Source organism: Lissotriton vulgaris, chromosome 1_1 (assembly GCF_964263255.1).
Source record: "Lissotriton vulgaris chromosome 1_1, aLisVul1.2, whole genome shotgun sequence".
Lineage (NCBI taxonomy): Eukaryota > Metazoa > Chordata > Amphibia > Caudata > Salamandridae > Lissotriton > Lissotriton vulgaris.
In genome coordinates this window covers 166,206,400-166,278,488 of record NC_141685.1, presented here as the reverse complement: position 1 = coordinate 166,278,488, position 72,089 = coordinate 166,206,400, and the positions used below count along the sequence as shown (strand labels likewise).

The 72,089-nt window shown below is 46.4% G+C and overlaps 1 pseudogene; it reads left to right on the top strand.

Annotated features, from left to right (window-relative positions):
• Positions 1-49,071: 49,071 nt before the first annotated feature.
• On the top strand, positions 49,072-52,085 carry LOC147738001 (uncharacterized; annotated as a pseudogene).
• Positions 52,086-72,089: the final 20,004 nt, after the last annotated feature.

Here is a 72,089-nt window from a genome sequence, read left to right as displayed (position 1 = left end):
GAAAGGATTGGGTGAGATGTCATAATGTTACCACAGTCTGGTCAAAATTCTTGGTGATGCATTTTGTACCAACTACACTCCAGTTAAGTCAATTTAGTACAACCTCAAGAACAGTGAGTGGTAGGTGTCACACAAGGACACAACAAATACTCTTGAGGACTATTGTGATATTTTTGAAGTGAGGGGTGAATGTGAGTTAGCCATAAAAGATTTCACTCTGAGATTGTGTGGGTATTTGGTCGTGTGGGAGGGGTGAGAAATAGGTGTTAAAGTCAGTTGAACAGGCATGACTGAGACACTTTGAAGACCACTACCCCTTCCATGGCCCCCGTCATGTTTAATTTGCAGGCTCACAATTTCAGAACTGAAACATATTTTCGATATTATTTATAACAAAATAATGGTTACTCTCCATTGACAAAGCCAAAAGTCCTGTCTGGTTTAAAATGTATGTCAGTTGCTGGGTTATATATCTGGATGCAGACACTTAAATAACTGCTTCTTGCTTTCTCAAATATGCTTGAAAATGCCCCATTTGCCCGCTATGTTTTCAAACTTTTCTCAGGGGGAAGAACCCACCCCCAAAATCCCTTTATGATGGTGTGCTCACAATGCTCGCTTGCCACCAGGCGCTCACTCAATCTTTTACGCCTCACCACTTTCAAATGTCACCAGCCACCACTGTGTAGCCGTGTGTGAGTGGCTGTGTGTGGATAGCTTTTTTTGTAGATGGCTCTATGTGTGGGTGGCTCTGTCTGTGTGAGGGTGGCTCTGTGTGTGTGGGTGGCTCTATGTGAATGACTCTGTGTGGGTGGCTCTGTGTGGGTGGCTCTGTATGTGTGTGTGGGTGGCTTTGTGTGTGTGGCTCTGTGTGGGTGTAAATGCAATAGGTCATGCATTTGCGAGCGATTAAGCTATTGGCATTGTAAATGACAATGCCATTTATTTAATGATTCCGCTATTGGCAATGTAAATGACAATTCCATTTATTTATGATTTTTTTTTTAAAACACCCCCAAAAAAATGTCATGAGCAATGCCAATAGCTCTACCTTTAATAATGCAGAGACCATTGCATTGTAAATGCTTGTTATTTATATTTTTTTAAATCAAAACATGAATAAAAGGCATTGCCATTTACAATGGCTATAGCTCAAAATCGTGTACTTGCAAGGCCTATTGCATTGCGAAATACTGCAGGTTCATTTAATCTGCCAATTTCCAGACTCTGCACAAGCGAAGGTTTTTATTCTCTGTCTGAATGGGTTCTTGTAGGTCTTGTGACTCTGTGCACAACTACACATAGTTTGAGGTAGCATGCGTGGATTGTCTGTGCAAGTACTGAAGTTGCATGTACTTTGAAAAATCCAAACCTGCTGGCTTGGTCAACGCCTCTTTTCATGGGTTCTCTTCCCAGTTATGCAGACCTCACACCGTGTTTTAGTAAGAAAGTGTGGAAAAGTGTAGCTCAATGGTTAGAGCGGCAGACCCTGATGCAGAGGGTTCAATTCCCCGCCTCGGCGGGCCTTGGGCTCAAAATTCCCCGGACCTGATAATTCTCGCCTCGGTGCCTATTCCAATCATGGAGTCCCACTCTGCAACTCTGGGCAATAGCTTGCTTAATCTCCACAACGGCCCCCACAACGCTAAGGATGCCTGGCCTCCACCATGGGGGTGCCCAGGAGTGGACGCCTCACAGGGAAAGCCAGGATGGGTTCCACAGCGGTATTTGTACAAGCGCCTTGAGACCCTTGCAGGTGAGTAGTGCGCTATACAAGTATCAATTTACAATTTATTTACAATTTACAACCTCTACGGCGGGAAACAGGGGTGGAATTGTGTGGTATGCAGTGGATTTGTGTATTGGAATTCTGTGGTGTGGATTGGATGTATGTGGTGTGTTGTGTAATTGTGTTGAGTAGAATTATGTAGTCTGATGTCGAATTATGTGGTGGGGCTTGGAAATGTGTGAAACTAACAAATGCGCTGTTTTAGGCGAGACTGAACAATGTAGATCAATTAAATGGACAAGAACTTACAATAAACTCAGTGCTGAACAGCACAAAACAGCATGCAGTACATTAGTTTACTACACTGACCAAATACTTAATGCTTTAACTGCAAACAAATGAAGAGATAAACGCATTCACGCACTCATGAGGAGCGAGCCATGGCTTAAAGATTGACAATGAACTTTCACTGGAGTTTTGAAATTTCTTTTACAAACACATAACTGGGAGTAACCTACATGTAGTTTGACATACAATAACGTGATCAATATATCGACTAAGATGCTTCAGGTACATCACAAGTACATGTAGTGGGCGAATTTGCAGCGCACTGCAGAGGGAAGGTAAAGTGGAGCATCTTTTACTGCATTCTCTCAAACACAAGGCATTGCATCATCACTTCATTCCTTTAAAATCAAACACAAGGCATTGCATCATCACTTCATTCCTTTAGAATCAACCCAGGACCGTAAGTCATAGTGATTATTTTCAGAAACCTTATCACAGTGCACACATGAATGACCCCTGTCAACTACTGCAATGCATTTCGGACCAGAAAGGTCCTTCGTCATAACTTATGAAAATGCACATCAACAACAAAACTACAAACACAATCTTTGTGCATGAAAGACTGTGACACTTAGCCAAGAAAAACAGTCTTAAAAAAACCCTGTAAGCAAGTACATGTTAAAAGCAGATTCCAAACCCTGCAAGAGAGAATCGTAAGCCTGAAACCACTAGTAAACAAGCATTTACAATGCAATGGTTTCGCCTTTGGAAAAGTTAGAGCTATTGGCATTGTAAATGACAAAATTTGTATTTATGTGTTGGTTTTGAAAACAGATAAATAAATGGCATTGTCATTTACATTACCATTAGCTTAATCTCTCGCAAATGTGAGACCTATTGCATTTGCACCCACACATACACACAGAGCCACACACACACACACACACACACAGGCACACACACACAGAGCCAGCCGCACACACACACACACACACACACACACACACACTCACAGAGCCAGCCACACACATACACACACAGAGCCAGCCACGCACACTCACACAGCCAGCCGCGCACACACACACAGCCAGCCGCACACACACACACAGCCAGCCGCACACACACACACACACACAGCCAGCCGCACACACACACACACACAGCCAGCCGCACACACACAGCCAGCCGCACACACACACACAGCCAGCCGCACACACAAACACACAGCCAGCCGCGCACACACACACACACAGCCAGCCGGTCAGGTCACAATGACAAAACGGCCCTGGGTTGTTTGTGTTTGGATTGTACAATTCAAGCTTGGCCTTGATAGTAGTACAGGTTTGCTTTAGTTGTATTTGTAAACTGGCCTGGAAAGGAAGTTAAATGTGATATTTCTGAAAGAACCGCATTTCCTTACAGCAAGTGAACACACACCCTGTACACTTTACTCGAAGCAGATAAGCTTGTGTGATTAAAGTGAAATGTGTAAAGGATAAAAAATGTATTTATTACTTATCCAATAGTAAAAGTTTTTCCTATATACAAAAGACACAATTCATTCTCATGGTTGTGCCTTAAAGCATCTGTATTACGTTCTTAAGACCATCAGCAGAAGTAGAGACCTTAGACTAACGAGTGTAGAAGTGAGGCTAACCACATGACACAGAGGATTCATGCTGTCCGGGGTAAACCACGAAGGATCATTTGCCTTCAAAAGACAGCTGAGCTAAGGAGTATCATTACTCATTCTAATGACTGTCAACAAGAGAACATAAACACACTCTAAATACAGACTATTTATGACATTTCTCTTAGTGGTGCAAACAATGAAGTAGAAAAATCCAACCTGTCTAATTATTTAATGAAGAAAAATATTAACAATGGTTACTTTCAATACATATCCCTGTGTAAAACCTGACATGTAAAGTAACGAATAGCTTCTTTAACAGAGTAACCATCAGAAATCAACGCGAAGCTGCTGTACCGTTTACAACCAAAGGGCTTGAAAAGGTTTATTGTACGGCATGAGCTTTTCAGAGCAACTTTGTTGGGGACCTTTAAAACTAGAACCTCAAAGATAAGTCCCTGTGCCAGACTCTGTAAATAACTGAAGAGTGCAGAGCACGAATGGAATGTGATGGCAATCAAAGGACATGGTTGCTCTACACTGTTAGCAACAATCCACAGTGAGGGCAGAAGTGAGTACCAACAGTTCAGATGGCAGACACGTGAAAAAATACGGAGCAGCCCCATGCCTAGTTCGCACGATTTGTGGCAGGGGTGTAGTGTGTGCAGGGGCGGCTGGAGTTTGTACCCAGTGTGCAGGAGGTGAGTGTGCAGGCGGTGCAGCACCTTACCGAGCTCGCAGGACTTGGGCAATTTGCAGGGGGGCGGCGTATGCCGCTAAGGTAAGTGCCCAGTATGCAAGAGGAGATTGTGATGTACCCGCCGCGCGCAGCCCCTCGCCTAGCTCGCAGGATTAGTGGCATGGTGCAGAGTGTACAGGGGGCGGCTGAGGTGGTGCACGATGCTGGTGTTAGTGTGCAGGAGGAGAGTGGTGCATGCGCAGGACTTGTGGCAATGTGCAGGGGCGGCTGAGGTGGTAGTGTGCAGGCGGCGCAGTCCCTTCCTCACCTAGCTCGCAGGACTTGGCATAGCTACCACCAAATGCCCGGTCCGTTCCACCCCACACATGAGCTGTGGTTACTTTGAACACTGTCCCAACTCTTCGTAAAGAACGGACTCCAGCAGATGGCTGATACAAACAAGAGATTCAAGACGGATTTCGGAGCAACCTTATCTGCCATATACCTACCCGTGCCGGGCTATCAAGAAAGGAAGTGGCAAGCACACCAGTGCCCAAACTTCTTCCGGAGCAATAGACATAGAGGAAGTACAGATGTCAAAAGCGCAATACAGGTGGCCATATTGAACTAGTATTACAAAAAAAAAGGAGATGAAGCATTCTAAAGCGTCGCGCGTAAGTTTTGCTACTCTATTAAAAATAAGTAATTCTTTTCTTGGTATTTTGGAGCGTAACACTGTGCAACACAACATTGTCCACTCGGAAAAGCACATAGTCTAAGATGGCAGCTGCTTCAGCTAGTTTACTTACTCTGGGGACGGAGCTCTTCCGATTTCTCCGAAAGCCCACACGAACTTGCTAATTGTTAACTTCGTACGTGGCCAGCCGCACACACACCCAGGCCGGAGACACGGACAGTGGGAGTGGGTGGAGGGGGCGGAACGGGCACACGGACAGCGGGAGGGGGGGCGGGATAGGTTTAAGAAAAGCGCTTAGCAGCTCTCGCCAACCACTCCGGCTAAAGGCACTTTCAAATTGACGAAAACATCACCGGACAAAAAAAAAAAAAAAAAAACACGCACACAGCCGCATGACGTGAGAAAAGGGGCAGGATGAGAAAAACATCGCCGCAACGCCCACGAATCGCCTCGAACCATGACAGGCAGATCTCACTTCCAATGGCTAGCCTCCATTTATGGAGCTAGCCAATGAAAGTGAGAGGCGTGACAAAGGCACCATACTCTTCACAAAAGTTTTCGCCTGCGCGAACGCTGCTGCGCAGCGGACGCCAGGTGATACCTAAAAACAGTCTCATGAGTCTTGTATAAGGCCGCACTCTAGTATTTGTGGCAGCTCATTGAAAAACGCCTACAGACGACATGTGTCGAGCCACAGAGTTCATTACATCATTTGTGTTCAAAACAAGCAGCAAACTGAAAGTGCCGTCATTCCAAGATGCAAACTCAAGAAGAAACCAAGGGGATTCTTACCCAAGTCAAGATGGCGAACAGGACTGCGTGGAGGATGGGGAGCGCTCGAGGCAGCCCCTGCTTGTGCCCGGAGGGACCAAGGCAAGGCTCCGGAGTGTGGTTTGAAGAGCGACCGCTGGGAGTACAGACACTGCCTTCTGCCCCGGAGTGTGTGCTGAAGAGAGTCTGCTAGGTCAACAGCTGCGCATGCGTAGAGTACAGACACTGCCTTCTGCCCCAGAGTATGGGCTGAAGAGAGCCCGCTGGATCAACAGCTGCGCATGCGCTGAGGACAGACACTGCCTCGACGGGTTAAAGAGGGCCTCGTATTAACTGTGCATGCGCTGGGGACAGACACTGCCTCGACGGGTTAAAGAGGGCCTCGTATTAACTGTGCATGCGCTGGGGACAGACACTGCCTCGGCGGGTTACAGTGGGCCTTGTATTAACAACTGCGCATGTGCTAAGGACAGATCAAGCTTCCCGCCGGTGTACCGTAGTTATGATCTTCCCATCTGGATGATCTTCCCCCGTACAATCTGCGCATGCGTATTTCACCACGCACGCGCATATGCTTGAAGACTACTTTCGCCTGTCCGTATGAGCTCCCCCGCATTGAAACTCTGTGAGTTCGGTCAGTATATTTTCTTTTATTTGATAGCTTATATTTGTTTATTTTATGCACGTTGCATTGAAACTCGGTCAGTATATTTTCTTTTATTTGCCCAGCTCATCCTATTTCTTTTAGGGAAGGTTGTGAGGAGGGAAGGGGAACGCTAGGCCGAATATCCTAAATTAATTGTGTGCCTGCTCGGGTTTTCGAAAACATTTTCCCCCACTTGCTCATCCTGTTTCTTTTGGGGAAGGTTGTGAGGAGGGAAGGGGAACGCTAGGCCGTATATCTTCGAAAACGCTCCTGAATGATCCCCCACTTGAAATAAAAAAAGAAAACGCTCCTGAATGTTGCAGTTGATCAAGGATCCGTTTTCCTGAATTCTGCAGCAATTGTGTCTGTGTGTTATTACGAGCACTGACAGAGCCACTAACTCTGGCATATATTGAAGACTTTCACAGATAGGTAACATATTCACATCCGTATGCAGAAGCATCTATACACACAAAGCACAAAACATTTACAGATGATTTACCCATAGACCAAAGTACACGCTTCAAACCACAAACCAACAGACATGCAAGCACCCATGCACGCAGACCGAAAGAAATACCTGCACCCTAACGCATTAACCAATAGATTTACAGGCAACGTTGCACACAGACCATATAACATAAAGTCATAATAAGTTACCCCAACACACAGACCAACAGACATACACCTAAGCATACAGATTAACAGACCTGTGGAACAAAATCCATACAGATTAACAGATACACAAATAATGCAACACACAAACTGAAAGAAAAACCAACATCAAATACATAAGGACCAGCAGACGCAAATGTACTCCAAAACACAGATCAAAAAACATACAGACTCCAGAACACACAGTACAGTACAGCAGGCATACCGGCACATAAGCATACAAAAAAACATACATGCTGGTGCCCCAACACATAGACCAACAGACTTGCAGAGACTAAAGCACACAGGCAAATAGCCCATTCCTACAAACCTGCACACCTATGGCAGACTATGCACACAGATCAAGAGACCTACTAGCAACCCAACACAAAGATTAATAGACACACAGGCATTCATACCTTAATATAGAAGCATTTATTACATTCTTAATGTGTTCCAAAGATCTGCTTTGGCATTCATCTCTGGGAAATGAGACTCTTCAGTTCCTATTCACAGTGTGCAGTCCAAAACATCACGGTAACCTGCCAAACTGTCCCTGTCTCGTCTCTTCCGCCCAACCAAGCCAGGCATCCACGTGCTGCTGTTTGAGAACATTTCATCACAATCTCACCCATAGTTGTAAGTTGTTCTGACTGCATTTATGTAGCACCTACTACCCCTGATGAGGCATCAAAGTGCTTTTTCGGTGAGTAGTACGCTACTCCGGAAACCATAAAGGATTAGTGGTGAATCGGTAAAGTGAAAATATGAACGCAATTTGAGTGGTGGATATATTAGTCAGTTATTTGGATTGAGAAGGATAGTGGAGGGATAGAAGAGGGAAAAAGGTTTGCATTTATATAGCGTTTGCTACCCTTGTTGTGGTCTTCAAGCGCTTGTTCCCATGATACACACACTGCACTAACCACAGTCACATTATTTAAATATGTACTTGGGCTGGGCACGTCACGCTTTGGGTAGTCAGGGGCACATGTATCATACATAATCTACCTGCCCGCAGCCGCTCTACCTGCCCCAATTTATGAAGCCCCAATTCACAACAGGCTCATTTTCAGCCAGAGCTGAAGCCTGGTAGCCACGACCTGACCTGTGCACATGGCCTGCTCTGCCTATTTTGTCTATTGGAGCTTCGGTATTGGATGAGACTTCTAACCCTAGGTCCGCACTAGTGTATGGTTCAGCTGCAGGTGGTGTTGGGCCCTAGACAGCAGTCTGAGTCTGATTTATACTCAACATCACAGACTACATACCTAGTACTGCCACAGGCCTCATCCGTTGCCAATACTGTTGCAGCCTACAGTTGGTTCCAGGCCTGGCACACACGTTGACACAATGACCTGGGTTTAGAACCTGAAGTATGACAATTAGAATATGCCTGGCTGAGCCACGACCCCATTTTGGCACAATTTTCCATGTAAGTGCTACTTTTGTCGCTTTTCAAATTTAAAGTGTACACTTAGGGATCAGTAGAAGTTTGTGAGCTACATCGCTTTTCTCCACTGTGTAGATAGAACAGACTTTCTGGGGTATGAACGATGGTAATTGTTTTTATGCCACAAGTTAAAAGTAGCCTAGATGTAGCAGTCTCTCAGTCCATCAATGCAATAAATGCTAGACATGACACAGGAAACCATGAGCTTGTTTTTTTGTAGACTACATTTACTTATACATGTAGCTATTCTTTTTGCACTGGCGTGAGCAATGTGTGTCTGTGTATTGTTTTATCTGCCTGTGTGTGTATATGTGCCTGACTGTGTGTGTATAAATCCGCTGAGTCATGTTGTGTGTGTCGACCTGTGCCTCTCTGGCTATGTCTGTTCCTAAGAGTGCCTACTTCGGTCAGGCCGATTTTTAGGGCTAAAGACATCTTGGAGACTTTAAGAAAGTTGACCTAGGAATCCATTCCACCTTTTGATTACTATTGGCTTTGTGGTGGTAACTCACATGTTCTGGCTTTCTCTGTGCTGACTTCATTTGCTGTAGGTTATCCAGGTTCAATTTGTTTCTCTCATTGCCAAAACCCTGTTTTTGGTATTCTTCCACTAACTTGCTTTTTGTAAACAGGCCTTTAAATCTTTTTATTATCTTGTCACATTTTCTGTGCATTCAAAGACAGAGGTCAAATGTCAACCTGTGTCTTACAGGCAGTGTTTATTTTCTTTCTCTGACTTCAAAGTGAGAGGATTTATGTGACAATCATGGTGGCTCTGTACAAGTTCCTGAGGAAGGCTTTACAATATATTTTTTTCTAGCACACATCAAAATTTAAATGCCTGGAAATAACTGTTCTGACAATCAAATCAATACATTGTGTGTTGAACTTTCCACACATCTTCGTTTGTGCTCTGTATACTTTCATCAGTAATACTGTGAGTGGAAATGTAATGGTCAGTTCAATTGAAGATGTGATTTCTGTAATGGCAGTATGCACCTATACCATCCAGGCTGCATGTTACCCCACTCCACGCAACTGCACTCTACTCTTCACCACTACACACTACACCACTCCCCTCCATACTGCATCAAAGCACTCTTCTCTGCACCACCCCACTCTACACTTCTCTACTCTACACCACTCCACTCTACTCTATGACAAGGCACTCTACCCTACACTACTCTACTTTGTACCGCAGAACTCTTTGCCACTGCACTCTACACCACTCTGCATCACTCCACTCTATGGCACCCTACTCTGCAACAATGCACTCTATAACACTGCACTCTGTGCCAATATTCTCTACTCTGTACCACTCCACTGTACACCAGTGCACTCTATGCCAATTCCCTCTATGCCATTGTAATCTCTGTAAAAGGGGTCGTAGACAACCAGTGACCAAAGACCCTTTTTGTGTTGCCCGGCGGTGTCGCCTCTATGACCCACCAATATTTAATCAATGAAGAAGCAGGCGCTGGAGACTGAAAGGCAGGAAACGAGGGTTTATTCTCTCCGGAGGAGAACACATCAATTCAGACAGCAAGTATCGTCACGAGGTGCTCTAACCGCATCTCGGAGGCCTGGCCTCTTATACTCAGCACGTACGTACTTATGCACGTAACACATTCTTGCAACACTTTGATATGTGAAAGAACATCCTCGGAATCTCCCCTTCAGGCCCGTTCCCACATACATTTACAGTTGAATTCCCCACCCCGGTCACAACAGGTGATGATTATCGCGCAGCAGGACATTCCGCCGATTCACGGAATGTGTGAAGTTTGATCGGATCTCGTAGGGTGGGGGCTTTGATCGGCTCGAGGGTCTTTTGATGGGGAGGGGAGGCTTCCTACTGTACGGGGTAATAAACAGTATCCGCAGGGCCAGGTGATGGCTTGGGAACAAGGAAGACAGACGGGCACACAGGAAAAAAGGGGAGTTTGCATCAAAGGGCCTGAGACTATGAAAGGAATGAAGGGAGGTGTCGCGCTGGGAACAGGATGGGATTCTGAGGCAGATCTGCGCTGAAGAGGGGTTTATGACCCAAGGAGAGCGAGGGGGTTGCCAGCGTGCGGGGGATGCCTGCGAGGCTAAGAAAGAGAGTGAGAGACGCGCTGGCTATCAGCGAGGGGCAGAGGGGCCATGGTGCTTGAAATGGCTGTCGCCTACGCGCACGAATGAGCTTGAAAGGGGCAAGATGGCGCCGATAATGTTGACGTTTGCAATCTAATCTTCAACAGTCCTCCCTTTTCAACATATCTTAGCCAATCTTGCTTACTCAATGTCAATCTTCATCAAATTCCTAACCTCGGCATCATATAGTGCTCTCATACGTTCGTTCCCAGAGTCCACAGTCTTAGGGCAAATACAATTTACGCATAATGTACACAGAGGTGGCAGACATTGAATTCCTAAGCATAAACCGCATATCACAACTACAGGAATCAGGATAATGGTGAATAGTCTCCAGCCCCAGTCCTTGACGGTGTTCCAGAGCCAACCACCAAGCGACCATTCTTCTTGTTCTTGGTGGACTTCTGAAGAGAGTCTATGAAGATGTTCGATGGCTTTGTACACTGAGGGTGAGTTGTCCGGTATGTACGTACAGCAGCTGGACCCGATAATGCGGCATGCTCCACCACGGTCCGCAAGAACCACGTCTAGGACAAGGCGGTTCTGGAGGGCCACCAAGCGGACCGCTTGAAGCTCGGCGGTGTTATTAGCAAGGATCCCAGCTGTGATGTTCATTGTTGTCTCGACTGCTTGGGTCAGATGTCGGATGGCACGACTGTTTGCCATCGGGCCCCAGAGGGGGACAAGTCCCTTCATAGCATCGAGGAACTGTGCTCCTGTTGAGTCGGCCTGTTCAATGTCCTTGGCTCGTTTTTGTCTGTGATGATTTGCTGGTGCCACATATGTCGGAGGAAGGATGAAGGAGATAAAACAAGTGCCCCCCCAGCCTTTGGGGAGCCAGGTGTAAGCCTTGGTGCCGCAGACGAAATACATGTTTGGGGATGCCACAAAGGAAGGTGGGTCGGTGGAGTCCAGAGTCCTGGAAAACCGGCAAGCACTGTGGCCTACCAGCTGAGTCCCAAGCCCTTCTATGCACATGTGGCCGGTGACGTTGATAACTGACAGGGCCACAGTCAGAGTGGCAGCCGTTCGTTTTCGCAGGTAGGAGAAGGTGGTTCTGGTTGGATTATTGAACACCTGCATTTCAATTTGCTCTTTAGCAGGAATGTCCAAGTGGATTGTGTTGTTGGTGGTCTGCGGGCAGAAATGTGTCTTTGTTCTGTTCCGCCAGGTCCCGTGGTAGAAATGCGTTACGGTTTTGCTGGAGGTGGCATTGTCCTTATAGCTTTCTTGCAGAAGGATCAACCAAGCAAGACAAGAGCCGTGAACTGAGAAAGGTGAAGGGATGAATGGTATCGAGTGTCCAGTGGCGTGGGGTAGCAACCCACAGATCCAACAGTTGGTGGCATTGGTGGCAAGGTTGTGCTGGTGAAGTAGTTGTATGAAAGAGTTATTCCAAAATTCCTTTCGCCTCTCTCTGAGTTGGGGAGAGAGCGAAATCAAATAATGCTCCTTCATGGTGGTAGGCTGAGCAGTAGTCAGGAATGTTTCGTGAGCAGGTGTATTTTCTTCCACAATCCAGAGTGTGGTCATGAGGAGAAAACAGAAAAGGATTGTGATGAAGAGTGCAATTGTCTTTGAGCTGAGGAGTCTGCCTGCTCTTGGGTTTCTGTAGTGGGTATTTCCTGTTGCTTCCATCATCTTCCTATTTGGCGCTTCCATCATCTTCTTATCTGGCGCTTCCATCATCTTCAAGGTGCTCGGTGGTGGGCAGAACCTCAGACTTCGTTTAGCTTCTCTCCCGGTAACCCTTGGTTGTGTTTAGGTCACCGTTCTGAGATTCAACTTAGTCCGTGGTCTGCTTAACCGGAGCTCCCTCCCTTCGGCGCAGGAAATACCCTTCTCTGGATGGTACAGTAGGATCAGAGAATTTTGAGAGTTCAAGTGCTTCGGTATCAGGATAGCAGGTCAGTGACGGTCGGTCCTTGTTCAGGAGCTCTTCTTGGTTATCGATGTTTTCTGTCGTGGCCAGGGTCGAGGAGACCTTCTTACAGTGGTGCGCATGCACCCAGTTGCGTTTTCTCATGTCCTCCTAGCATCCTACATCAACTGATCGACACTGTCAATCCCATCATCAATGAAATAGTTAATACTTCCCTCAGGACTGGTATCGTCCCTAGTGCATGGAAACATGGCACTGTTAAACCTCTGACGAAGAAACCTAACAAACCCCCTTCTGATCTGACCAACCTACGCCCTATCTCTCTCCTCCCAGTTTTGGGTAAAATCACAGAACAAATAGTTTACAGGGAACTCAAAGCCCACCTGGAAGCAAACAATATCCTCCACCCCCAACAATCAGGATTCCGTCCTCAGCACTCAACAGAAACAGCCCTGATCGAGTTGACTGACTCCATAAAAACCCTCCAAGACCAAAGAAAAAATGCTGTACTGATTTTGTTGGACCTCACGGCAGCGTTCGACACTATCTCCCACCAAATACTCCTAGACCGACTTAAGGACATTGGCATCGCCGACCGGGCATTGGATTGGATAATATCCTTCCTTTCTGAAAGATCACAATCCGTGAAACTAGGACCTTTCAACTCCACAGAGAAAAAGATTCGATCAGGAGTCCCACAGGGCTCCATTTTAAGCCCCCTGCTTTTTAACGTCTATCTCATACCCCTCATCTCCCTGATCGAGTCATACGGTATCACTGTTACATCCTACGCCGACGATACCCAACTTATAGTCCCGCTAGAGGAGAACTCCACAAGTGCCGAACAAAATTTAACAAACTGCCTGAAAGATGTCTTCCTGTGGATGGAAACCAACCACCTCAAATGTAATACAGGGAAGACAGAAATCCTCCCCATAGGGAAAAACGTCAACTTCTGTCCCCATCTCTGGTGGCCAAAGGACTCCACAGCCCCCCCACAGACCGTCACCACTGCAAGAAACCTTGGCGTCACCTTCGACACTAACCTGTCCTTTGACCAGCATGTCAGGACTGTCGCAGGAAGCTGTTTCGGAATCATCAAATCCCTCAAAAAATTTTTTGATTTCCTTCCAATTGAAGCCAGAAAGACGGTTACCGTGGCACTAATCCTATCTCGCATAGATTACTGCAACGGCCTCCTGGCAGGTGTGAAGAAATCCACACTCAAAAAACTCCAGAGTGTCCAACACTCGGCGGCGAGGCTCGTGCTCAAACTCCCCAGAAGATCTTCAGCCTCGTCCGCCCTGAGAACCCTCCACTGGTTACCCCTGCACAAAAGGATCCTGTTCAAGATCCTAACCGTGGCTTTCCGGTCATTCAACCATATTGGTCCCAAGTACCTAGTCAAACGCTATCCCCACTATAATCCTCACAGGTCCCTGAGATCCTCCAACAACAACCTTCTAACACTAGTCAGGTTCAACCTAAAAACCAAAGGGGGTAAAACTCTTACCCACTTATCCTCCAAAGCATGGAACGCAATGCCCCAGCATCTGAGATCCCTGACAAAGGAAAGCCAATTCAGGAAACAACTGAAAACATGGATCTTCAGCTTATCAGACGAGTATGCGCGGGACGCCATCTAATCCTGCCTTAAATTCTCCCCCCTCCGCACTCCTTCCAGTTAGCGCCAGGATGCTTCTTTCGAAGCGACAGTCGCGCTTTATAAATACCGATTCCAATTCCAATTCCAATTCCCTCCACTCGAAGTGCTGTTCGGGTGGTGATGAGGACTTGCCAGGGGCCCGTCCACCTGGGTTCCAGACTCTTGGCACGCTGGAAATTCCGGATCAGGACGAACTCCCCAGGTTGGATGGTGTGTCCGGGACCCCTGGAAGTGTCAGGGATGGCATGCAGCACCTGTTGATGGATAACAGACAGTGTTTTAGTCAGTTGGCATAAGTAATCAGACATTAGGACGTCCGGGACGTCATGAATGGAAGTTGGTTTCGGTGCAGACCAGACATTCATAGGTCGGCCGAATACAACTTCGTATGGTGTCAAGTGGTGTTTGGTAGGGGTGGAACGCATTGAGAGCAATGCCAGTGGGAGTGCGTCCGGCCATTTCAGTCCTGTGGTAGCCACTATTTTGGCCAATTTTAGTTTCAGTGGGGCATTATGTCGTTCAACTAGACCAGCAGATTGGGGGTGGAAGACTGCGTGGAACTTTTGTTTTACACCCAACCCTTTCAAAATAAGTTGGATAACTTCGGCTACGAAGTGGGGGCCATTGTCGCTCCACAAAATTCGACAAAGGCCGTAACGGGGGAAAAACTCCTTCAACAGAACTTTTGCTGTGGCCATAGCAGTGTTGTCACGGGTTGGGTATGCTTCCACCCATTTGCTAAATGCGCATACCACAACAAGTACATATTTCAGGCCTTGACATCTGTCTAGTTGGATGTAGTCCATCTGCAGGACTTCAAACGGGTGATTTGGGACCCCAAACCCTCCCCGGGGTACTACAGTTCCTTTCCCGGGGTTGTGTTGCAGGCATATCAAGCATTGTTGAACCAGACGTTTGGCGGAGTCCGTGATTTTATCGTTGTGCCAAACCCTGGAGACAAGTTCAATCATGGGGGCTGATCCTATGTGGGCAGGGGAGTGTGCCATAGTCAGTATGGGAATCAGGTACGAGTCAGGTAGCAACCATTTGTTTGTGTCTTTTGTCCGCCAGCAGCCTTCGTCATCTTTTAATCCCACCCGTGTCCATTCTGTTAGTTCGTGCTGTGTGCTAGCCATTTGAATGTCCCTAATAGTGTCCCTAGCATCAGTCCATTTTTCTGCTTGTGACCTGGTCACGTACATATGTGTTGTCGTCCTACTTTCGGCTGTCGTTCGGGCAGTGATGTCAGCTAGTGCATTTCCTTGTCCTATAATGTCCGTCACCTTCTTGTGTGCCTGGCATTTGATGACTGCAAGCTTTTTGGGGAGAAGGACGGCTTCGATCAAGGCGGAGACTAGGTCCCCGTGCAGAATGGGGGTGCCGTGTGAGGTCAAGAATCCCCTCTCCCTCCAGAGGAGCCCAAAATGGTGAACCACCCCGAAGGCATACTGGCTGTCGGTGTAAATGTTCGTTGTGGTTCCTGCTGCTAGAATGCAGGCTCGTGTTAGGGCAATCAGTTCCGCTGCCTGGGCAGATCGTTGCGTGATGCGGGCTGTCTCGACTACAGTTCGAGCCGTGGTGACTGCATAGGCAGCTGAAGTGGTGCCGTCGGGGAGTTTGATGCAAGAACCGTCCACCCACAGCTCTCCGTCAGGGTCAGGAAAAGCCGTGTCTCTGAGGTCAACCCTGCTTCTAGTCTGTTCGTCCGTAAGGGTCACGCAGTCATGCACAGGGTGCACATTGGGATCGTTTTCTGGTAAGGGTAGCAGAGTTGCCGGGTTCAGTGTGGTGCATCTCTTCAGAGTGATGTGGGGTGCGAGCAGAGTCAGTTCGTATCCAGTCAGTCGGGCACTCGTCAGGTGTTGCGTCTTGGTTTGGTTTAGGAGGGTGTCAACTGCATGGGGTACCAGTACTGTGAGGGAATTCGAGAGCACGATCCCCTCACTCTGTCGGATAGAGATCGCAGCAGCAGCTACAGCTCGAAGGCAGGCAGGCAAGGCTCTGGCTACAGGGTCAAGAGTGGCAGAGAAGTAAGCGCACGGTCGTTGCTTTGGGCCAATGGATTGGGTCAGGACAGATAAAGCGCACCCTTCCCTTTCGTGAGTGTAAAGGGAGAAGGGCTTCGTGTAATCGGGAGTACCTAACACAGGGGCCGAACAAAGGGCATCTCGTAGTCGCGTGAAGGAGGTCTGACACTCAGAGGTCCAAGGGAGTGGGAAAGGGACGTCTTTAGCTAGCAGTGCAAGCAGCGGTTTTACTGTGAGGCTAAAGTTGGGTAACCACTGTCGGCAGAAGGAGGTGAGGCCAAGTAGGGAGCGAACCTGTTTCTGGGTCTTAGGGATAGGAGTTTCAAGAATGGTCTGGATCCGGTCGGGAGTGAGTTTCCTTCCGTCTTTGGACAAAAGGTGGCCTAGGTAGGTGACCTGGGGTTGGCAGAATTGCAACTTCTTCTTGGAGACCTTGTGGCCATTTTCTGCAAGGAAGTGTAGGAGTTGAATGGTGGCTGTGACAGCTAATGGAGTGGTATCGGCTGCCAAAAGGATGTCATCGACATATTGCACTAACACCACACCATCGGGTAACTGGACTTGATCCAGTTGTCTCTTGAGGGCTTGGCTGTAGATGCTGGGGCTTTCTGTGTAGCCCTGGGGCGCTCGGCAGAACCTATATGAGCGGGTTTTGAGGATAAAGCCGAAGAGATATCGGCTGTCTGGGTGGATGGGGATGGAAAAGAATGCGTTTTTAAGGTCAATGACAGTGAAGGTGGTGGCAGTAGAGGGAATCAAAGTCAGGATGGTGGTGATGTCTGAGACCACGGGGTACTGGGGTACCACCACCTTGTTGATCTCTCGAAGGTCAATGATAAAGCGGTACGCTTTCTCATCTCCCTCTCCTTGCTTTTTGATGATGGGCAAGATTGGGCTGTTGCAAACGTTGCTAACCACTTCCTCTACCACTCCTGCGTCTATCAGTGACTGAATGATCTTTACCAATGCCTTCTCGCCCTCGGGCGATATCCGATATTGTGGAAGTTTTGGGAGTGTTGCATCTGGTCGGACAGTAATGTGCACTGGGTCAATCATCATGCGCCCTACATCCGAATCCGTTTTGGCCCACAGATACGGAGGCAGAGTGTCAAGCAGGGATGTGTCAGCGTCGGTGATGGAAAACATGCGTCTGGGAGGGCAATGTCTAAGCAGAACGGGGTTGTCGTAAAGAAAAACTCGAACTCCGTCTTGAGAACATCTAATTGTGGCTCGGAAGTGTTTCAATAAGTCAAGTCCCATAATTGCGTCAGGGCTATTGGAGGAAAGCAAAAACGTGGTGTCAGTGGTGTTGTTTTCTAAGTCGAAGAGGATCGGGGCGGACAAAGGGTTAGTGGAGGGCGTTCCATCGAAACCTGTCGATGTTATTAGTGAGCCAGACAAGGGTGCCCTTGGAATCAGTCGTTTAGATAACGCACTACGTGTTGCGCCAGTGTCTACCAGGAATGGTGTACCCAAGACCTTAGCAGTGACGTAAGGGCCTTGCTGGTCAACATGGAGCTCGACTGGATCCCTCCCTTGCCCTAGGCAGTCCTATGCAAAGTCATGAACATCATCGTAGTCAGATTGCTGGCATTGGTTCTGTCTGGGTCGGTCAAATGTGTTTGGCCTGCCTGATCTATCGTTAGTTGCGTCGTTTGGGGGCCCTCGCTGCGGTCCCCTATTTCTCGGTCCACTTGCTATATCCCTAGGATCTCTATTTCTGATGATTTCCAAAAGAACTGGGCACTGAGATTTCCAGTGGCCCGTTCCTTTACAGAAAGCACACTGGTCCTCTCTAATGTCTGTACGTCCAGTGTGGGGAGTCGAAGTGCGGTCCTTGGGAGGTGCAGTTTTAGGGACGTTCATCTGATGGTTTCCCCGGTATTGGTCTCGTCCTATAGTCACCCCTTGCAGTTGAGCAATCATCACCCTCTCTTTTAAGTCTTTCTTCTTTTTCTCTGTTGCTCTATCGTTTTCGTTTTTCTGATGTTCATAATATTGGGCCATCTGGAGGATAGCCGTAGGTTTGGAGGCTGCCCAGCTACTCTCGCTGGCCTGCAGTTTCTGTGAGACCTCTGGTGATAGACCCTTAACGTAATTCTGGACAAACAGATGGAGTCCGGTTGCAGTGGTCAAGTCCTGGCCGCTGTAATCGGAGAACACCGTTTCAAACCGGGAGAAGTATTCCGATACATCCTCCTGAGGTTTCTGGCGACAGGCCGTTACTATCGACCAGTCCACTTTCTTTTCTGGGATCAGGGTTTTTAATTTCTGTACGATTTTATCCGGGAGGTCTAAAATGGCTTTCAAAGGCTTTTGTCCGGGTTCTCGTTGTTTATCTATGCCATCGAGTTGTGACCAGTTATGTCCAAACAGCTCAACGTGGTCGACTTTCCGGATTTGCTTCCACACATCAGCTGGTAGGCATAACCCGAAAAACAAGTCGATGTCAGCCAGGGTCATAATCGTTGATCCTAGGGCTGTACCCAACTCAGTATAGAAGGCAGTGGGGTTTTTACGTAGGTCAGGCAGAGATTTCCGGAATGTCAGAATCTCTTGCCGGTCCCAGGGCTGGTAGACCCAGTTGTACACTACCCTCCCTTTTGCATCTTTGTTGTTTGCATCATCGTGAGTCCCTTCACCTCGTGGAGGGACCCAGTAAGGGGCAGCCTCTCGTATCGGCATCATGGCGTTAGATTGTTCAGTCTGAGGTTCGGTCACTACAGGCGCCGTAGGTTCAGTCGTCGGTTTTCGTTCAGTGAGGTGGCGGAAAACCTCAAGCGTACGCGTAAGGAGGTCCGTCACATCACACTCACCCTCATCTCCGATATCGACCTTCCGGTACAGAGTCGTTAGGCTCTGGGGACCTTTGTCTCGATACCGGTCCTCGTACGCGTTCAAGACATGGTAACACAGTTGTACAGTAAAGTGTCGTCTGTAACTCCCTGTATACGAGTTAAACACATCCGTGATGTATTCTTCATCTTCCCTCCTTTCTACCAGTGTCCTTGCTATCTTATCAACCCCTGCTCGCTCATCTTTGCTTAGTCTGTTTGTTCTTGCAGAACCAACCCTTCGGGCCTCGGGGTCGCCTAACGTTGTTGTTTGCGTAGTATCTAATGCAAGGGGTCCGGCCGGCACAGAGGCCCTGGGGGCCGAAGCTGTGGCGCTACTCTCGCTTGTACCTGGGGGTGGTGGGTGTTGAGCTAAGGGTTGGGAAGGGGCATATGGAGGGGGCATGTAGATGATCGGAGGACCTAGCAGCAGATCATCGTTGGCTCGTTGTTTCGAGGGTAATTCAGGGTAGAGCGTGGAGGATGTTCTAACTGGACACTGGCTTGACATTTCTATTTCTAGTTTCAGTTTGGCTTCCTCTCTTTCCTTTATCTCTTCTTCTAATTTCTGAGCCGCTAGGTGGGCTGCTTTCCGCAGCTCCTTTCCCAACCTACTCTCAGTTCTCTTTTTACGTTGTTCAGTTTCTTTGCGCCACATGCCGAAACTATCAAGCATAGTGGGCGTCGTCTTGTTTTTACCAAGGGCTGTTTCTAGTGCGTTGATTTTATCATCATCGAAGGATCCTATCAGTGGCCACTGACTTTCTCGATCCTTTTTCGTATATTTATGCCACAGCTTGCTATAGGCTATAGCGATCAATCCATGCTTCATGAACATGTCCTTATTAGGGGTGCCTTCCAGCGGAGCCGGATGGTTCATCTCTAATAAGCGGTCCGGGCTAAACAGGCTACTAACCAGTGGGGAGAAGACAGGCATGACGGATCGCAATGGGGATAATAGTCAGCACTACCTATCTTATCACTGCGTGCAAAGACTAGACAGAATATTTCTATTCTACGTTGTTTGCAGGCAGTGAATACCTCAAGAACCAATATCGGGCAATCAGTGTTTGGTCAATAAATAAAATAAAAAAATGGTCAATGGGGAGAATAAGTAGGCCCGCAAAGGTCTGCGTCACCTACCCTTTCACTATCTGCAAAGAGGGGGGCCTATTCTTTCCTGTTTGCAGACAGAGAATCTCCAGAAAACAATCCGTAACAGTTAATCAATGGGGAGGGGCAATTGATCAGTGGGGGAGAAAGATAGGTCCAACGGACGCGTACCTATCCTTCACTGTTTGTAAAGGGAGAGCCTGTTGTTTCTCCGTTTGCAGACAGCGAATCTCCAAATAAATTAACAAAAAGTAATACTAGTATTTTCCATCAATTATCAATTATTTCGCGATTTGTCGTGTTTACACGACCTTACCTGGACCGCATGGACAGTTTCTTGTCTTCCGAATCCAGCGCCCGATCGTCCTCTTCTCTTCGTACTCCTCGTGGCACTCCTGATGGTTCCCAGTCAGGACCGTAGATCACTCAAGAGAGGTCCGTTCGGAACCAGTGAAGTTCGGATGATCGGCTGTCAGACGAGGGTCTATCGGACAGGGTACCTTCCGATCGTTGCAGTCGTTCACTCTGTCGTCAGGACCTCTCCCACTGGATCCACGAGTCGCTGATGGGCCCCACGCTTGGGACGCCAATTGTAAAAGGGGTCGTAGACAACCAGTGACCAAAGACCCTTTTTGTGTTGCCCGGCGGTGTCGCCTCTATGACCCACCAATATTTAATCAATGAAGAAGCAGGCGCTGGAGACTGAAAGGCAGGAAACGAGGGTTTATTCTCTCCGGAGGAGAACACATCAATTCAGACAGCAAGTATCGTCACGAGGTGCTCTAACCGCATCTCTGAGGCCTGGCCTCTTATACTCAGGTTTATGATCTTTATTGCACGTAACACATTCTTGCAACACTTTGATATGTGAAAGAACATCCTCGGAATCTCCCCTTCAGGCCCGTTCCCACATACATTTACAGTTGAATTCCCCACCCCGGTCACAACAGGTGATGATTATCGCGCAGCAGGACATTCCGCCGATTCACGGAATGTGTGAAGTTTGATCGGATCTAGTAGGGTGGGGGCTTTGATCGGCTCGAGGGTCTTTTGATGGGGAGGGGAGGCTTCCTACTGTACGGGGTAATAAACAGTATCCGCAGGGCCAGGTGATGGCTTGGGAACAAGGAAGACAGACGGGCACACAGGAAAAAAGGGGAGTTTGCATCAAAGGGCCTGAGACTATGAAAGGAATGAAGGGAGGTGTCGCGCTGGGAACAGGATGGGATTCTGAGGCAGATCTGCGCTGAAGAGGGGTTTATGACCCAAGGAGAGCGAGGGGGTTGCCAGCGTGCGGGGGATGCCTGCGAGGCTAAGAAAGAGAGTGAGAGACGCGCTGGCTATCAGCGAGGGGCAGAGGGGCCATGGTGCTTGAAATGGCTGTCGCCTACGCGCACGAATGAGCTTGAAAGGGGCAAGATGGCGCCGATAATGTTGACGTTTGCAATCTAATCTTCAACAATCTCTACCATTGCACTCTTCTCTGAAACAATCTACTCTATTCCACTGCACTCAGCGCCACTGCACTCAGCACCACTGCACTCTACTCTGCACCACTCTATGCCACTGCACTCTATGCCAATGCACTCTACACCACTCTACTCAAAACCAAAGCACTGTACGCCAGTCTATTCTGCACCACTGCACTTTACACCCCTATTTTTCATATCACAGCACTTTATGCTATTGTACTCTGTCACTGCCCTACATGCCACTCTTCTTCACTCTGCACCACTGTACTCTACGCCACTGTACTCTACGCCACCCTACTCTGCACCACTGCACTCTATGTCACTCTACTCTGCACCTCTGTACTCTACGCCACTGCTCTGCATGCCACTCTTCTCTGCACCACTGCACTCTACTCTACTGCACTTAAAGCCAATGCACCCCATGCCCCTCTACCATACACTACTGCACTCTACAGTACAGTATTCTCTGCAACACTTCTCTGCCACTCTATGTTATGCCACTCTACACCACTGAACTCTGTATTGCATCACTCTATGTCACTGCCGCCTACACCAATCCACTCTGAGGCACTCTAATCTACTATGCACCACTGCACACTATGGGGCTCATTAGGATGGCGGGACCGCCCGCCCTAAGGGCGGGGGTCCTGCACGCACCATTAGGATGTGCCCGCCACAGTGGCGCCCGCAGGGGGCCCCCAGAGTGAAGACCGCCTGCCTTTCCGTGGCGGCATTGCCGCCACGGAAAGGCTTGCCTTACAGCCCATAGTAATATGGCGGACGGTGTCTAACAGACACCGCCACCATGTTACAGCTTTTCCGCCCCAGCCGCAAGGCGACCGGGGCGGAAAACATGCGGGCGGTGTTTTTCACCGCCCCGGCCCACCCCAGCCATACTAATATGGCGAGGGGAATTGAGCTGTTGTTGTTGGGCGGATTTCCTCCGCCAGGCTGGCGGTGGCCACCGCCAGCATGGCGGAGGAAATCCGCCCGACATCGTAATAGACCCCTAAGACTCTCTATACCACTGCTCTCTATGCCACTTCATTCTACACTGAAACAATCTACTCTATGCCACTGCAGTCTACTCTACTCTATTCCACTCTGTGCCACTCCACTCTATGCCACCGCTTTCTATGCCACTGCAATCTATGACAATACACGAATGGAATAATCTGCCTATTGAACTGAGGATGGAGCCGTCTGAAACCAGGTTCAGACAGAGGCTGAAAACCCATCTTTTTCCCATGATAAACTCAGTATAGTTCTCCCTTGTTCCTATGCTTCCCCTCTGTGAGCTAAGCTGAAGAGTTGTAGGTAGGTTCGTCAGCGCGGGGACGCACTGTTCTCTGTGCAACCAAGCGCTCAACAAATGTCATAAACTAAACTAAACTAAACTAAACACACTGTACCACTGCACTGCCCAACACTATACTCTAGACCATTGCACTCTTCGTCACTTTACTCTGCACCACTGTATCTCACTGCACTCTACACCAATGCACTCTACACCTTTCTGCTCTACACCATTTAAATCTATGGCTTTCCACTTTGCACCACTGCACTCTCTGCTACTGAAATCTTTGCCACTCTACTCTGTGAGTAGTAGTCTGCAAGACTACTTTCGCCTGTCTGTATGATCTCCCCCGCACGTAGCATTCAAACTCGGTCAGTATATTTTCTTTTTTTTGTTTTTCTATTTGTTTAATTTTTTATCTGTTTAATTTTTTATGTAAGTTTTTCTATTTGTTTAATCCCTCGGTTCCAGGCGTGCCTAAGTCGGCTCCGATATCCCGGTGTCCCAGCAAGATCGCGCGCTCGGGGCCGCGAGCAGCGCCGTAGAACTCCCGGAGGGGGTCAAAACTCTCTGGAGCTCCGGTCCACGAGGCTTAACTCTGCAGCTGCTCCACCTTGCACGTCACATCCACTTCGATGAGGGGGCTCGCGTCGCATTCCCCTGATTTCGTCATCGAGTCGCATCGCGACACACCTACGTGTGGGGCGCGACACAGTAACTTGTCGCGCCACACAGTTTGGAAAGCGCTGCCCTAGAACAACAGTCACTGAGGTCACAGGACCCTGGAGAAGGGCCAGCTCTAGGGCGCTGCAACCAGTGTGACCACACCAGGTGCTGACTTTAGGTGGAGGCATCAGGTTTTCAAGTATATTATGGTTTTGAAAATGCTTGCTGCCTCCTTCCTGCCCTCCAGAAAAATCTTCAGGGTTGTGAACGATCTTTGTAACAATGCCAGAACCTCCCCCTCTCAAACCCCCACTCAAAAGCTGTGCAATCAGCTTAATAATTTCTTTAAGGACAAGATCGCCATTATAAGAGAAAGCATTCCGAGCAGTCCTATCATGGCGAACCGAGCGGATATCTGCAGAAACCCGTCCGATTTCGAGGCCTTCCCTCCGATAGACCAATCTAGGCTAGTAGAATTGTTGAACCGTGTGAAGTCCGGGTCTCCCAATGACCCCTGCCCCCCGCATGTACTAAAGGAAGTTTATTCAGCACTCCCGCTAGGCATACTCCCTCTCTTTAATGAGTCCCTATCGCAGGGAATAGTTCCCAACTCATTTAAAAACGCTACGTTGGTCCCATTAATTAAAAAACCAGAGGCCGATTCATCAAATCTGTCGAACTACCGGCCTATATCCCTCCTCCCTTTTGGTGCTAAGATTCTGGAAGCCCATGCGGCCAGCTGTATCTCTAACTTCATAGAAACAACTGACTACCTGGAGCCAAACCAAGCCGGCTTTCGCCAGGCGCACTCTACCGAGACAGTGATCCTCGCTGTCCTGGACACAATGAGGTCTAATGCCGATAGTGTAATACATCAGGGCTTGCTGCTCCTGGACCTGTCGGCAGCGTTCGACACGGTAGACCACACCATCTTATTACACCGTGTCGAACAAGCCGGCCTACGAGGCACGGCCCTCGGCTGGGTGAAGTCTTTCCTGAGCGAACGATCCCAGGCAGTCAAGCTCGGGAACTTCACAGCGCCCAAATTGTCCACTACCTGCGGCGTCCCGCAAGGCATATCATCGTCCCCCCTCCTGTTTAATTTGTACCTTAAACCCCTATTACACTCTTTAAAAAACAGGAGGGTTACAATCTACAACTATGCGGATGACCTGCAGTTAATTTTCCCATTAGATTCAACTGACTCCGTCGAGGAATTCCAGGCTACCATGCTGCACATTCAAGAGCGGATGGAGCTGAACCACCTAAAACTCAATCCCGGAAAGACCGAGCTGGTACTCCCGGGTAAAAGTTCAATCAGCTGGGGCCCTCAATTCTGGCCGTCATCAATGGGATCTCCTCCGTCTCCCTCTCTCTCTGTGAAAAGCCTCGGGATCACCATCAACTCCGATCTCTCCCTGAAAAGCCAGGTGGGAGCGGTGATCTCGTCCAGCTTTCTCCAGCTACGTAAGATTAAGAAAATTGCTCATCTACTCACGCACCCGGCCCTCATTCAGGTGGTCATCGACTTGGTCCTCTCCCGATTAGATTTCTCTAATTCCATCTATTTAGGCCTCCCCCTGGCACTGTCTAAACGCCTGCAAATTGTGCAAAATCAGGCGGCCGGACTAATTTTTAAAAGCAACGGTAGGAGTTCGGCGAAACCACTATTGGCCACTCTTCACTGGCTACCCATAGCCCAACGGGTGACATTCAAGGTAGGCTGTTTGGCCTTCAAGGCCCTCCACGGAAAAAGCCCTAAGTTTATTAACAACCTTATAACCAAACATGAACCGACCCGCAATCTTCGATCCGCCCAGCTGTCCCTCCTCACTCTGCCCTCCTTCAAAAGGAAACGCCTGGGCGGATGTCGATTCTCTCATTTGGCCCCAAAGACCTGGAACTCCCTCCCCTTGTCACTTCGGAGCTGCACTAATCTCATGGAATTCAGGGGCGCACTGAAGATCTGGTTATTCAAGCAAGCGTCCGGTTAGGTACTGTCTGTCATCTCTCCTCAAATTAGCTCCATGAAACCTCTGGGTGCCCGTGCGCTTAACAAATTCCGTATAGCATAACATAACATAACACCAATTTTCGGCAACAATAAAAATGTCATGATGACTCTGGTGATTAATGTTCTTCCTAGAGAGAGATCAAAATTTTGTCTAGAGGAAAAGATTTAAGCCACGCAAGGGCCTTGCCCTTGATGCTAATTTCCGTAACCCGCGACAAGAGTTGGTAATGATTGTGCATGTGAAATGCTGCTGATAGTTCCAACAGCATCTGTGCACTTCTTCTTCTTCTTCTTTTCGGCCCTCACTCTTATTCGCCCAGCACAGACAGCATGTCCAACTCTGCTCTATAGTGTGCCTTAACCCAGCCAGATTAAATTGTAGGAGGATGTTGTCCTCTAGATGATGTGACAGAGAGCTTAATAAGTGCTTTTCCACCACCTTTGCCTGGAATGGGCTCTGCGAAATTTGGCTTACGTTTTTTGGAATGTTCGTGTTTTCCCTGGCTTTTTTCAGGAGTGGGATGACACGGGCCCCCTTTGAAATTAGTGGTGACTTGCCCTACTTCCATCGAATGATTGTGCAGCAAGAGAACTTTGCTTTTTTCCCAGGGCACCATCTCAAAGATCCTTGGTGGACAGGCATCTCATGGTACCCTCTCTATTAAAAGAGACAGAGAATCATGGATGATCCTTGTGAAAGCACTTAGTGGTGTTTTAAAAATACTTAGTGCGGGAGCTAATGTTAAGTGTTAACGTGAATTTTGTCATGCGCTAAATTTCCAGCAGGTCATCCTTCACTTTATTTGTGAAGAAGGACTGGAACTTATTACAGTCCTCCTTACAAATTAATACTTCAATTTCTTCTCTTGTTTCAGCTCTTTCAGGATTCGAAAGTTCTCTTTTTTTTATCAGCAGCCACAATTTTTGCTTAATCAAAATCTCTATTTTCTGTCCTGTTGGCTCTTTTATAGCCTGCAAATGTTTGACACGTAAACTGCCCTGGCCTTTGGGTTGTACGCGTTCTGCCCGGCTGTCTCGCAGTGGCGAAGGGTTTTATTTATGTTTCTTAAAATGTCGCTGACCCATGTAGCACCCTCTCCCTTTATCCCCTATTCTTTTTCTTATTTTCGGTGCCACCATATCAATGGCGTTCGTCAATGTAGATAACAGAGAAATGCTTTAACATCGATATCACACTGTGTAGATGTGGCAGAGTTATGTAGGGGGGGTGACCAAGTCGTTGTCTCTCTTTTTATTTAGCGAGAGACAACCAATAATTACATAGTCTTCAGACCACGAGCAAGCAATGGTGACTATAGGGCTTGTAAGTGTATGGGATCTCCACACTAGATTGAGTGTATTTCCCTTGCCATGAGTGGGAACATTTACTAGCTGGGAAAGTCATAGAGCCATCAGTGCCTCCTCCAACTGTTTTGCATGACAGCCATGGTGTACGTGATCCTAGTGGAAAGTGAAATCACCCATCACCAAAATACATTTGTACCGTGATTAGATTTTAGATAGTAGTTCTGTAAAGAGCTCAATGAGTCTGTGCGACTTTTGTGGGGGGCAGTACACTATCTAGAAGACTCGACAGATGGTCTGTTTGGGAAATTTTGCCCACATCACTTTAGCCTCTTCGATGCTTTCTGCTCAACTCATCTCAGCCTTCAGTTGTTCTTTATGAAATCTTTCGATAAACGGCCGCATAGTTCAGCGCTAGTGCGTCTACCAAGTCCGGGGAAGAATATCTGTGACCGCCTGTGCAGTCACGATGTTGAGAGGGAAGACAAGGATCCTGGATGAGTTCTAGTGACTCCTTTATTGGAGATACAATTGTTCAAAAACACCAGTCTCTATGTCCGTTCCGGATTGTGTGGCGTCCAATCAGTTCCAAGCACCTAATCAGCCATGGATCCCCGCCCTCTCGGTCCTGCGTTTCTGCTGCTATCAGGGTCTTTTGAGACTTCTCTCCTTCTTTCATCCGACGGGTAAGGGTAGAAAACAAAGAGCGATGATTGGGTCAGTACCACGAACTTAAACTGTAAGGCAGTGCAACCGTCACCAAGGTGGGGAGTGATCAGGTAAAAGGAGCGTGTTGGGATCTGAAAATAAAAAAAAAAAACAATTTTTCAACTCCCGTGTACCCAGCCGCCCTATTTTCAGTGACCTCTCCACCACCAAAAAGATCCCCCAAGCGGTACTTGCCTTGATCCACGAAGCCTCATCATGGCCGTTGCGTCTGGAGCCGGTTTCTCTTCCACCTCCTTCTGCCCACCAGGTGTGCACAGTGTACGGTGGGTCCTCCAGCCGTTACGCTGCATTGGATCTGCCACACCTCCTGCTCCGCACTCCGCTCCTCACCCGGCTCATCTCCTCCTCTGATGGTCGCCTCCTCTCTCCTACTCCGCTCCTCACACGCCTCCGACTCTCGTTCTCCTGCTCCTCTGATTGTTCTCTCACTCGGCTCCTCTGTTATTTCGGGTGGTCCCAAGTACCGTGAGGATTGAGGGCTGGCAAAGTCCGCCTGCCATCCTAATGAGGGCCTTTATGTTCACTAAATATACCAACAACACAAAACTTTCTGTGTGCCTAAGATCACACTGTCTGCCATTTGGCTGAGTGTGATTTATGTTTAGTGGTGGTGGTGGTCAGCAGTGTGAGCATTTCTTATCTGATTTTTTGAATTGCAAGTTGTTTATTTTCTTTCTTCAACCTTTTGTTTTTGTTGCATTGGTGGACTTTGAGCTCATCCCAATTACTGGCTTCAATGTAGGAGAATCATCTTCTCCTTGTTCTTGTCCTGTGGTAACGATGGACGGTTGCTACTTCCAGGTCATTTGATGGGATGTTTTTGTGTGAGGGGTTCATGGAGGTCCGGTCATGTTGCTATTGTGGTCCGTTCTTATAGAGCTTTTTGTATGCATGTGTCAGCAACTTGAATGTTATTCTTCTTTCAGTTTGTACCCAGTGTAAGTTGTGTATTTGTTTTTTTAATGTGGTTGTGTTGTGAATTTTTGATGATGACTCAAGCTTTAGCGTTTTAGACAGTCTGTCATTTCTGGAAGAGTTTTCACTTTATTACTGGCTTACACAGTGTTGCTGTAGTCCATTGTGTTAGTGATGAGTGCATGGGTTAGGTTTTTTATGAGTTACTTGGATCCACTTTAATGTTTTGCAAATTATGCTGATGTCTTTGAAGCATTTCGATGATATGGTGTTGATCTGGCTATTTATTGTAATTAAGCAGTGTAGTATGATGCCTTTCTTGCTTTTGAGTTCTCTTGGGGTGCTTTTTGTTTTAAAGGCAGAAGGCCACCAGGTTTTGTCCCATGTGTATGAGGTGCAGCAGAGTATGACGAGTTTTGTTTTCTCAGCCTTGACTGTCAGCCACCTGTTGCTCAGCCATCTTGCAATATCTTTCATACCTCCTTGTCCATTGCTCCTACTTATGTTGTCTTCCTTGGTCAATTTTATTATGACCTTTTTGTTATTTTTGCACCAGACATTTTAAATGTTTTGGTTTTTGCGACCATGGTTGTGAGCTTTCACTATGTAGACGTTGATGAGTGTTTTGGTGATGTAGGCTCATTCTTGTACTCTTTATCTGATATCTGTTGTTTCTGAGACAAAGGGCATGTGTTTGATTCTCTGTGTTCTGCTGGAAACAATTCCTCACCATTAAAACATATAACAAACAAGACGGAGGGCATTGCTGTGGAGGGGGGTTGGGGGGGGGGAGAAATACGACACGGCCGCAGCAGGGGGCAGAGCGGGGAGAGCGGCGATGAGGGAGAGACCCGGCCTTACGGCCGTGAATAGTGTGAAGCAGCAGGGGCCTTTGAAGTGAAGCTAAGCTTCACTTCAAAGGTGTGGAAGGAGTGCTGTTGGGGAACAGATGGCGATTTGATGATGTGCACGCGCATTTTAGGTCAATGCGCTTGCACATTGACCTAAAAGCGCACTGGCACAGCATCAAATCGCCAGTCTAGGTAAACCTTATTTAAGCCCCTATAGTCTCGCTCAATGCGCATGCGCATTGAGAGGCGAGACCTAAAAAATCAGCAGTAACACATTTGTCATGTTTAGGATAAAAGGAAGAAAACAGAAACACAAAGCTAAGAAACAGCTCACTGAGCTTGGTGACCATTGTGCTTCTAGGAAAAACAGTCTTGTGGTTGCCGATATAAACATTTTGCTACGCAAAACCAAGATTAAAGATGACAAAAATGAAAAGTGCTAAACCACGGGAGAAAAAAAGTCTGTGATGAGTTTTTGAGGGGGGAAGACGTGGGAGAGCGGAGGCCAAGGAGGGTGACAGAAGATTGTCCAAGAGTCTCACAAATTTTCCAGACCTTGCAAGCACTTGGATGTCAGTGGATGCGAAACAAAGAGCCGAAGCCTCCCAGCATGTCCTGATCCCCCATCTTAAGTACAAGATTCAGAAAAGGGGGTGGTGATGAACAGAGTGTCTGAATTAAGCAGACCACTCTTACCCAGTCCAAAGATCAGGGCTTGATCCATCACCGGTATTTATCTCACTGCACCATCCCAGCTCAGAACCTGGCTATATGCAAATCAGTCTGTCCCTGGCCCAGTGCATCATGGGAACAGGGCAGACTAAATTACCAAGCCAATTCTTCACCAGAAAGGAGACAAGCTACCGGGGACCGGTTTCTGGCTTTTCAGCCGTCTTCGGCCCGGCTTGCTTGAATCCTGATGGTGCAGTGACAAAGGGACTCATGTCTGAGGATACCCTGCCACACCTATAGTGGCCAAAAACGATTCAGAAAAGGGGGCTTAAGTACAAGGGTTTTAATAGAAAATTATTTGGGGCAGCTAGGGCCGGGCAACAACACAGGAGATGCAGCCATGAATGGTAATTGCACAGTCTGCAAGCCCCCTCCTCCCTTGTTGGAGCCCATCTGTTAAAAGCCGTTGAACGCAAGCCAAGAAGTCGCATGAACATAATATTCTTCCGTGCCACTGCATTTAAGTTTTCCTGGAAATAAGCCTGCGGGAAGATACGAAGAGTTCAGTGGGAGCAGAATGGAAGATGTTTTTACGCAGTGCAAATCCATACGATGGGAAATTAATTTGACCTGTCTGTTGATGATATTTTTCCAGGCCGAGTATGGAATGGAATCTAAAAAGAAGGATGAGTTGTCCATCTCTAGCACTCTTATGGCCTTTGCAATCTGAGTGTTCCAAGGGTTGCCAGGACTGAAAAAGGTTTTTTTTAGGTGAAATTTTAAAGTGTTGTCACCGGCTTTTAATAGCCGTATGAAATATTTCAGGGTATCGGCCTCGCAGTAAATTGATTGTCTTTATAGGCCCAGCTCCAAACGTAGTCTTGCTCACTGAATGAAGCCTGGGAGGTGGAAAACATTTTTGTAGGTGGAGATTTGGGCAAGATCAAGACTAGCAGAGCATGCCCCGGGAAAGTCCTGATGCCCGTAGGTTAAGGCAGGAAGAAGGGTAGTTTTGATCACCTTCAGAATGGCTTCTGCAGAGGGACTACACAGGGACAGGTTCAACCGAGTCAGGGAGTATGTGATTGCTCCTGCTCTCTTTTGCAAGGCAGCTAGATGAGCTGCAGGTCTAGACGTCTCGTTGAACCAGACTCCCAAATAATTGTATTTTACAGTTGTGTTGATCCTGGCAGGCCTGATGTTTCACCTTAAGCTTTTCTTATTCTTACATCTGCCAAATATCAGTACCTTGGTTTTTGCCTGATTGATTTTCAAGGCATTAGCGGTGTTCTATATATGGAGCGTACTTAACGCTCGTTGGAGACCCGATTTGGCTTGGGAGACCCGATTTGGCTTGGTCGATAATTATAATGTCATCCGCATATTGTAATATATGCAGAGACTTTTTACCAGGACTGAGTTTTGGCGGGAGGAGATTGCTGTTCTCTTAAAAAGTTCCAAGATCAGCCTTATAAAGATTGATTAAGAGAGGGGCAAGAACGCAGCCTTGCTTTAGCCCGTCAGCGACACTTATTCTAGAAGAAACTGTCTTTAGGCAGGTTTTGATTTGCACCCATGTATTCTTGTGCTGTGAAGGAGCTCTGTGGGATCCCCCAATTATTCAATTTCCTCCAAGATGTTCCGGGACACTTTGTCGAAGGCCGCGCTGTAGTTAATAAAGCAGCAGTAAAGTGGAAGATGGTTTTCTTGGGCTGCTTCTTGACTCAGGATGGCTGGAGTGGTGATATTGTCTGTTGTGGAGGCCGATGCCCGAAACCCCGGTTGATAGTATGGTATTAAGTTATTGTCGGCAACCCATTTTTCAAGCACCCTAAGAAGACATCGTGCGTATGCCCTTGCCTCAAGATCTAACAGTGCGATGAGTCAGTAATTAGCCGGGAGCGTGGGGTCTCCTTTCTTGAATATGGGGCATAGAATCGAGCCTAACCATGAGTCTGGTAGCTGGCAAGTCCTGAATACTTTGTTGTATAGAGGAGTCATGAGGGCCGCCAACTCTTCCAAGGCACATTTAAATACCCCAGCCGGAAGACTGTTGGGCCCTGGAACACCGTCGTTTTTCATATTTCGCAGATGCTTGGAGACCTCGGCTGAAGTGGTCAGCTCATGAGTTTCTGTTTGAGTGGATTCAACAGGATCTCCTAGTCCGATCACCACTGGGTCCGAGGTATCACTGCGATATAGTTGGGACACGTGCAGGGCCCAATCTTCTTCACAAACCGCGTTTCCTCTCATCTTATTCGTGGAACGGAGTTTGTTCATGTAGGTCCAAAACTTGGACTGGCTATTGCCCTTAAGCAGGTTGAATATTTTTAGCCACTCAGAGTGTTCTTTTAGTCTCTTGGTATCCCATAAGGATTTCTTAAAGGTCTTTCGCAGCAATGCCACATTGTTGGCAGTATGTACAGTTCCGATCAGTTTGTGCCTACGCACAGCCCTCCTGAGGTGCTGGGTCATGAATTTGCTTCGGACGTGGCCCAGATGATCTAGGCTGAACCACGCGGCCTACCAATAGATCCTGTAGTTTAACAATGGCATTATCCCACAGATGATGTAATTCTGTGTGGGCCTCTAGTGTGAAGCTAGGTATTTCGGCCTTAAGCCAAATTCCCAGCTTAACAGTGCCTAGTGAATCCCATTTAATTCTTCTAGCCAAGGTTTGGAGTTCGGGCCGCGATGATTGCCCCACTTTTGTTGTTTCCACGGCAACCAGCATTTGCAAATGCAATGTTACCGTTAGGGGGTTGTGGTCGCTCTCCATACGATCTAGAATTTCCATCCTGGCCAGATTATTGCCCAAAAGCGGTGATAAGAAAATATAGTCAATGGTTGAGATGGTTCTGAACGTGGGCAGAAAATGAACACCAGAGTGCTGTTCCAGTGTGATTTGCTTAGCTGACCGGAGGTTGTAAGTTGTTAGAAAAATGGTCATCGCTTCCTGCTCTTTGGTTTTCCTTGCTAGGAGACCATTCGTTGCAAGGTCTTTGATGTTAAAGTCTCCTAATAACAGTACCTCCGTAAGTGCAAATTCCAATAGGAGATCTTCCAGATGTTTTACCAGTAGATCAGTTGCGGTTGATTTTGTGGTTTTCGCTATATTATGGTAACAATTAATTAGGAGAATTGGGAGGGCCCTACCTGACTGTGAGAGGCCGGTGATAAGTACTGTCTGCCCTGTTGTCAGGTTCCAAGGAATAGGTGTGACCGTTATCTTGCAACTGTGCTTAATGTAAATTGAGAGGCCCCCAGAGGGTCTTCCGTAGGGGTTGGCCTGGACGGCTCGTTGAAAAAGTTTGTGATAGCCAAGCAGTGGCTATGGGGTCTGACTAAGTTTAACAAAGCACTTCTAGAGGCAGTGGACCTACTTGCACCGCTGAAACTGCATAATCAGTATCCCAATTCTAAGCAGGAAGCCTGGTATACTCAAGATCTGAAGGTAGAGAAGCAGCAATGTAGAAAACTGGAGAAGACATGGAGAAAAACACATACACCTGCCAGTAAAAAGCTATATCTGGAGGCCCAATCAAATTATCACAAACATATAAAACAAGCTAGGAAAAATAGTCTTGCATTACAAATAACAGAAGCAGGGAACTCAGCAAGAGAACTTTATAAAATTCTCCAATCATTCATTAAGCCCACAGCGTGTGAAAGCCCTGATGATTTTTCTCAAACTCTATGCGATGATATTTCCGCACTCTTTGAGAATAAGATTGAACTCATTTATGACAAAATCACCAAGGCATCAAATATCAAGAACAATGTTAATTCTTCCTGTCCTCGACTACCAACGAATGAAAGCTGCCGGTTTACCTCGATTCCAGAGGTTAGCCTGTCTGAAGTCACTGCCCTATATAGCCAAATTAAATCAGGATTACCCACAGACCTCATGCCTGCAAAGATGATAGCCTCTCTGGGTAGCTTACTAGCCCCGAGCTTTCAAACCCTGATCAACATTTCCCTCAAGGGAGGGCAGGTTCCCAGTGTCTGGAAAAGGGCAGTTGTGAACCCTATTTGTAAAAACACTGCGCTACCATGGTCAGACCTTAACAACCTCCGTCCGATTTCCCTCCTGCCCCATCTGAGTAAGATGACGGAGAGGCATGTCAATACACACGTGTCTAAATTCATCGAGGCAGCGGACGGTCTGGACCCTTCTCAATCTGGGTTCAGACCAAATCACAGCACAGAGTCAGCTCTCCTCTCCGTGACCGATACCATCCGGATGGCACAGGATAGAGGAGGCTCCATGATTCTGGTGCTGTTAGATTTGTCCGCTGCCTTCGACACGGTGTCACATGACATTCTTATGAGTCGTCTGAAGAGGGTAGGGATCGACAGAGTGGCCTTATCATGGCTAGAGAGTTTCATCACTGGCCACTCACAAAGTGTTCAATTAGGCTCCCACTTTTCCATCTCTAGTGAGCTCACCAAAGGGGTTCCACAGGGCTCATGCTTAAGCCCCACATTGTTTAATGTGTATGTGGCCCCCTTGGTGGAAATTGTGAGAGAGTACGGGTTCACACCAATATCCTACGCTGACAACACCCAGCTTTTGTTCCCTTTCCAGACCATGACACCAGTAGTTAAAATCTCCTTTGCTGCAGGAATGAGAGCCATATCCAGCTGGATGACCTGCAATTGCCTGCAGTGCAATGTGAGCAAGACGGAGGTCATGCTCATCGGAGATGCCCCGCTCCTCTGGTCACCTGAGTGGTGGCCTCCTGACTTAGTTCCTGCCCCTTGTCCAAAGGAGACAGTGAAAAATCTTGGGGTCAAGCTTGATCGATCTTTGATACTTAAAGATCATGCTACCCAGGTAACAGGATCTTGTCTGAGGGTCATTGGACTATTGAGGAGGATATTTCCCTACTTAGCAGATAGCCACAGAAAAACTTTAGTACAGACATTGGTAATTAGCAGGCTTGATTACTGCAATGAGCTGCTCATTTCCGCCAATGAAGAACAGTTGGGCAGGCTACAAGTAGCTCAGAACACAGCTGCCAGGCTGATTCTAAATGTCCCAGCCAGATCTTCATCTCGCCCTTTGCTAAACAAGTTACACTGGTTACCCATTCGCCGGAGGGTGAAATTTAAGATTTGTTGCATTATTCATAAATGCCTGTTTGGAGTTGGCCCCAGATACCTATCCGAAATATTCAGACTCTATGAGCCAGGTCGCTCTTTGCGCTCTAAGAGTCAAGCTCTGCTCCAAGTACCTAGGATCAAAAAGGAGAGACAGGGAGGCCGAGCTCTATCTTATAAAGGCCCTATTCTCTGGAACTCCTTGCCCCTCACCCTTAGGCTAAATTCCAGTTTGACTGCATTTAGGAAATGCCTAAAGACTAATTTTTTTCTGACCTGGTAGTCTTTCCAGTATTTCTGCCTATGTATCCTTTTTTAGTTCAGCTTATGGTAAGAACCTAAGCGCGGAGATACCCCTTTGGGGGTCGAATTCCTGCACTATAGAAGAAACTAAATAAATAAATAAATAAATAGAGACCAAGTCTCCTGGAGACATATGATATCGCTTTTGTTCAGGAAATCAACGGCTGATTTTGAGGCAAGAGTTGACTTTAGCCCAGCCACATTCCAGGATGTGATGGTTAATTTAGGGTTGAACCGACTGGCGCCCGTGTTAGGAGGGGCGCTGCTGGGCTGTGTAGTAAGAGGCTCAAGGGCGGAATAGCCGTGGCGGATATCGTTTGCGTAGAAGGCAGGGCAGTTAGGTTTGCAACTTATCAGACGTTGGTTGTTATGGCATGTGATGTTTAAGAGATTGTCTGCTTTCGCCGCTTCCAGAAGCCAAGCATGGGTTGCACCCCGGGACCCCTTCAGTACGCTAGTATACTGCTTCACTGGGGCCTGGGGGAGGAGAACGTGGGGATATTTTTGATGGGTAGGAACCCACATTTCGATGCCCCAATTTTCAAATAAATTGGCTTCTCTGAGGATTGCATTCCTAATGGATTCCTGGGACAACGATGTAGTGGTGGCCTTTGAGCCCCCTTTTCCTGCTATTGTAAAAAACTTGACCGATATAAGGTCTGAGGAAGTGACCCCAGACAACGCTGGAACACATTTGAGTAGACGGATGAGATTGAGGACGTCATATGAGCCCTTATGCTCGTAGTGAGGAAAAAAGACTAATTCTGCTCCCTTTTCCAGGTTCTGATGATTCAGGGTCCTAGCTGGGTCATTTGAGGGTACTGGCGCCGTCAGAGGTTGGAAGCGAACTTCGGGTGGGTGATTGTTCCCCCCGAGTAGTTTACCATTTCTGATACTTGTGGCAATTGAGGCGGACAGGGCCTCTGCATGTGCACAGTGGAGAGCCAACCAGCTCTAGATGGATCCTCCGATAGATGATGAGCACAGCGGCTTGTTGCATCGCCCTCTATTGCACTTTGCGGGTCCACTTTCGATGGTTTCCCCATTACCTGACTTTCAAGTGGACTCTCCCGTGTTTCTGGTGTTGTTGCAGCAGACTGTACATTAATGGTCTGATTCCTAGGTCTTTGATCGTGAATGGTTGATACTGTAATTTTGTTAGACAATGGATCATTCACTGTTGGTGGGAAGTTTAAATCGATGGCTGTTGTGGCCCCAGGACCTTCCTGGATTAATAGACCGGGCTGTTCACTGATGGCCTTTGGACCCACGGTGGTCAAGCTTGTCTCAGTAGTTTTTGTTTTGGATTTTGAGGGCAAGTTGAAAATAGGAAAATAAGGGAGGCCTCTTGAATTAGTGGCTGTCAAATTGAGTGCTGCTGAGCCTTCAAGCCACGCTCTCCTTTTCGCCAAGTGTTGTTTTTTGGATTGTTTTTTGAGGTTTTTTTTCTCCCTCCTTGACAGTGACGATTTCAATGAGGCATTAGGAAAGCTGTGGTCCGTGTCCATATGGACAGGGTCGGAGCAGACAGATCGTGTAGTTAATAATTGCGTGGATGTTTGACTAGTAACTTCAATGTGTTCAGAGCCCGTTTTGGGGGGGCAGGGACTAGTCCCTGGTGTAAAGCGGGCTGGACTTGTAGTGGCTAGGCGGACACAAGGGGAAATATTTTTTCTCTCTGGGGATGAACTGGAAACTATGGCTGGGCTTGAGGGCTCTTCGGCGGTAAGTGAGGGATGAGGCTCTCGTGTGGGCTTTAATGGTCCTTCTCCATTGTTATGGCACTTCACACTTTTCAAGATTGCACTCAAGATTTCGGGGAGAGACGAAAGTTTGTTGATTATTGGGGAGCAGGGGCAAGAATTCGGAGTGCCCGTTAGCGCCGCCGAGCCTTCAAGAGAGGTTATCCTGGAGCCCAGGTCCGATAGTGCTGAGGCCAGAGTTTGCATTAGATCGATCTGCAGCTCCATTTTCTGCGACTGCCATAGCGTGGCTTTAGCTATTGCGTCTTGCTTTGCGTGCAGAGATGTCAGTGAGACCAAGATAGAGTTTGTGGTGACCGAGGAAGTAAACGCTGGAAAATCCCGGTCCTCCGTTAACGTTCTAAGAGAGTTTGAGCGCGGGCTACGGCCCGGTGAGTGAGCAAGTGAATCTTCGATTCAGGCTTCTAAGGAGGCCAAGAATCGGTTGGATAGTTTGTTAGCTAGGGAAGAATCATCATAGTTGTAACTCTTGTTTGAAGATGAATGGTCATTATGTCCAATTAAGGGAGCCCTTAAACATAAGTTTGGGCTGTGTTGAAGTTGGGACTTCAAAATTGGACTGGCCGCGTTACTGTTATCAAGGTGATCTGATGGTGTCAGCTGGGCGCTGCCATAGACCTGGGCTTGGACTTGCAGCTTAGTTGCAGTGTTTAATACAGTAGTATTTAAGGGGTCAAAGCTGAAAACAGGTGAGGATGAGTTTCCCAGGGCTGCAAAGGAGTCGCTCAATGAGGCAGAGAGACTGTCCTGGGTCGTAGAAGCAATCTCCTCAGAGGGCAAATGCGGCTGGTATGCCTCATGTGAGGCGAAGGATTTAGGCGAGGACAGAGAGCGTTTCCCCAGAGTTGAGTTTTTAATGTAAACTGTACTAGGAGGGCAACAGTTTTCGCTCTGAGTGTCAACATTAAAATCTGCGTCGGGCCGTAGTGGGTGAGTGGGAGGAGAGCCCTTTTGGAGGGGAGTTTTTCCGAAGAAGTCGCTGATCCGAGATTGCGATGATGGGCCGCCTGGGTGTAACGTTGTGTCTTGAGATGGTGGCGACTCCTGTTGAGCCTCCCCGGGAGAGGCGGAGCGGAGAGTAGTACCCTTTCTCCGTGGAAGTCTTCTAAGCGGCTTGATGTTTTCCATGGTGAGTCCACAAGGTGTTGTTTGCGGGCTGGGCGGGGCCGAATCTTAGACACCTCCTAACCCCTCTCAGGAGTGTTGAATGCCCAGAAGTAATGAACTGGGGCTGCGAGGCTGCAAAGACAGCAACAGCCCAGGGGCAGTCTTAGCAGCTGACAACAGGCTCTACAGCAAAACTCCGAGCGACTGAGGCAGTGCCAGCCTCAGGCAACCAACTGGTCAGCAGATTACACCTCCCCCGTGCCTTGCCGCCTTGGTGCTGACTCACCCGCTTGCGGGTGCTCTTATCCCTCACTCCTGGCTCCTGGTTTCCCCTGGACTTTCTCAGTTCATCAGCGGTGAGGCTGGTAAGGGGGCCAGGCACGATGAGGCAAAAGCTGCTGCGGTGTTGTTATCACAGCGCTTAGCTTAGCGCTCACACCCGCCAGCGGCTGCTGTTCCTCTCGCACAGGCCAGTCGGCTATACTGCTGCGCTGCAACCAGAGCGGGTTCAGGATCGGCTCCTTAAACGGGCTGGTAGATTTTGATAGGGGGACCAGGTGCAGCGGGGCAAGGCTACAGCGGTGTTGTTGTTACAGTGCTTGACTCAGCGCTCACACCCGCCTGTAGAGGTTGCTCCTCGTACACGTGACCAGTCCACGGCACCTCCCCGGAAAAAACTGACCCAGCTCAGGTCAGTAGTGATACCTGTGATGACTGCCTCGTCCCTGCTCTGGCTACTCTGACCGCAGAGTACCAGTGGTTCACGATGTAGCTCCTCCGGCCATGGGGCACAGTTTCGGACTGCTGCTGCTGTTTGGTATAGCACCTGTGGAGCCGGCCGCAAACAAGGATCAGGCGGCTTCGTCCGCGAGGCAAACAGAAGCGGCTCTGGCCGCGAGACGGACAAAAGCGGCTCTGGCCGCAAGACAAACAGTAGCGGCTCTGGCCGCTAAGCACGATTCAAGCAGCCCCTGCCGTGGGGCTCCAGCCGCAGACAAGGCTCGAGCAGCTGCTAAACGGAGTTCAAGCGGCTCCGACCGCAGAGGCAAGGCTTAGTCAGGCGGCTCCGCTCGAGCCGCTAAGCAGGCTGGCTGGAGCAGGCTCCCAGGCTCCCAGCAGGTTCCCAGCAGCGGAGCGGAACGCGAACAGACTGCCGAGCTGCCGCGTTGCGGATTAGCAGCTGACAAAGAGAAAGGCATTATCACTGATTAGCACTGACACTAAAATTTTAGCTAAATTGATTGCTACCAGACTCCAGCCCCTGATGCCTAACATCGTCTTCCCAGACCAATCTGGATTCATACCCCACCGATCCACAGCCCATAACATTCGCACCCTGTTTGCCTTATCACACCAGCTTAACCCCGACTTACAAGCCGCTGCAGTCTTATTAGATGGTGCAATAGCGTTTGATTCAATTGAATGGACTTACCTATTTACAGTATTACAAAAAATGGGATTACCCCCCCATTTTTCTTCAGTGAATTAAAATACTATACACAAGACCGGTAGGTAGGATATGGGTCAATCAATATCTGTCGGACACGTTAAGCATTACACGGGGCACTCAACAGGGATGCCCATTATCCAAGCTTCTATTTGCCATAGCCTTGGAACCCCTGGCGTGTAAAATAAGGCAATGACACAAGACCACAGCCTTGCAATTTCCGCAACTCCCCTTGAATATTTCACTATATGCTGATGATATGGTGTTATATGTCCGAGATCCCGTGTTTAACCTATCTCCCCTAATTAGGGAATATATTAAATTCGGCGGACATTCAGATAAATTGGAGTAAATCAACAATCCTACCTTTAACTGATGCTACAAGGTCTTGTCCGACGGAATTCCCATTGGAATGGCAGACAGATTCCATTAAATATTTGGGGATTGCAGTGTAGTTCCTATATTCCCAATAGGCTCTGCGCATTGGAATAATATATTCAGCAGTGTAGACGTAGGACTGAGGTCGACTGGGTCTCTACTGACTATATTAGACATAAGGTTTGCCAGCTAGCTCAGAGGTCACTAGAAACTTTCTTGAATAAACGAGGAGGAGTTTAACCTCCCTGGATAGACAAGAAGGGATTAGCTTCTGACAACCATATAACATGACAACTTTGCTCCCTCAGAATAAGAGTGTATCTCTAGAGTTGTGTGAAAACAATAGACAGCTATTTCACTCAGTCTTTTGTGCGTACTTAGTTTCACCAGAGTGCAGAGAAAAGAGAGACGGGCGTTTTCAATAAAAATGTGTTATTTATTGAGCAGTCTTCTTTCTCATGCAAGAGAAATGAATTGCCATAATTGCAATACTTAATATAAAGTAAAGTGCGTACAGTAAAAGGAGTATTATGAAATAATACTGTAAAAGCATTGATATGGTGTCTTAGCCATAAGATACTTTAAAATGGATAAAATATATACATACATATATACATTGACTAACGTACTCAACTGGTGCTTCTAACTACGCCTACCCCGGTGTACCTGACCTAAGCCTAATACTGGGAAGGAGTAAGTAAGTAGCAGTTTAAGTTAAGTTGGTTTTGCCAAGGATCTGATTCAATAATTCTCTTTAAGGATTTAGTCAGCTCCGTACCTGGGTGATAGAATGCAGGAGGTCTGGTATCTCTCTTTCAGGACTCGATATCCCAGCAGCCCGCGAAGGCGGCTGAGAACACCGGAGCTGGGTTTTCTCGGCAGGAGAAAAGACAGCGGCTCTCTCAGTGCATCAAAAGGGAGGGGCAGCGTCCGTGGGCTCTCGGGCAAGTAGATAGCTGCTCTGCTCCAAAACCACTACCGTGTGTTTGCTTAAGCAACGTTGGTATATTTATACCTGAAAGGTGCCGGGTTTGACGTAAGGGTGGACATAAGACGTCAATAAAGATGTCACTAAGAACTGGCCGTTCTTACAGTGCTTCACAGGAGTTCTAGGACGAAATCAAAACAAAAGCAAACTGGGATTTCCTAGGTTGCTGGAGGTTTGGTTTGTTTAGAGAACTTGTTGTGCTTTCTAGGAGTCGATGGGAGTAGCCATGCTGTGCTTTGGATTGTATGAGCTATTACTGAATATGAATCCGATTCTTATGCTTTTGTCAGGACATTATTGATTATAACCTCACAAGGGCATAAATCGGGAATATTGAATTAGGGTCCTAGATAAGAACACGACAGGATCTGGCATCACCGGCACCTTGCGGTGGTTGTTTGGGAAAACTATGGTGTGGTTATTAGTAAGCTAGAGGATAAAGTAGAGAGGTGGATTAAACTGCCTCTATCACTGGCAGACCACATGGCTGTTATTAAGATAGTTATACTACCTAAACTTCTTTACCTCTTCAACAACATTTCCATCACACCGCCATCGTCTGTATTTCGCAGGTTGTCATCCATGATTACCCGACTCATATGGGCTGGTAAACCAGCGCATATCGACCTCTCTACACTAACTCTGCCCTACTCAGAGGGCGTCTTCAAAGTTCCCAATTTATTTACTATACTACCTGTGTGCACAAGCACACTATGTTCACTACTGGTACCACCCAATTAGGTATCTACCACAAACGGCAGTTGAGGATGGTGACACATACCCCATACCACTACATAATATTCTTCCACACCTACGCACACATATGGGCAAACATGAGATAAACACAATCCGCACCACCAATCTGGCCTGGCAGAAGATGTGCAAATTAGCGAATAGATTGCCGCTATATGCACCAGCACTACTACTGCAACACCATCCAGAGTTATCTGTCACCCAAGACAAGTCAAGTCAAGTAAAAGTATGTTTATTTGTTTTGGTACTCAACCGAGGACCACAAATTTTTAAAATAATTTTACAAAAATAAAATACACTTCAACGATCTGATTTAAAATTCATAAAGTTAAAACATGTTCAAGGTTGCTTTGAGAAATTTAAAAAGATTATAGCACACAAATTCATTAGGTGAATGCTTACATAATACGAGCAGTTCTTTTACAGTAACTATTCTACATTTGCAGTAAATCGGTCTTAGGTATCTGGATCTTGCCGATACTACTATTGAGTTGGGACATACAAACAATAAATGTTCAATTGTCTGATCTCCCCCCAGACACAAAGAGCACATGCCTCCTAGAGTCCATTTGTAGGTAAAAGTCTGTAAAGGAAGGATGCCCAGGCGAAGCATCATTATTGCCCGTCTTGCCCCGTGAGTTAATGTTAGACCTACGTATACTGGCTCCTTTTTATATTCAATAATTGCTGTAAATGGTTTATATAGTGATAGCGTATTACAATGTGCAAAATCAGTCTCATAACTAAATTTGGGTGTAAAACATTTTAAAAACAATTTCAACTGAGCAGCTGTCCAAGATCGTAAAATATCCAGATTAATTTGTGCAAGATCAAGCGCTTTAACCATATTTCGAGAGAAGGTCTGATAAGAGGACTCAGTTTCAAATATCTCTTTCTTGAGCAATGCTCGTAAAGTATCACTTTTTGCATGAAGAAGGTTGAAGGTCCACCGTATCACATTTGCAACTGCAGTCGCATATGAGCTAGTGATTGAAAACTCCAGCCTTAGAGCTTGTACTGGGATTGAGGCAGAGACTTTCATCATTTTCTTTAAGATTTTTCCCTCTTCCTGGTCCATGAACGACCATTGCTTCATTGGTATATATTCCGTGGAATATGATAGGACTGATGGAATTTTTACTTTAAAAACCTTTATCATTGATGCAAAGTGTTTTGTCCCGGTTGCCGAATATAGTCTTGCCAGTGCTCCAGCATGCATTTGCGACTTTCTTTTTAAGTTAGTTATTTGATTTGAATTCTTTAGTGATTTTGCAAAAATTCTACCTAAGTAGGTATATTCCTCTACCTGTTCGACTTTCTCATTTCCCAACTTCCAGCAATACCTAACCCCTTTTTTGTTTCGACCAGTGAAAGCCACGATTTTCGTTTTGGTTAAGTTGGGAATTAAGTAGTTGTTCCTAGAATAGTTGTATAAAATACATAGAAGTTCTTGAAGGCCGAAGGGGGTGAGATCGAACATCACTATGTCGTCAGCATAGAGTAGCGCATTTATGCTCTGTGCAGCTATTTTCGGCAGAAAACTGGAGCTTTTTTGGAGAAAACTTGGAGACAAGGTGGGAATGGAACCACTTCATAGAGTGGAAATAGACAAGATGGAAGATCTATTCGACGATTTCGTCTTCATAGACCTTGATAAACTTGACTATATAAGCAACCCCACACTGCTTTTTAGATTCACATATCATAGGCTACAGGGAGCTCCCAAACGATTATACCCTATGTTCCCAGATGAACCATCCACCCTACAGGCTTTGCAAATGATCATCCACAATGCACTGTTTTGTTTTTGTAAGATTGTATGTATGCTTTGTACAAAAAACAATAAAAAAGAAAAAAAATATTTACAATTTCAACTTTTTTTTGTTTGCTAGACTCTTATGCTAGTGTCCAACAGGACGTTTTTGGCCCATGAAGTAGCAGTAGATGGTGTAGCACCCAGTATAATGTGCTGCATGGCTAAATACTTATAAGGTCCAACATGCGAGACCTATTGGCTATGTTGAAGCTTGTTTTCAGTAATTCCACTACGTTCATTTAGTTACTTCTGCTCTTCCTTAGGAAAAGCATTTTTTGTCTTGCCAATAACTTTGGGACCGTTTTATGAATCTCCACAAACTTTCCAAAAAGGTCCTCCTTTTTGACTAGTTTTTGCATAGAAAGTTGGGGGATGATTGATCAGGCGATGGCCGAGAAAAAAGGGGGGTCCCAAAATCCAAAATCCCCATGCTTTTTCCATAGACTTCTATATAAACTGCTGAATGGAATTGCCTCAAGTTCGGCAGGAAGCTAGACCATGGTCCGCAAATTGTGCTTTTTATGATTTGGTATAAATCTGTTCAGAAGGTTTTGTGAAATTATGGTTGTAAAATAATTGAATATATCTGGACTGTTGGGAGCAGCAATTTAAAAATGAAGTTTTCTGATTGGCCCAACAAACTTTTCCTTGGGCTATCTCTCTCCCACGGGAGACTCCTGCAAGAGCGAGCACTATGATTGGATACTAGCAACATGAGAAAAATGCTGCTAGCAGCCATTGCAGGAGTGAGGAACTTAGTAACCTGCCCTGAAGTAAAAAGAAAATATTATAACGGGGCAGGACAATAAGAAAAAAAATTGTAAAAGAAATACCACGATCCCTCGAGACTCGTGGGAACAGGAAAAAGAAAACACAAAATGGTAGCTGGTGACACAGGGATGAGCTCCTGATTTCGCCTCAAGGTGGTGACGCAGTGAAGAGGATTGAGAGTGGACGTTGGTAGCATGGAACTGGGCAAGGTGAGGGTGATGAGTGGTGGATAGGAGGTAAACAACCTGGACTGGTGAAAGCAGCGTGGAGGAGCGTATTTCGACATATTGCAGGCTGGCCTCCGACATCCATGTAGTGGCAACTACGAAGGAAATGGTGAAGCCAAAAGGCCATCTGACAACACAAAGAAATGAAATGGATAAATACACTGCCGCCTGAAAGGAAGATCTGCACAAGGCACAACTGACATAAACCCCCCTCCCCTGGAAGGAAGATCTGCAGAAGTCCAGCCTGGGAGGAGGATCTGCACAGGTCGCAGCTGACAGAAGCCCTACCTGGAAGGAAGATCTGCACAGGGCACAGCTGACAGAAGTCCCGACTGGATGGAAGATCTACACAAGGTGCAAGCGACACAAGCCATGCCTGGAAGGAAGATCTGCACAGGGCGCAGCTGACAGAAGTTCTGCCTAGTTAGGAAGACCTGCACAAAGCACAACTAACATTAGACCCCTCCTCCCAGAAGGAAGATCTGCACAAGGCACGACTGACAGAATGCAGAATTCCTGTCTGGAATGAAGATCTGCACAAGATGCTGCTGACAGAAGTCCAGCCTTGGAGGAAGCTCTGCACAGGTCACAGCAGTCAGAAGCCCTACCTGGAACGATGATATGCACAATGCACAGCTGACAGAAGCCCCTGCTTGGAATGAAGATCTGCACAAGCTGCAAGCGACACACGTCATGCCTGGAAGGAAGATCTACACAATGAACAGCTGACAAAAGCCCTGCCTGGATGGAAGATCTACACAAGGTGCAAGCAACAGAAGCCCTGCCTGGAAGGAAGATCTGCACAAGGCACGGCTGACAGTAGTCCTCCCTGGAAGGAAGATCTGCACGAGACACAGCTGACAAAAACCCTGTCTAGAAGAAAGGTCTGCACAGGGCAAAGCTGCGAGAAGGCCTGCCTGGAAGGAAGATCTGCACATGGTACAACTGACAGGAGTCCTGCCTGGAAGGAAGATCTGCACAAGGCACATCTGACAGAAGCCGCAGCCTGAAGGGAAGATCTGCACATGGCGCTGCTGACAGAGGTCCTGCCTGGCTGTGACCACAAAGCAGTGAGAGACCACAAACTACAAGATCCTTCAAGCCCAGCTAGCCACACTGGAAACAATGTACGCCAAAGGCCTTATTTAGATTTCAGCGGATGGTTTATTCCATCACAAATGTGACAGGTATCCTGCACGCCCAATTCAAAATGCATTACATCCTGTGGCAATTATAATAAGGCAGACCGGATATCTGTCACGTTTTGATTAGGCCTTGGTGTAATTCACACAGTTTTACTCCGGTGAACTCCACGAAGTGGCAGGGAAACCTGCTGCACTCTGGGGACTTCCGCTAGTGCCAGAGGGCGCTGCTGCTTTCTGCCGCTCGAATTGACATTCTAATCGAGTGGCAACTTCATCAACGAGAATGGCAGATTTCTACACTCGAGTGGTCGCGACCTGCCACGACCTCCCGCAATGGGAAATCTCACCAGGAGGAGGTCTAGCACGTTATATTTTCTCACAAGCACTCGTCACATTACCGTTGGCGAACCGCTTGAGAAAAAAAACTCTGTTCTGCATCACTTCATGGAGTTTTTTGGAACGGAGTGGGCAAAACTTTGCGAGGTCTGCCGGCAGAGCGGAATTCGTCATCCACCCCTAGTTTTGAGGCAATAATCCATTGGACAAACTCCTAACTAGGCCCTATGTCTGCAATAAGTGTTGTAGAAGAAGTGAGATCCATGGCCTTGTGACTATCAGGTCATTATCTGACTTCTGATGAACCCCACAGAGTGAGTGCGCAGCCAGAGGGCAGTAGGGGGGCCAAAGGACAGGAAATTAGGTAAACTTGAACATGAGAAATATGGAAAGGTAGAAATGCTGCATCACCCGTGGATAACTGTCACCTCCTCCCGCTCTGCCAAATGCCCATCCAGTCACAAAGTGGCATCCAGGGCCCCAAACAGACAACATCATGTCAGATGCCATGTAATGGTGGAAAAGGGGGAATTAAGATTAATATGCACAGATCTGCTGCAGGGATATGTCAGGTAAATTATTGGTTGTGATTGAATCTCTATAAGTACTAAATGACTGATATTGTTGAATATTAAATTATATGAATCAACGTTTGTTTGCCATATCTGCGTGTACAATGTAAAGGACGGGCCTTACAGTGAACCCCTCACGCTGTTTTACACAAAAGCCCCGGAAGGAGCTGCATCTTACAGAACTTTATCTACTTTAGAAAGAACTAAAGACTTGCTTAATAAAGTTGCCATTCAGGGCCAGAACCGGGTGCTGTAAGCTTCACCATTTTCATGGAGATGGACAGATGTTATGGCGATAGTAAACCCCCTCAACTCACAATAATGTTCCAATCTTCCAGGTTAGAAGAAACCAGAAATGCTTGAACCAAGGGAGCTGTTGAAAGTGTCAAAGGTGACTTATGAACAGCGAGTAAAGACAGGAGTTGGTTTATGAGATGATCTTAAGTGAATAGGAAAGGAACGAGAAGAAGTGTGTGAATGGAGTTACTTTTGTTGTATACTTTGTAAAGAGTTACGGAACATTTTGCAACCCAGCCTCATCCATGTATTTTTCTTAAATGTATTGTTCTTTAAATGAAATCTTGAGCATATGCGTCTATCTTAAGCTATGCCTCTAGCACTTGGGTGCTCCGTGAGCTCCCATACTTTGCTAAGATACTCTGAAAACACTGGTAAATCGCCTCCTTTTCAGACATTAATAAGATGTCACCTGATAAACAGAACTTTTAGTTAAATATCTGTGTATGATGAAATATTCCTTGCTAAGTTTCAAAGGCGATAAAGAAGAAGGGGGAGAGTTACTAACATTTTGCGCCGTGTTTGCATCACAAAAGTGGCACAAAACAGCGCAAAATACTTTTTTCCTAATTTACTTTCAAGCAAATAACGTAAAATTAATGTGAAGCCACTCATAGCACTGTGTCGCATTACTTTGTGCCATGGGGGCCTGCCAAGGGTGGTGCATGGGAGTTCCCGTGCAACCACCCAAGGTTTTTCCCGCTAAACCCAATTTACCAAATACAGTAGATTGGGTTTAGCGTGAGAAAACTGTACCCTTTTAAACTAGGCGCAAGGAAGGAGAAATGTTTTCATTTCTCCTTCCTTTTCTGACTTTGCATGCGTGCTGCACTGTGCAACATGTATACAAAGTGGGAAAAGCTTTCCATCATGTCTAGGCATAGTATTTTGTACAGGAAGGGTGTCCTTCCTGTCCAAAACCTATGCTGGACTCACACACGCTAGCTCTCGGGTGCTAAGGTGTGTGCATGGCGCAGGACTGCTGTAATCAGTCCTGGCGCAAGGGAAAGGGAAGGAGAGAGCCATATCTTTGAAAATATGGTGCTCTCCTGCGCCAAACCAGTAGCGCAATGAAGCGCAGCCTCGTGCGGGGGGTGGGCTGCACTGCATTGCGTGGAGATTTGGTAAATCTCCCCCGAAATGTCTTTTACTACCAGTTAAACATTGTGAATTATCATTCCATTATGTTTCAATTTAGTAATGTTAAATATGTTTACATCCAGCAGAAAACAAGCCTTGAATGTATGAAATGACCATCAAGAATGAAGCGAATGCTGTAAATCGTCAATAATAGCAGAAATATTGAGCTACAGTATTCAGGAAAACATCAGCGCAGTCGGCGACAGAGGAACCTGCACACAAACTGACAGATCCCGGATGTAGCATCAAGGGCAGTTTAGTGATTGTGAGAATGTGAGCTGTGCACCTCAATGCCACAAGATGAAGAAATGACCTTAGGAAAATTAGGGCAATAACAATAACAAATCACCTCCTACATAAACAAGTGTCCAACACCAGCTTTGATCATGGGATTGGTATGATGTGATTACCGCAGTGCTCTGTTTTCTAAAATGATGACAAGCCATCCTTCAGTCCTCTATGTGAATTGTTAACTCTTTGTGGCCAAACCACAGTAACCAGAGAAAAGCACTACAGAGTGGAGCCAGACAACTGACGGGTAAAGGAAAGAGGAGTTCTACTACAATACCACAGACTGTCCCAATTTGCACCGGCAGAAGGAAGATACATCTTTATCCGCAAGCGTGCATAGCCATAATCCAATCTAAAGGCACAATCACCTACAAAGACACCTAATATGTATTAGGAGTTTGGCAAATATTTGGTGGCTATAGCCTTTTATTGTTAAAACAGAAATCAAACGTGCTAAATACTGCACACATATAAAGTGTGTGAGAAAAACACAAGTGCTTTATCAGCCATGTTGGTCCATCAGGAAATACAGTTATGGGATATAGACAAATATATACCCGACCCACAGACACTAACCAAGAAAGAAGAATCATACGCATGCAGCAAAAGCTTTAGTTTGTCATCACTACTCAAGCTTCATAAGCAAACATACACAGGACAAAAACCATTCAAGTGCAGTGAATGTGTCAAGACATTTAGTAGGTTATCAAACCTACAAAATCATCACCGAACACATACAGGGGAAAAGCCATTTAAATGCAGTGAATGTGTGAAAAGCTTTAGTCGATTAGATCTCCTACAAAGACATCAGCGAACACACTCAGGGGAAAAACCATACCAGTGCAGTGAATGTGTGAAGACCTTTAATCATTTATCAAACCTACAAAGTCATCAGGGAACACACACGGGGGAAAAACCCTATCATTGTAGTGAATGTGACAGACGTTTTCACGGCTCTTCAGCATTAAGGTATCATCAGCGAACTCACACAGGAGAAAAACCATTCATGTGCAATGAATGTGGGAAGAGCTTTAGTCAGTTATCAGACCTACAAAGACATCAGCGAACACACTCAGGGGAAACGCCATTCAAGTGCAGTGAATGTGTGAAGAGCTGTAGTCGGTTATCAGACCTACAAAGTCATCAGCGAACACACTTGGGGGAAAAACCCTATCATTGTAGTGAATGTGACAGGAGTTATCGCTTCTCTTCAGCATTAAGGAATCATCAGCGAACTCACACAGGAGAAAAACCATTCAAGTGCAATGAATGTGGGAAGAGCTTTAGTCAGTTATCAGACCTACAAAGACATCAGCGAACACACACAAGGGAAAAGCCATTCAAGTGCAGTGAATGTGTGAAAAGCTTTAGTCAGTTATCAGACCTACAAAGTCATCAGCGAACACACTCAGGGGAAAAACCATACCAGTGCAGTGAATGTGCAAAGTGCTTTAGTCGTTTAATAAACCTCCAAACACATCACCGAATACACACAGGGGAAAAACCATTCAAGTGCTGTGAATGTGCAAAGTGCTTTAGTCGGTTATCACACCTTCAAACACATAATCGAACACACACAGGGGAAAAAACATTCAAGTGCACTGAATGTGCAAAGTGCTTTAGTCATTTATCAAGCCTACAAAATCATCAGCGAACACACACGGGGGAAAAACCATTCAAGTGTAGTGAATGTGTGAAGACCTTTAATCATTTATCATACCTACAAAGTCATCAGCGAACACACACAGGGGAAAAACCCTATCATTGTAGTGAATGTGACAGTAGTTTTTGCAGCTCTTCAGCATTAAGGTATCATCAGCGAACTCACACAGGAGAAAAACCATTCAAGTGCAATGAATGTGGGAAGAGCTGTGGTCAGTTATCAGACCTACAAAGACATCAGCGAACACACACAGGGGAAAAGCCATTCAAGTGCAGTGAATGTGTGAAGAGCTTTAGTCAGTTATCAGACCTAAAAAGTCATCAACGAACACACACGGGGGAAAAACCCTATCATTGTAGTGAATGTGACAGTAGTTTTCGCAGCTCTTCAGCATTAAGGAATCATCAGCGAACTCACATAGGAGAAAAACCATTTAAGTGCAATGAATGTCTAAAGAGCTTTAGTCAATTATCAGACCTACAAATACATCAGCGAACACACACAGGGGAAAAACCATTCAACTGCAGTAAATGTGGGAAGAGCTTTAGTCGATTAGAATACCTACAAGGACATCAGCGAACACACTCTGGGAAACAACCATACCAGTGCAGTGAATGTGCAAAGTGCTTTATTCACTTATCAAACCTCCAAAAACATCAGCGAATACACACAGGGGAAAAACCATTCAAGTGCAGTGAATGTGCAAAGTGCTTTAGTCGATTATCACACCTTCAAACACATAATCGAACACACACAGGGGAAAAACCATTCAAGTGCAGTGAATGTGCAAAGTGCTTTAGTCGGTTATCACACCTTCAAACACATAATCGAACACACACAGGGGAAAAACCATTCAAGTGCAGTGAATGTGTAAAGAGCTTTAGTCAGTTATCAACCCTACAAAGACATAATCAAACGCACACAGGAGAAAAGCCATTCAAGTGCAGTGAATGTGTGAAGAGCTACAGTCGGTTATCACACCTAAGAAGTCATCTGCGAACACACACGGGGGAAACCCTATCATTGTAGTGAATGTGACAGTAGCTTTTGCAGATCTTCAGCATTAAGGTATTACCAGCGAACTCACACAGGAGAAAAACCATTCAAGTGCAATGAATGTGGGAAGAATTTTAGTCGATTATCAGAGCTACAAAGTCATCAGCGAACACACAGGGAGAAAACATAGAAGGGTACTGAAAGTGTGAAGGGCTTTTGATAGAAGACCCGACTAGCAGTAAAGAAGAAAAACAGATATCAGTATTTGCAGAGTTATAAAAGTGTTTGTTACCAGAGATTGTTCACTTCCGTACACAAAGCAAGGCAACATGATGCACCAAGATACACAGTGGGAAGTGACACAATGTGGATTAAAAGAAACATTCTTCATTTTTATTTGATGAAGAAGAGATACAAAGAAAAAAATTATCTCGCACCTGATCACACTTCCTGTAAAAGCAACACTGAAACAATACTGGGACTAACAATGGTATTTTCAGCTAAGTTGTCGAAATAGTGATAAAACCTATAAACCCGACACACCCAGAGTGGACATGTTGTCAGGGCTCTGGAGATATGAAGCTTCATTGGTAAAATGTATGCATTACTAATAACAAATGCCACTGCAGTATATGTAATGAACTAAAGTGAAACACAGGTGTTCAAGAAATAACCTATTTTTATATCCCGTGGCTCCTCTCCAACTTGGCTCTTCCTAGTCATTTTGTGACTTGCCAAACTCTACTTTTTACCAGAATTGAGCCACTGTAAGCAGCAGACTCTGTTTGAATAATGTTATGAAATAGCGAAATCCCACATCAAAAGCATATATGTGCCAGGACAATCAGTTGCACTCCCAGCAACTCGTCTTCCACACTGATTATCCCTTGTCCTCAAATGTTTTGAAGGATTTGTCGTATGAATGCCAGAAGTGGCGCTGAGATTCATGAAGCTAATGCTAACAGGAGTGTGTGGGAGATAGAGAGGGGGAGAGATAAAGAGAGCGAGAGAGACGAAGGGGGAGAAAAAGAGAGAAATGGAAGGAGGGGGAACAACACTTTATTTGTACTCACCTAAAAATAGAAGAAGCAGCCAAATACATGTCAATGTGTGACATCACCATAGAAACGGGCTGAACACCTGTGAATTTATATGTTTATTTTAATACCTATACACCCATGTAATTCAAATAAACAGGGCACAAGTAAGGAAAATAGTGAAGGAGCCCATTATCATATGCAAATCACAGTGACATCACATGTAGTGACATCACAAGAAGTGATGTCAGGCCCTTATAATAATTTTCATGTGAAAGGTTGACGGCCTGTTTTAAAAACAAGAAACATAAAATAACGTAAAAATATGTTTTTGGTTTCAGTTTTTATACATCATGTGTTTTTCCAGCTATTAGTTTGTAACTAAACTTGGAAATTACTAAAAGTGTAAATATTTTTAAACAGATATGTGGAACTTGGAAATTAAATTTTTAAAGAGTTTTCAGCGAATAAATAAAATGTGCTTTTAATTTGCGTTTGTTTCCTGATGTTAATCTTTATCCAGCCCCTAAGCCCCAAAGTGTTTCACATTTACAATGTATTAAGCAATAGAAGGGCTAATTTTGTCAAGTTCTCTGTTCCTCTCTTGCGCCACTCACACAAACAAACACTCAGAGGCCTGTGTCTGCAGTGCTGGGGCACAAAGTAACAATTATCAGTCGCAGGCTAAGGAGCCAAGTGGAACTGAGTCCTGTTTCTAGATAATAGTAGGGGGACCTTTTCAAACTCTGGCTACCCCCTGACTTGTGCCGTGCTGATAAAGCAATAGTGAATTTGAGTAATTTATGATGAATTGAAATGAGAGAAAGAGAAGAAGAGAGCGAGGTGCAGGATATAATAAAGAAAATGAAATAAAGAGACACAAGACTTTACTGTGTTCTGTGTACTAGCTCTTTACGTAAACAAGTTGTGCTGTGCGTTGTGAATAGGCTGTCACCCCCTTTGTATGTAAATGAGCTTCTGTGACCAGACACCCCAGGCTCCCATCTCTTCCAGCACGGATGATAATGAGAGCACTTCCCTTATTCAACATGGCGTCACTTTTTTCTTACTAGTCCGCTTTCTATCTGCATGCACACGTGGGAAGCCGGTATTAATTTCCGCTGAGTTTGAACTTCCGTGGGGTTCCCGAGACTGAGTAGACGCTGTTTCAGAACAACCTTTTGACACTGTAAGTACTCCACATTGGGGACGGTGTTACCTTCGCGGCACATATGCCGGATTTACTTTAAACCGCATTTTAATCACTGCTTTACGTTTTACAGATTGCGACCTAAGAGTCACGGATGTAATTTGTCCGTGAGTACTACGCTTGCGAGAGCGTCACACCTTGGGTTATGTTCACTTTTACACACGCTTTGGTGGTTGGTTACTTTCGTCACGTTGTTTTCTTTACCATTTTCACAGAGGAGCACTACTTTCACATTTTGGCCAGGTACTTCATTTTTATATCATGAGTGTAATTACAACGTTCACAAATTTTCTTCATACGTTTGGCATAATCTGTTTTGAGGAAACTAGATTCGAGAGACCTATGCTCACCCCTCTGTTCTGAGTTTTGCACATGTGGTTAATGACACTATGACTTGATTTGATTGATGCAATTTTTGTATTATATGGGTCATATCCAGTGATACTTTGGCATTTTCTTTTTTGTTTGTAGAGTTGTCCCCTGAGGAAGGGCTTGTCATGTGCCCGAAATGCATTGGGGAGGATTTATAACTGGATGATGTTTTTGTTGGAATGAAGTTTATGCTTTATGGAACCACATTGAACTTTTGATCAAGCATTAAATACTTAAAGAACCTCAACATTGTGTGGAATCAACCTTGATGAATTGTTTATAGACATTATTGTCTAACTTTTGAGCTGTGCGACTGGGTGCCTCCTTCCAAACGGGGGGAGCTTTGCATTAGTTTCTACATTCTCGCTGTGAGGTACAGACAGCGTAATCCCCTGTGAGCACGCCACAGACCATTACTTTGATTTAACTTTTGAACTATCTTGCTGTGCAAGTCCTTCCCTCATTCTTTAGCACTGTAAGGTAATCACAAACTATGGCTATATTGAAAAAATAATCGGCTTCCAGGTCACACAGCTGTGGTTATGTTGTTCTTTATTAGGTTTTTTTAATTTATTTTAATTTGCAGCAATTCTCCAGGTTACTTTTTCTCAGTATTACGCTTCAGGTCACTCTTAGCTCTCCATCAGTTAAACGTGAAGTTTGATGTAGGATTTGTTGTTAGTGTCCCTAGACCATGTCCCGATCCCTTTGTCCTTGATTTGTCGGCATGTGTTTTGTCCACACACTGGTCTAGGATGGGTCTTCTCAAGGTAGAAGGGGCTGTAATAGGAATAATAAATCATACATATACGAAATTGTATGTAAATAAATATGTGCCTTTCTGTTATCAGGCACCACCAGACTCACATCTACACATGTAATTGAGCACCAGACTAAAGTGACTGCTCCCTGTATAAATATGTGCCATCAGTAATCAGGATGATGGTTCTGCTGATACGCACAGCAAATAAAGTTTCTGGGACTGTACATATTGGCCTACATTTTAATTGCTAAAGTTTCATGCAGTTTCGCTGATGTGCACAGCTTATAAGGTTTGTGGATATTGCGCACTGTAAGCAGATCACTGAAGTTCACCCTTAAGTAGTAACTAGGTCAAAACATAGTACATACATAACGCAAAATGTTACTGCCCCTCCCTTCTTTTTGACATCTCCAGGAGTTCCTCCTTGTTAGAAATGGGATCTCTGGTTGGCAGAGGCGTGCGCCAAAGCCAGGCAGAGACCACCACTCTAATTAGGGCAAGGCAGTTACACTCCAAAGATAACCCTGCTCAGCCCCTTGGTAGCATGGCACGAGCAGTAAGGCTTATCCCAGAGGCAATGTTTAAAGCATTTGCGCATGCACCCACCAGCAACAACATCCCAGGCCCCCCACAAAAGGAACTCCACACAAGGTTATATCAAAAATAGCCTTTGATCAATAATAGGGAGGCCTAAACGATGCAGCTGGCACTAAGTGCTGCGCAGCTGTGTAGGCCAAGGTAAGACGAAGGAGTGCATCTCACTCCTAGGTTCAAAAGAACATGTCCCCTGAAAGAAATACCTGAACGGTGTAGCTGCCCACTACTTGCTGTGCAGCTGGGAATGCAAAAATAAGGCTCTCACTGGCCCTCAGAACAAATTGTGCCCAACGTTGGAGCCCTCTAGTCTCTAGAACAAATACTGCGGGGCGTTAGAGCCACACGGGCACAGTAAATAAATAATGTACCCCTGGGAGGCATCTGGTTCTGCAAACCACTGGGGCCCCGTTGGAGCCATGGAGGCTCTGGAATGAATCTGCCCCATGGAGCACCCTGGCTCCTTAAATCACTATGCGCCACTAGGGAAAAAAAACTTGCCCCCAAAATACTGTGGATCGCACTGGTGCTTTAAAACACGACATGCCCACTGGCGGAGCCACTCGGGCTCTTGAGGCAATATGCAACTGTTGGAGCCATTTAGGCTCGGAAAAGAAAAGCTGGCGCAACACGGACCCCTCGGTATGGGGACCTCTACAACAAAGAAGGAAGCCCTCACTCACCAGGCTCTGGAGACTTACTGGGCATCTCGTGTGCTCCGGTCTCGGCTTCCCTCCTTTCGTCGCAGCGGCACACGGGGCTCTCCCAACTCATGGAACCCCCGCCACGTCAGTGCCCTGGTTCACCCGGTTCCCCATCTCAGGACCTTGACTTGGCGTGGAACCTGTGAGGCTTGGTATGGCTTCTCACTGGCCGGGGAGAGTAGCAGAAGTGACGCTTGCGGGGCCCGCCCCCAGTCAGGCAAGGATGCCTGATTTCCGGGTCGGGCCTACACAACACCAGCAGCTCGGCAGAAGGTGTAGAACGCGGCTCAGGCCGTGGCAGTGAAACGAAGGGTGGGCACCCGCTTTAGGGCTGAAATAAAGAAGCGGCTATAATCGGGGTGGGCACCCAAAATTAAATATAAAAGCAGGCGGATATGATGCATGGTGGGCACCTGCAAGTCAATACAAAAATAAGCGGGGTAGGGCACCCACAAAGCTCACTGGGAGGAGGGAATCCCCAGGCAGGGTGCCTTTTCAATAGCGGCACACAGTCAGCGCTGCAGCGAGAATGCAAAGCACTCTCAGGGTACTAGGCCTGCAACAAGCCCCGGCAGAAGCAACAACAAAGGGAACAAGGTCCAGGAAGTCCTGTGCATCAGGGAGGGCAGTGCAGGGCCTAGGGGCCCACACACAGGGCACTCCAGCAAGGAGACAGCCCCCATGGCGGTCCCTCCTGGGCCCCACCAGCAGCAAGCCCCCCTCTGTCAGGATCCAAAAGTGAGAAGGGCCCCCAAGAAGTCCTCCAGGCATCCAGGGGCAGGGCAGGGTCCAGGGGCCAGCACACAGGGCCCTCCTGGGCCCCACCAGCAGCACACCCCTGGTAGATTCAAGTAGCAAAGACAAGAACATTTTCATGAGGTCACAGCCCCTTCTTTTATACACAAAATCCTTTGTCTCAAAGGTGCAGGCAAGGTTTAGTAGTGAGCCCCAGCAAGACCTACCAGTGCTAGGGGTTCGCCCTTCTCTGCACAGAGTCCTCAGACCATAGAATAGAAGTTAACACAGAAACTGGAATAGAAAATACAAGATTTATTAAACCTCATGAGTTGGAACTACATTCACACAACACCCTTCGTTATTGTTTGAAGTAGCACCCTGAATGGAAGGAGCTTGGTCCTTTTATACCCACACAGGGGCTCAAAAGAAGGCGGTACAAGTACAAAATGCAGGTTTTAGGTACATATAAGGTCATACAGAAAATGCACAGTCAACAAGTGGGAGGAGCTAACAGTTGCTAATTCTGGTGAACACATCCTGACATTTACAAACTAGGGACAGCTGCAAGGACAGCTGCAAGCTCAACTGAGCATGTGCAAAGCAGAAGAGGCTTAATATAATCTGTCTCTAGGCAGATTTCAAGGGCAGACAACAGCAAGGTAGGACAGAGCACATGGTGAGCACACGGCAGCACATGGCAAACAAGATGGCAGGGGGGCATCCTTTGAGAAAGTACTACGCGCCGTGAGGGAAACGGCAGTTCTTACACCGCCAGCAGAACCCTGGTAGCTTCTCCTGCCGGGAGGCTAACGGCAAACACCACCGGCACCGGGGACCGCTGGAACTACAACTCCCAGCAGCACCGCGGCAGGCGCGGCGGGAGCAACGTCAGCAAAGCACCAGGCGGCGCCTTAAGAGAAGGGCGCGCCGAGCGCTCCCGGGGTCATCCTGTGAGAAAGTACTACGCGCCGTGAGGGAAACGGCAGTTCTTACACCGCCAGCAGAACCCTGGTAGCTTCTCCTGCCGTGAGGCTAACGGCAAACACCACCGGCACCGGGGACCGCTGGAACTACAACTCCCAGCAACACCGCAGCAGGCGCGGCGGGAGCAACGTCAGCAAAGCGCCAGGCGGCGCCTTAAGAGAAGGGCACGCCTCCCGTCCCGCGGGACGCGCGCGGGCGTCTGTGGCCGTCAGTGGACTACAGTGGTCGGGCGGGCCACCCCTCTAACACTGTGACTGCGGTGAGTGAGTTAATACTTTGTAGTCATGGATTCAATTGATAAAACTGTTGGCCAGGACAATTTCCCATTTCCCCCTCCCACGTTTGAAACTTTACTTGAAAACGCCCTTAACCTGGTTACTAACGAAATTGCTGACACGGAAAGAAGAATGTCTTTGAGCTGCACTAATATAACCACACAGTCTACATCATCGCAAATAATCCCCAGAATTCCGCTATCACCAACAGTTGTAATTTCTAAACCTGCATCAGCATCTATACTTCCTGAGCCTCTGTTGGCGGAGGCGGATCCCATTATAACAATCAATTCACAGGCTGACGCTACTGCTAATGGGACACTGGAAGTTAACAATAAACTGGGCGGGGAAAAGCGCAAAAGAGGCACAGCTAAACCAAGCGCTAATAAAAGGAAACAACCGTCAATTAACAAGAGCCAACCAACGCCACAGAGCCTGTGGAATAAACAAAAACCATCTGGGGTAGAAATTATTCATATAGATGATAAAGCTGCAGCGGACACGGATGGCATCCCTTCTGCAACCATTAGTAACCAAATGGGAAATTCTAATAAGATATGGACACAGACTACCTTAATGGGAGAAAATAATGCCCTATCGAAACAAAATAGTAACCTCATAGAGACTATAGTTGACACTATTTTTAGCCGTTTAGAGAAGCAAATGATCAAACAGTTTAATAATGTTTTTAAAAGACTGGACAGATTAGAAAACCTGGTAAAAAACGAAGAGGCAAAAAGAAAGGGGTCTGTTACCCTGGATCAGATCAGGGCAGATCGCTTGTTGAAAGAACTTGAGACAGTTAGTAACACCATATTGCAAGGAAAGAATGATGTCTGTCTTAAACCAGCCGGGGGTCATAGTATTCCCGGACCTAAACAACCTACTGTACCACTTACTACCCTACCTAGTCTCACTAATGGCGCTAATAATAAGGTATCAGCCAACCCACCATCTAAACCCCCTCCACCGCCCATACCCACAAATCCGCCTCCACCCGCCACTGTTAATTCTAGCTTTAACAACCGGAACAGTGGCCCTACCCAGCCAACCACAGCAGTAGGGCCTACCTCTAACAACAATTGGGGAGCAGGGCATTCTGGGCAGAACAGGCCATTTAAACATCAAGGGCCTGCCCTGCATCTACCACCTGACGCTTGCCCCTTTGTCCTGGTTTTAGCAGGCGTACCACAACTGAGGGAGGGTCAGGGGGAATCTTGGGTCCAACTGCACAATAAATGCATCGATTGGTTAACCAAGCACAAAGGGGTTGGATATGATATCTCTAGAGAGATTCTATCAGCCCGTAGGGTGTCTTGGGTGGGGTCGTTATTTAAAGATACAGAAGGTGACTGTATAGTGCTTAGCTTCAAAAATCCTGGTACAGTAAGATTCTTGCTTAACAGAAACAACAACTGTTCTGGTATTTCTACTGTTGCAACCTTACTGTCTTTAAGTTTTTTCTATAGACCACCAAAAAGGCAATTTCAACCAGCTCCTTTCCCCCTCAAGATATATAATAGGTTTGCACCCCTTTCGGATCTGGACTTGCTAGACTGACCACCAGTGACCAACTCGGACATCACGACTATGGACGATCCGCCTTTGGTACCCAATCTTGAATCACCATTGGACACTTTACCACCCTTTCTGCTTACTGTAAACAGTCAACAATTTTCCAACCAAAGAACTATTGTACAGGGCTCTGAACTATCCCTTGTGAGTTGGAACATAGCGGGTCTCAGTTCTAAACTAAAAATTAAAGAGTGGTCAGACTGGGTTTACACAAACTGTGATATACTGATGTTACAGGAGACTTGGTGCACGAGCGTATCCACATTAGAGGATTTTAGCTGCCATAATCTAATGGCCTCTGCTTCATCTATGGGCCGCCCCAGTGGGGGCCTCTCCATCTGGGTAAAAATAAAAACAGGTGTACAAACTAAACTGATCCAGACTCAGGGCAAATGTTTTATGGCTGTAAAATACATCAACAGGTTGAAATTATGTTTAATTAATTTTTATAATAATGATTTTGTGACCCACCCTAATAATAACTTTTTGACTTTATTTAACTTTATTGATGAAATTATAGTGGGGCAGAAATATGGAACCTTTGACGGAATTTGCATTGGAGGGGATTTCAGTGCCCTATGTACCGTAATAATCCACCATGTAGAAATGGCGAGGAACTGAGAGATTATTTAGCATCTAGAGACTTAGTTAATGCAATGGAAATCGCCGGAACAGGAGAAAATAACATGCTGACACCTACTTACATTGGACAGGGGTGCGCCTCTACAATAGACTATATGTTTATTTCTCCCTCACTGAGCGATATAACCTTAAAAGCGGAAGTTATTTGTTCTGCCTATAGTGACCACTATCCGATTAGAGTGTATGTAAAAAACCTGGGGAATACAAAGGATGTGACGAGTATTGAAACGGGGGTACAAAATTTGGGAGTTTCCACTGATAGACTAAGACTGGTATGGAAAGGGGTTGATAACAAAGATATCTTAGCACGGGTTATCAACAAACACCCAACAGTAATCGAGAATTGTTTGTCCCATGATATACCGGCCAAAGTTGTGGCTGCTTCCTTTAGTAATCTCTGTCTGGCTATTAAAAGAGAATCTTCGAAACCTGCACGGGCTGGTAAAGACTGTGGTCCCCGCTGGTTCGACTCTTCATGTTCTAGGGCAAATAGAGAACTGAGGGAGGCCCTAAAAACCAAACCTAGGGACCCGCAACTTGTAAGTGAAATGAGATCTAAGTACAAAACCACGCTACGTATTCGATCTGAGGCCTTAGTGATTGACCATTGGGAATCCCTAACCCGTACCGCAGCACTGAAAGACACCACTGGTTTCTGGAGAGAGGTTAAGTCTCTGGGATCCTTTGGCTCTAATATTAAACCAATCACTTGTAATATAACTGGAGAGGCATGGGTGGAGCACTTTTCCAAAATTTATGCTGTATCAGGACCCCCCCCAGCCACTGTTTCTCCTGCTATGACTCCGATACCCCTAAATATTGCACTATCCTAGGTCGAAGATGCCATAGTAGAGAGTGCGAGTAATAAAGCCCCCGGACCTGATGGTCTTTCAATAGATCAAATTAAATCAGAAATTAACTTCTGGGCCCCATTACTATGCAACCTATTTAATAATTTATCCGACAGCTTAATTCCCGAATCATGGTCAAATAGTGTTATCGTACCTATATTCAAAAAGGGTGACAGACTGGACCCTGCCTGTTACCGCCCGATATCACTGATTGACAATACATTAAAGGTTCTCGGGAGGGTAATTTTTAATAGGATTAGGAGTTGGGCAGAGGACAACGATGTCCTACACTGTTGTCAACTGGGTTTTAGAAGCCATGTGGGCACTGTCGAACAATGTCTGAATTTGAATCTGATAATGGCCAAGTACACTATTGTAAAAAAATCCCCGTTGTACCTTGGATTCATGGATTTAAGTTCAGCATTTGATTTCGTTAATCATTCTAGTCTGTGGTCACTTTTGCTTAGTTATGGTTTGGATGACTCTTTGGTGTATTTTCTCTCTTATTTACATAGGGACTTAAAGGCCAGAGTACGCATCAATAATGAGGGTGAAGCCTCAGATGATATTTTAATTGGCAGGGGTGTTAGACAGGGCTGTGTACTCGCCCCAATGCTTTTTATCTTATACATCAATGGGTTGAGTAGCAGCCTGAGTAAGATTACTAAGGATGTTCCAATCATAAATGACAACCCCATCACTGCTCTGCTATATGCGGACGACGCAGTGCTAATAGGGCGTACTCCCAATGCACTGCGTATTTTAATTTCCGGGTTTGTCGATTTTATGTCAGATTTGGGCCTCAATACTAACTTTAAAAAATCATTCATTATGAATTGTGGACCTAAAAAATATAACATCACCTCAATTAAGTCAGGTGAAAACATCCTAAAATGCACAAGCACTTTTCCCTATTTAGGACTGCTATTTTCTAATACAGGCTCATGGCAGCCACATGTTGTTCACGGAAGAAATAAAATGGGCAAATCTATCAACTCAATCCTATCACTTCGGCAACCCAAAAAGGCTGATGATGTTAGTTCTTTGTTAAACATCTACCGTACCCAATGTCAACCTACGGGAACTTACGCAGCCGAAGTCTGGGGCTATTGTAATAGTACGCCCATCCAGATAGAGGAAAACAGATTTTGCAGGAAGGTCCTGGGGGGTACCCCCCGCGCCCCTACATTCATTTGTCATAACGAGCTAAAATTACCATATGTGGAGGATTTTATCCGATCAAGGCCCGCCCTTTTTTGGCTAAAAATATGGCTAAACCCAGCAGCTCATCTAACCCGCAGCATAATATCTGACTGCCTACAAAGTGAAAGATCACACCTTGTACCATGGTTGAAAGCTGTTGAGAACAGCCTATCTAGTGTGGGCATCAGCCTTTTGTTTAGTTCTCCAAGCACTATTGTCCATGCACACAAGACTATAGTTAAACGGGCATTGTATGCCTTATATGGTGAGGAACGGAAAGGATCAGAATATCTTAAAATTTCTGTTATTAAATACACTTCCCATGTTGAACCTGGAAATGAAACTTTAATTTCACCACAGAGATATTTGTTAATAACATTGGGAAGATGGAACAGGAGCCTCTTGTTCCGATTTTGGGATGGAAGTGTTGTAAACTTATTAAGCTTCCCACTAGGTTATAATAAAAATGTGGAACAGTTGGCTTGTCCTTGTTCTGAAGGAGGTAAACAAGGCTTGATACATTACTTCTTTTTCTGCGGTTTTTATAAAATGTATACTCTTCAATACCTAATGCCGTATTGCCGCAAATATGACCTAAGGGATTTCAAACAGGCAATAAGAACTTTCCAAATGTTGTCCTCTGATGAGGTGATATTTTGTGTAAGCTGTTTCCTTAAAGCTAGTGTGCGATCAAGGAAGAGTATGGAATACGCTTGATGAACATTAGTACTTTGCGCTTTCTATACTTCTTGCTATCTGTATATTAGTGTACTGTTTATCTGCACGTAGACATTTGGATGTTTAGTTCGATGCAAATGATTCCTATCGTGAAAACTATAAATTGCAAGTAAAATATCTGTAAACTGTGAATTTTTGTAGCACTGTAATCTGCACTTTCTCTGCTTTATACATGGCCGCTCCAACTTTACTGGAAAAAGGCTATCTTAATGTAAATAGTAAAATGAATGTTTTTAATCAATTTCATTGTGCTTTAACCTGTTTGTGCTTTTATGGATGTATTAATTCCGAATAAAGATCATTTGACTTGACTTGAAGATGGCTGCCAGAAATACAAAATGGATTCCACAAAATGGACAAGATACCTTCTAAATACAGGATGGCTTCTGCTAATACTAGCCCCATCGCTGCCAAATTACAACAGACGACCCTTTTAGAATTAGCTGAAGACAATTATTTATCTGGGGTAGTCTAGATATGCATCCTGTACATCTATTAGCATTATTTCATTGATCTCCTTATGCAGCATTTATTGGGCTTTTATTTCAGCAACATTTTTTTAACAGGTGTACAAGCAGTGATGCAAATAGAGCAAAGTATAGGACCACAATGTATACATATACAGCATGTGAATAGTATCACCAGTAGTATGCATAAGCTAGTCAGTAGCTTCCAGCCCCAAGTGATAGAGTGTCCATATCCACTTTGAAAATGTCTCTGGGAGGATCTCTGCAGCGATCTAATGCAGTTTAGAGATTGCATCATATACTGAAGGTGAGTGGTCCGGGATGAAGACACAGCAACTACACCCAATGATGTGACATGCACCATCTCGATCAGCCAGTACCAGATCTAGAACCATTCGGTTCTGGAGAACCGCGATCCTTGCAACTTGTATCTCCTCTGTAATGTTCGCAAGTGTCATAGCTGTCTGATTGTTAACAGCTTCCATAACTCTAGTCAATTGCCTTATCTTTCTGCTGTTTAATGCAGCGCCCACAGAGAAAAACAACCCTACGTTGAAATCCAGATACTGTTGCAAAGTGGTATCGGTCTGGTCCACTTCATCCATACTTATTGTTCTCTTATTTCTGTTCTAGGAAATGTCATTGTACAGTCTATAGTCCTTGTGATACGATGCAGGTGCCAAAAACACTGGGGGCAACAGAAAGGACACATAGCAGATCCCTGACCACCCAACAGGTAGTTGATAGTATCCCTTATTTTCGCACACATAATAAGTATTATGTGAAGATGTAAAACTGCTGTTATTAGCACCTTCAATGGCCAGAACTACAGTACATTCACTTCTCCCGACTGGAATTCTCCCAATACCCTTAATTCATAAATCTGCTTTAGCTCTTGTCACAGAAATTACGAAAGGTCCATTGTTTTTAATATTTCTAATATTTGTAAAGACATATGGTGTCAAAATATTGTCAGGTTGATACTCTTCCCATTCCCATTTAGTCCCTTTAGCTTGAAGATAACCATATTTGTGTTGATAGCATACTTTATTGAGGTGAAAGTTAATCCCACCTACTGAAGGCTTTCCAGAGTCAAACAAAAGCGCAAACCAAGCTTGACAAGAACCATTGTGTGAGAATGGAAGAGGAATGACAGGTGTTCCTCCCTTTTCCTGGTGAGCAAGTATCCTCCCACACAACCCAACAGTTGGTAATATCCGTGGCATTATGAGTATGATGCAATATTTGAATAAAAGTGTTGTTCAAGTAAGATTGTCGATGCTTCTGCTCATGATACGGAAGCGTGAAGTAATGATGTTCCACTGGCACTGGAGTAGTGGCAACAAAAAGCTGTCGAACAGGGGCCACCTTCTCCATGAACCAAGCTATTACTGCTATAGCCACCATAGTAACAACAAACCCTACAGCACAAATGATTCTTTTGTTATTCATTCTAGCACCAGCAATAATCGATCTTTCTGCAAAACTTGTTGAAACAATCGTTGGAGCTCTTATCCCTGGGCAGCCACTGATTTCTTCGCCGAGGGTCAAGACCGGTGTCACTACACTACGCAGGGCTGATCCCCACCTTGCCATATCGGCGTTCCGTTTCACTAACCCAGGGCGGTAGCTCAACCAGTCTTTTTCACAAGGCATATTTTTTCCTTGGTCTCAGATGGTATCACAATGCTCCAGAAAACGTGTGGTTCCTCAGATTCGTCAGGTGGGATGGCTTGGTTTTTCTCCGTATCCAGGATCTCTGGATGGTCGGTCAGCACAGCAGATTCCACAAAGGTAGGTGACACACGTTTGCAGTGAGTGCTGTGAACCCAATTCTTCCGGTACGTCCCTTGAACTGCTGTCCTCGTAGCCAATAGCACTTGCTCCAGTCCTCACCACCTCAGCTCCAAGTTGTTCGACCTCTCAAAGACCAGAGATCGTGAGCCTCACCTGTAGATCTGTCAGGAAGAGCGTCTCGACCTGTTGATGAATAGAGAGTAAACTGTTGGTTAACTGTGCCAAATAATCATTCATCAGAACACAAGGTACATCATGTATGGGGCGTGGCTTAGGAACTCCCCAAATATTCATCGGTCTTCCAAATCCCACCTTGTAAGGTGTGAGCCCGGATCATGAGTGTAGCACCAATCTTATGGACAACAATGCCAGAGGTAATGCATCTGGCCACTTCAGGGACATGCAAGCCAGAATTTTCGCTAACTTCAGCTTCAGAGTAGCGTTGTACCTCTCCACTAATCCTTCTGATTGTGGGTGGAAGACTGCATAGAATTTCTGCTTGATCCCTAATCTTTTTAGGGCATGCTCAACAACTTGCCCAATAAAATAATGTGCGTTATCACTCTACAAAAATGTACAAACACCATATCTTGGGAAAAAACCCCTTAGAAGCACCTTAGCTGTAGTGAGAGCTGTATTTTCCTATGTAGGGTATGCCTCTATCCATTTACTGAAGGCACATACCACCACTAGGACATATTTTAAGTTATTGCAGAGTTTGGAGGGGGCGCTAGAGGGTGCACTGTGGGATGGCTGCCTGTTGAGACAGCTCCGCCGGACAGACCTCTGTCCCGCAAGTATCACCCTTGAAACAGATGATATTTATCTGCAGCTTGACAGCAAACTCAATCGGAATATGCCGGGCTGCAGCGGAACGCTTCTGCGACCTGATTGTGGGCAGATTTGAGGAAGAATCAGTTTCCGAGCTCTTTGGGTGCAACGAACGGAGCTCAACAAGAAGGTGGCCGCCGCACTACCAGGCAGCCAGAGAGCGTGGTGAGCGGTACTGAGGGGCGGAAACACTGGAGCGTGGGTCCAGCTGCAATAGTGCCTATCTCTGATGTGTGATGCGACAACGACTGTGGACACCTGCCGGTGCCGAGAGCGATACAGATGGTTGCGGCGGAGATGTGGGAGCCGTGTGAACATAGCGGCCTCCTGCACACTGCTACGTTCGGATCTCTGGGCCATGTAGGATGTACTGTTGCTCCCCGTGCGTGACCTTCCGTGTCCCTCCTGCCGGGCTGAAACCTCTGTTGGCTGCAGTGAATGCCCCCTGGCTCTACGGCGGCCCCCTGCGCATCTCAAAGTGGTCGGGATATAAAGTGCGGGCACCGGCCATATTGTGTATCCGTCTCGGCATGAAATAGCAATGTCTATGTGTGGACAGACTGGATGTGGCCACTTGGACGCTGAGTGGGCTGTGGTTGACATACTGCCAAAACATTGAGGGGCACTGTGGTCTTCTAACTCTGCGGACAACGGTAGTGTTACGATTGGCGCCGCGTGGCGGCCATTTTGTATGCCCCGGGACTGGACTCTTATATTTCAGAGAACAATGGTCCTAAGCAACCAGTAAATTAAAAAAATAATGGAATATAGACCGTGATAGGTTACTATATACATCCGATGTCCAGCCGGACAAGGAGTTTTATCCATAAAATGTTGGAAATAAAGTCAAGGATATTCAAAACAAACATTTATAGTGAGGCACAAGCCTGTACCCTGCAACGAGGGGGAGGTGCGGGGGAATGGAATACCAATACAGACAATTTAAACAAAACCAAAAATACAAAAATTACAGGCAAAGACTTTGAGCTGTGGCACCGTGCATTTAGAGATACTTTTCAGCAACTTTAGCCAAAATAGAAACCACAATAGTTAGACACAGTGGACATTTGTGGCACTATTTAGAAATGTCGACGTTTCGATCCCATGCTCATTACTTATCGGGATCATCATCAGGACTAGAACATAACATTTGCCATGTTAGAACAATAGATGCCAGACAGAATGGTCCTTAGAATGTCCAGCAATTCTAGTTAGGGTGAGCTCAAGTGGTTTGCGGGATAAAAACGAGTGAATCGCTCTTAAGTTCAACATGCAAGATGTATGGAGCGTGAGGCTCCTACCCGGAATGTGATGGTGGTTGTTAGGAGGAGAAGGCCGTTCTCCTCAAGATGTTTGTAGGGCCGCAAGTCTGGCCGCAGGGTTGCCGAACCAGGGTGGTTGCTCGGCAGGCTGAAATTACACAATGGTAATGTGGCTTGGACTGGACTCTGGCGCAATACAGAGGAAAACCGCACCATGTTGACCTGATCGGACTGATGTGTTGAGGCGCCTTTGGTGCGACCAATCAATGCTGCAACATCGAGTCCGGATTGCTGTGCTGTGCTCTCTGGGTGCCTCTGTGTGGTGAGTGGAGGTGTTTATTTCACGGTGGGGCCCCTTGCTGTACCGTTCCGCCCGTACTCTGACACCTCACATCAAGTGCACGCATCAATCATCACCATGGTGTTTGCGGCCATTGTTCCTCATGGTAGACGCCACCTCTGGGTCGGCCTCGAGTGTGGCGGTTGGTAGACCCCCTAGACGCGTAATTCCATGGCATTGCGCTTCTCGCCATCTAGCGCACTCTCCCTCCACCTGGCCAGCCCCATACCAGAGGCCTTGGGTCCTCTTCAAGTATAACTGATCACGACTGCCAATGTGGTACATTCCTGCTGTGTGGTGGAGCATCTGCTGTGGTGTCCTTGCGGACGGCTTAGACGACTTCCATCATTGAAGTGGTATTCCGGTCATCTTCTGGTGCTGCTCCATTTTAGTTGTTTGCTGGCGCTTATGGGTGGTGACCCTGTCTTCCACAATGGGTAAACCGGACAAGCAACAGCCGAAGCTTACTTTTGAATCACAAAGGCAGACGAAGGGTTCTGCGGCGCACTCCGACACGGATGCTGAGACGGACACTACCACTCCTCAAAGCAATATAGTCCAGTTTACAGGACATTAATGGGAAGCTGGACCACCTTACACATCGTGTGGATAGCATGGCAGCGAAACTGGACAAACAAGGTGAGCGCCTGGACACGGCTGAAACCCGCATCACGGCAGTGGAAGACGAGGCGCATGCTACTCCTACTAAATGTGGCGGGATGTAAAAAGTGCTGGAGGTGATTAAAAACAAGGCGGAGGATTTGGAGGCAAGATCTCGCCGAAACAATGTTAGGATGGCAGGTGTACCCAAATTAACCAACACGGGCCGTATGGAGACGTACGTGGAGGAGATGTGTCAGGCGATCTTCGGAGTGGAACACTTGTCCTCGATCGTCATAGTAGAACGTGCACAAAGGTCGCTAGCACCTCGTCCACCACCGGGTGCTCCCCCCAGACCCATAGTGGCTCGTATCCTGAATTATAGGGATAGAGACAGTATTTTGCGGATGGCACGGGAGAAACAACAAGTGTCATATCAGGGCAATCAGCTGGAGTTCTATCCGGATTACACGGTGGCTGTACAACAGGCCCGCAAGGAATTTGCCAATGCCGAGATGAAACTGAGAGAGCTGAAGGTGGAGTACGCCATGCTCTATCCTGCGCGTTTGAAGGTAACCTGGGACGGTCAACCAACAATCCTCCAGACTCCGAAGGCAGCCCAGGATTTCATCAAGAAGATTGCCACCAAATGCAAAGAACAAAAACGTGCTGACCAGCAACGAGATTCGGACTGAGGTACAGGCACAGCGTGGAATGTCCTGGACCCATATTATCATCACTGCTATCTTTGGGTCTGCGTTGCAAACATTCGAATTGGCTGACTCAGGTACCACGTACTCTTTCGGGACTGATATATCCCTGAGCGGTAAGTGCAAGGTTTGATCAAAAGGTATGCAAGCTGGGCCTCCCGGTGCTACACGCTGCACCGACCGATAGATGTCCAATGGTAGGATTTACCAGCGGTAGTGACGTGGAACATATAACCGCAAGACTACTGAACTAAATGGTGGATTTCATGCATATCCCATCCTCATACTGTGAGATGTGGGCATGACTATCTTCTATGTCAGGGCGGTTACTACTGCTGGGTCCTCTTTTGAGGCGTCAGGGGTGTTAACCTCGGACCTATTCCATGTGATGCTTTAGTTCACCTGAAGACTAGGTGGGAATTTGTCATAGGTTAGTTACTGGCAAAGCCGGACCTCAGGTATATATCTTGTCCTGTATGTTGGGAACATGTTGGACGATAGATGGTTAGGTAATGCTGCTTGCTCATTGTTTCCATCATTTACATTTTTGAAAGGGCTGATTGTAATGTTCCTTTTGCAATTTACATTAGTGGAAGAGTTTGTTCATTTTTTACAAGATTTGGAATTCAGATGCATAGTACTTAGCAAGCATGGGGGTGTGGTCCTCCGGACTAAATCTATATTATTTCACAGGGGGTATGCCGGAGCTGCCTTGTGCAGGTGATGAACTGATTGCTCACATGTTCGTGTCTGTCTCTCTCCATTGTGGGTGGGGAGGATCTACAAACTGCAGCCTGTTTTGTCTAGAAAATGTATGCACACAGTAATATGGTATGAAGTTTACAGCGACATTTGAATTACTGTCAATATTATTTCAATGTTTGTTTGGATTTAGTCTTTACTAATGATCGTGGTCTGTCCACAGCCATTGATTTGGATGGTGTTGTGTGCCCTGGGCGGACCGTCACACAAGAGTTCCCCATGAAGTTGTTGTTTAGAGGGGGATTCTGTATTGGGATATGTCTTTGGCATGATTGGGATGCTGAAGTGGGAGGGGGGAGGTGGTGTTGGGGTTTGGATATGTTTGGCGGACCTGACCACTTGAGATGCATTGCTGAGATCCCATATGAGGTTTTTTTTGTAGTGAGATTCTTGTATTACCACACCACAGTTGCTGTATAGGGAAAGGATACTGCGCCCACGTTACTCTCTATTTGTATTCAATCATCCATGACGGAAAAGACTACCACTGAACCAAGTCGGTTGCACTTAAATCTGCTCACGTGGTTTACCAACCCCCAAAAAATTATGCAAGTGTTCGCTTATTTTGACAGATTGCACGTCGACATTTTGCTGCTACAAGAAACGCACATTGCCCCTCACACTAGCAGTCACTTGGGTTGCAAATGGGCTGAATCAATCCATCATTCCACGTATTCCTCATACTCTAGAGGGCTCACAGTCTTGGTGAAAAAAGGCACGCATTTTAGAGTTGAGCTTACAGTAGCGGACAATCAAGGTAGATATATCATCGTTGAAGGCACACTTCGAGGGCAGAAGATAGCGATTATCAATACATATGGTCCAAATATAGACGCACCTGACTTCTTTCACGAGGTCTGTCAGAAATTACACGGAGAGCTGGGTAGAACGTTGCTATGGGGAGGTGACTTCAATCTCGTCTTGAACGAACACCTAGACCGTTCAGGTAATACTACAGTACCACACCAGAGGGCAAGGGCTAAGGTATTAGATATCATGACAGAAATTCAACTACACGATATATGGAGGGCACAGGACCCGGGATGCATGACAACGACACACACGTCAGTGGCACATGGTTGTTGGTAGCGTATTGATTACTGGATTGGATCAAAAGCGGCGCTGCATTGGACCACAGATGTCAAGCACTTGCCCAAAACATTATCTGATCATAACCCCATTTTGCTGTCCCTTAGGGTACCGTCATATGTGCTGCCCCCCTATAGTTGGCGATTTAATACAAAAGCACTTACAGATATACACAGATACCATTGCCACGGCTATTAAAGAGTATTTTCGATTGAACGTGCCCTCCACTGAGGACCCGAGCCTCTTATGAGAGGCTTTTAAATCCACCCTGAGAGGGGTATGTATAAGCACGCATGCTGGGATCTTGAGAGATATACGTGGACAACATACGCACTGCGAGGGCATGCTGAAAGCGCTTGAAAACGAGTAAGAACTCACACAAAATCTGCAATTACTGGGGGAAATTAGGCAGGTACTGACTGAGTACCAGTCATTTGCTGAGGAGGAACTTAAATTTATGTCCAGACGTCCCACCGCCAGGGCCTTTGGTGAAGGGGGAAGGCCAGGCAGAGTATTGGCATCAAAAATTTGGTGAAGGTCGTAGCTCCCAAAACGTGCTGCAGATACGGGGGGAAGATGGTTGTCTAAGAACGGACGCAACTGGTATCTTACAAGGTTTTGTAAAAACATATAGCGCGCTGTATGAAACGCAGCCGGTGGCGTCGTCAATGGAGGTTATGGACTATCTGGCAGACGTTGCCATTGCATGGCTATCAGATGTGCAGCGGGCCTACCTGTTGTTGCCAATCACTGTAGAAGAGATAACAGACATTAATAAATCATTACCAAACGGTAAAGCCCCGGGTCCCGACGGGTTCACTTGTGAATTTTATAAAGCTTTTGTCGACCTGGTAGCCCCTCATTTGGTCTAGATGTACGGGGATGCCTTTGATAAGATGATACTCCCCCCTTCCCTCAGGGAAGCGGTACTGATTGCCCTCCTAAAGCCTGCAAAGGACCCTAAAACCTGTGACTCGTATAGGACACTTTTGTTACTGAACGTTGACTCTAAGATCTTAGCCACGTTACTTGCTACACGGTTGCAGCCTCATGACTTACTTGGTCCTCCCAGATCAGTCCGGTTTTATACCATCTAGGGCAACTACACACAACACTCGGACGTTGTTCGCGCTCTCCCACTATTTGATACCCAGTACGAAGGCAGTGGCAGTCAAGTTAGATGCCGCCAAAGCTTTTGATTCCATCGAATGGTCGTATCTTCTGACGGTGCTCCGGAGGATGGGCTTTCCCCCTATGTATATTCAGTGGGTTCAGTTACTGTACACACAGCCTGTAGCTAGGATCCGGGTCAAATGGTTATAT